Source organism: Varroa jacobsoni, unplaced genomic scaffold, assembly GCF_002532875.2.
Source record: "Varroa jacobsoni isolate VJ856 unplaced genomic scaffold, vjacob_1.0 scaffold_1263, whole genome shotgun sequence".
NCBI lineage: Eukaryota > Metazoa > Arthropoda > Arachnida > Mesostigmata > Varroidae > Varroa > Varroa jacobsoni.
The window spans coordinates 510371-576378 of record NW_019214165.1 but is presented as its reverse complement, the minus strand read 5'-3'; the positions used below and the strand labels follow the sequence as shown (position 1 = coordinate 576378).

The following is a 66008-nucleotide window of genomic DNA, read 5'->3' as shown; positions in this document are numbered from 1 at the left end:
CTTAAGAATTGTACTAATCATTGTTACTCACAACGCATCAAATTATATGAACGCATGAGTTGCTAGCTAAGCGATGCGAGAATGTACATAATGTATATGTGATAGCAAAGGATGTACTGACTGCCCTACCATAGTACTTCCATTAATCGATTCCCTTTTTTTGTTATTAGCTCGAACAAAGAACATTGCTGGGGAGAGACTTATGCTTGAAAGAGTCATTCGCTATCCAGGGATTTGCGCTCGCCGTAGCTAATAAGATGAATGTAGTTAATGCCTACATAAAGAAACAGTAGTTCAGGCATATCAAGTAAATAGGAGGTGCGGCACTTGTGCAAGGCTAAAGGAAGATTCGAGCCGAACTTAGCTATGTGTATGTTAGAGGGCCTACTGCTTGAAAGGGGTGCTCGCCGGGACCTTGTGCTTACCGGCGACATAATACCAAAATCGACTCAAAACCGATGACGATGGTAGTCACTGGCATTAAGCAAAAGGAGAATTTGTAACCGGTAAAGAAATCGCGTGCATGTGCTAAAATGATTAGAGAACAATGTTGGAAATAGTCGTTGATAGCTGATATCCGTTACCGCCTTCTTCGTAGTACAGTAGAGATTTAACAACGTGTCCTATATACATATATATATATATATATATATATATAGAGAAATGATAAGTACAAATGCATATAACTTTTGCTACTTCTATTACTACTGGAAGAGCACGGTGAAGGGTAAAAGTTAGCAGAAAGTCTACGTTGGCCCTTAACAGGGTATGCACCTATAGAGCTAAGACAGACGCTAAGACAGAAGACTAAAAATCTGTTAATTGCATAATGTCTACAGGGGTTTTGCTAAACCCGCTCACTGATCTGAACTGTCAAAGAAATTTACATTGATCATAATAGAAAAATTAGAGTAAATGACAAAACAGATATTGATTGAGCCAGGACCTTTATTTTACGGGAAAAATTTGCCGAAAATTAGTCTATGCGAGCCGCACTTCGTCTGCGTACAATAATTGTACGAAATAAACGTAGATATAAGCAACTGTAACAGAAAGAACTACGTATACGTTTATTATATATACACGAACTTTTGTTGTTTCTGATATAGATTCTACAGTCTGATTAGGTGTAAATACCGACGGCAAACGATAAAAATGGTGGCAGTTTTCCAAACCGCCGAAGTTTCAATTTGAACATGTTTGTAAACTTTTCGAACAGTAATAAGGACAAGGCAGACATATTGATACGTGGGTAAAACCTTTAATTTTGGTAATTGTTTTCAGGTAGCGTTTAAATAAATCTCTTATTATTAATGTATTTATTATTAATTTAATAATTATTCTATAATTTATCTAAGTTTTTAATTTGGCAACGATTGCTTGCTTACAATAGGCCAAAGGGAGTTGTAAATCGATCGATCGATGAAGTCTGAAAATGTTTCTTTTTTTGTGATGGATACATACAAATACGGAGGGGGTTTTCAACGACCGATGCTTATCAGTGCTTACCTGTTGTCATGACACTACCTATCGAAGAAGTCAGCGACGTATGGCCATGATTTGCGATCGCATCTCATATAGCACTATTAACTGCTGCTTTGGAATGATAGGAAAGATTAGAATGTCTGATAAAATCATATCACGTTAAATTTATTATTTACAATACCAATCGAGGGTCGATTTCTGACAATGTTCTTCAATGGCAGCTATAACGGTAACAACACAAACGGCGTTTGTTAAACACGAAATGTTTGATAGGATTTGTACATTTTAAATCAATGCTTTTAAAAACTCGTGTATATATATATATGTGTGTGTGTGTGTGTGAGTGTGTGAAATCAAGTGATGATATAATAATGAATTAAAACACTAAGCTTTATTATAATAAGGCCAATAAGGATACTAGCTAATCTAAACACGTCCTTATGACCTTCAATCAAAGATGACAATAACAATAAATACAGTTCGGTTGACATATTTTTCGAACCACACTAAAAGTGAAAGCGTATTACATGTGCTTAATATTGGACTTCTATATGCTCCTACCGTTAAATTGAGTGACCCGTTATGTACAAGGAGGAAGCGTCAGACAAATTGTTAGGACATTTCAGAATCTCTTCTACACTCTCACAGATGACTATCAGTCTAGAGACCTGCAAATATTCTCAATTTTTTGTCCACCCAGAATCTGATCATTTCGCTTCAGGCAGCCGTATATCTTTTATCTGTCGAACGATTTGTTGCATAGCAGACCTGATTCATTCTGATCATAATTGAGCTTCCCTATAGCTTAACTCTAGATAAACCAGGAGTGTTTTTCTTTTTCATATTAACGAATTAACGGTGAGTATTTCGTCTAAAAGTAAAGGGCCGATTTAGCCCCTTTTTCTTTACACCCCATGCAAGGTGTCGACGCGATTGAAAGCATCGAGATTGCAATACTCAATGATGAGCAGGAGTATAATGTGTGAACTGTCAGACGAAGTTCCAATAGTAACTCGTAATCCAGATCGGCTGGGCAACTTTGTGTCTGTCGCCGTCAGTCAGAAGCCATGTTACAAGAGCTCCAACATTGTGTAGTAAAAATGAAGTGAATAGTTGGTCCATATATACGTTCATGCATCTGGACTGTTTATCACACGGTATATTTTTGAGAACAAACAGAAAGGGTTATCGCTTTAAAAAGATATAGACTCTTGAGTAATTTTCTTTGAAGATTGTTCTTTTACCGTTCATTCTTATGAAAGTATCCGTGCGACTAGGCCTAACTTGCTACGCTTGAAATCGAGAAAATCGATTTTTTTTTTTATGTGAAGAATAAATAAAAAGGTTACCTACTAATCTTTGTTAGAGCTACTGGATCTGAAGTTTTGAATTTGTCAGCTGAGGTGCGCGCAAACGATTAGCTACGTGTCGATTTCCATTGACCCCTTTACCCATTGTAGTACACGACGTATATTGCAGTGAAAAGGACAAAAACCTTAAGGCGTTAAAAACAATAATTAAGCCATTTGACGAAGTCACAGCGCCGGACACACGATAATGTTTCCACCACATGAACAGTGTTTTGTTATTCAGTGTTTTTAGATAATATTGATGGATTAACGAAAAAATTGATCCCTTCAATATTCACAAGACAAAAGGACCGTAGGATGCACGCAGATTATAGGACACTGTGAGTAACGATAAGGACGCTCGAAAATTACAACTCGATACAAGCCACACTCTTTTAATCATAAGTCATACGACCCTAAAATTTCGAGGTCTCCTTATTTTTACGCTTCGTTAAGCATACTATACTTATCCAAAGTTTAATAAATCTGATCACTTCTCTACTGCAAACATCTCGCGTCATTTTTATAAGTCCTATTTCTGTCACAACGTCCGTTCTGTCCTATCGAATGTCAAAGGGGCCTGTTTCTTCGCTACCATTGATCAAATCTTGTTTATCTTAAATAGCGGAAGCTTTTATAAAGAAAGCTTGCGCTATATTTGGTGCAATAACTTTCCAAAGTTATTAAATTAACGTTCCGAACCTTAATGCTAGAATCGATATGCTTTAGAGGTAAAACGTTTGAATTTCGTAGTCTATCCTAGACAGAAATGTAGTGTTTTGGAAAGTAAATGGTTTACTTTTTACCTTACCTGCAAAATAATTGTTTATGCCTAAAATAAAGGGGCGATAAAATACTCTTATTGTACATAGTTTACAACAGTTCCTTTGGCAAGGCGGCTGTCTGCGTATATAAAACTTTATGTTTCCCTAATGGATATCTATGTAAAGGAAGAAAAACTAAACACACTTGTTCCATCCATCCATCTTGTTAAAGGCAGCATTAACGTCTGCAGGATTTATTTCAGGTAGTCTAAACTAATTTTTGATTTTGTCATTATGGAAAAAAGAGCTGACTCTGTTAGTTAAATGTGAGGCCATGTTACCTTCGGTTGGTTTCTCCGAAAAGGCTTTCATTAAATGTGCAATCGTAGCGGAAAATTATTTTATTTATCTATGATTAGAATCTCTAGAGGCCAGTTCCAACCAGGACGCAATGGCTTTGATGGGTAACTCTCCGGATGAAGATAGAAATAACCTAATTGAGATACATTCTTCACACGTGAACCGTGTACATAGATAGGCACTGTGTGAGGTAGAGGTCTTATAATTTTTCATCGAACTTCTTTCGTGCCTTACTAATTTTGCTCGCTGACTGACTGATTGGTCACGGGAATCGCAATCATAGTGAATGTCACCCTATTACGGTGCTAGTTATCAGTGTTTCGTAGTACCGGTACATTACACAGCTCGTCACCAGAAGGGGGCCGGCGGGTAAGGTGTACTTTTTTGATTTTATCATATCCATTACACATTAAGAGCTAAGCATCGGACTGTCGACTTCTTTAATCCTAAGACAACCTAAAAATTAAGCTTAAAATGGAAAAAAAATTAAGCTTTTTACATTGGGAGCAGATTTTGCTTTTCTTTTTGTCTAAACATAATTTTATTTATAGTAAATTAATTTTATTTTTAAATAAATTTATAGTAAACTTAATCAAATCGACTAAATTTAAAGAGCCAATTTTTTTTTAGATATTGGGGTCTAATTAGGTGAGATTTTTTTGCACACGCACGGTTCTTCACAGCCGAAACATTGACAAATAAATATGGTGTTCAGTAGATTGAGAGCCTTATATTATTTCGTATATAGGTGACGGATAAATGTATTAAAAATCAAATCTAAAAGTGTACACTCATTGGGCAGCAACATATCGGAAATTGTTATATGTGAACTGTATTTGCACAAATTACAGCTGTCTAAATTGAGACCAACGCACACTTTGTCTATAGGGCATATTTGTATATCGTTGATCAGAATATCTAGTATTTGTCCCTTTTCGTTAAGTCCCTCTTGCCGCAAAGCGATCACACACCGCCGACAAAAAAAGTTCGACTTATTTAAATACGCAGATATAATATAGAAATTCAAATTATAACATGATAAATTGCAAAGTTAGTATTAACAAATACACAATATAGGAATATTATATGTATCAGAGTACTGTAAAAAGGAAGATCCAGTCCACATGTGGCTGATCTGAACACCTACTTTTCCGTTATGCTTGTGCCCGCGGACTGGATTGGGAATGACGTTTAAAAGTAAACAAATTTTATATTAAGAACATTTGCTTACAATATGAATGTAAATTATATATATATATATATATATTAGGAACTGAAGTTATGATCATTCAAAGTGTTTTTGAGACGTCCCGTGAGCATCTACATTTTTAATGCGAAAACACTCCGCTTAGTATCGAGTTGCGCTTATTCAGAAGTAAAACTAGTATTAAAACAAATATCAACGCAGGCTTTTCAGGGGATGAACTTAGTGAGGGGGCTTCGACATTTAAAAAATGCTCTTAGTAACCCCACAAGGCTACCGTTTTGAAATTTACCTAGAAGTGGGGGTCGCTGTCTGACGACACGAAGCACACATAAAGCTATTCAAAAGTATCTAACTATAGACTGATGAGTCTCACTTCCTAAGCTATGCGTTTAATGAAGAAGAACATTGACGAGAAAATCGTGAAGCTAGGTCTCTGACAGCGCCTGATTTCCTAGAATGTATAAACTCGTTCGTGTAATTTGCGGGCTCCGGACGCACTACCCCCGTGTATGTGCTGCTAACGAGAGAACTAATTTTCACGACCAAGGTGAGAGAAAATCGAATACTTTTTGGAAAACTCTTATGCTTGATTCATGATAGAGATGCATGACCTGTCACCAATTTTACAAAGCCAAACATAATGTCATACGTTTTCTATTAGTAAGATAAAATGTAAGTTGATGTTTTCGAAAATACATCTCCAGTTCTAATTTGTAAGAAACACGGCTTCGAAAAATTCTATTGTGGAATCTTTGTATCTTCTTCCTCACGATGTCGCACTACATACGTATATATTGTACAGCTACTTGACTTGAATTGCCCGTTACATTGTCTAGTTTGTGTTAGCGTAGTTATCTCGAGTGGAACTTACCAAACATTTTCTACTTGAAAGGAAAAACTCCTAGATGAACTGAAATTCATGTAGAAGCGGCCACTAAAGTACAGTGTAGGTTAAGAGTTAGGATGGAATGCATCAAAAGGCACGTGGCCTTTTAACGGGACCTGCCTTCTGTGTAAGCTGACGAACGCCTATACTTCGCGAGTCGTAGATATCAAAAGTATAATGCTAAAGAAAATCGTAAAATATACTTGAAGCACCGTGCGTAAGCCAACAAATCCTTTTGGCTCCGACTCGAACAAATGGCAACTGTTTTATAGGTTGTGGATAAAAGCTTGGACATAAGTCCTAGTCTACAACTAGAATCATATGCAGTTACCTACACGATAATGTCTAGACATACGATGATTTTGCTCAAACTATCGGCGCAGGGTACCATCAGAACATAACGTTCGTCTTGTTCCGGCGCCGTGCCTCCATTCGTCTTCAGTATTTTGCTAAGCACGGTTCAATTGAAGTAGACTAATATCCTATTTTTGCGAAATGTCAAACAAATAACGTTCTCTTTCGCGTTCGATGAAATTGTTACTAAAACTTATAGTTAATCTACCAAAAATAGCTCACAAACTACATGTGGTAATTTGCTGAAATATTAATTTCGATGCGGGATTTAACTTGCTCTTTAAGTACATAAAAACTAACTTTTAAAAAAATTACACATTTTTATCTCAATCTGTGATTTTTCACTCGATCTTACCCCGTGGAATATTGTGAAATATTTCACCTGTCTCTATTTAACCGTAAATTCAAGGCTGTGATAAAGATCAGCACCCTGATCGGGTTTTAGTTATTATAGGAATAGATAAAAAGAAGATTAAAAACAAAAGCTCTCACTGAACTTCGCCTCATATTGAGATATGTTAAACACCCAGAGGACTGTGTACTCTGTCAGAGGTATATTTAGTGTGATGGCCGGAGTGTCCTGTATTATGTCTCCGGATCTAAATCAGTAAACAGTGAGAAATCAAACGTTTTCCCCTTTGGCTACTGTTTTATTCTTCCTTTCAGATAGACGAACGCATTTTGTCGATCGGTAAAAGTCAGTGCTTGGAAGTACTCGAGATGTCTTGAACAAAAGTCAGCGAGATGACTCATGCGGATAGAGCGGTCGTTCAAACCAATATTTCCCGTTAGATAAAAGCACGGGCGTCTCTTTCGTTAGAAGACAGTTTAGCTTTCACTAACTTTTTCTAAACGAATTCAACTTGCACGTTTTTTGAACGCCGTTGAGTGAATCTGTACAGGCTGGCTTATACATACCATGATGGACCGTTCTATTCGCAATTGGCAATGATGCTTGTTGAGAGAGAAGGGAACGTTTTCTAATATAATAGGACACTTGTTTGAAAGTTCGACACAGCTTTCGAAGGTTGAGATACGTTAAGGCGAAAAGCGATTGCCTCACGCAACATTTGTAAATAAATGCACTGGGAAAACGCCAACATATTGATAGAAGGTAATTATTAAGTTTGATTATTCTAGCAAAAGCCGGCCCAAGGATTAGAGGTGACGTAAACATTTGCGTAACGAAGCAAATCACATGGGAACCAGCGTGATGGCGCAGGCGACATAGCTCACGTGACGGACACGTTGTTGGGCCTTAATTATGCGTACACGTGACGCCTTAGAATAGGACAATGTCTCGGTGAATGATAAAATGCTTTTTATATAGCTGCTGTTTTAACTAGCGTGTCGCCGTAACGAGGCTATTAATAGTCTCCTCAATAGAAGCGAACGTAAGATTTGAAATGTTAAAAATCTCGTTCTCAAGTTTTCCTTGGATATTTTATATCAGGAAAAGTCTTTTGCAGTCGGCCAAAACGACAATAACAATTTCTGACTTGTAAAATCGAGTGCTTTCGTCTGAAGTCGGTGTTTTCGTTACTATTTCAAGAAGGAATTCTTCCCACTGCAAATAACACAGTATAACGAAATGCCTTCGCCATCCTCGATGGGCAGTTGGCCGTCGCCACGGCATCGGTACAATTGCTCCTTTCGAACAGCGACGTTCCGTGCGTGAAGTAGCTTACGTTGTTCGCAATCTACTTAGATCCTTCTAGCAAAGAAAAAAAACACTTAGAGAAGAATCTAATAGCTGACCTCAATCATTGTTTAGTGACGCAGAGTCGGATATGGGACTCGAAATATCAGTTTCATGATAATCTAGAACATGAACTTAAACATTTTTGCTGCAGTCATGCGGTAAGTTGTTTTTTGGCTCGCACATTACCTGACCGAATCTATTGATTCTACTTTTAAATACGGAAAGCTCATCGCAAAGACGGTTATACTAATGTTAAGCTCTCCAGCTCAATTCCTCATGTCAACGGCCTCTGTCCTCGAAGTTTGCTTCTGCTTTCAGGTTGACGTCTATAGTAATAGCAAGGAGTACATCTTGTAAAGCGTTGTTTACTTCTAGCTTTTTTTCTCGTTAGATGACAATGGTGATGTAACATTAGATGTTACGTAAACTAGCGTTTCCATTGGTAGCAATAGACATTGTTGGAATCATATGGACGCATCGAATGGCCTCAGTTACGAATGTAGGATTTGCTCCGGAACATACTCAGGTCAGAATCAAGTGTATATAGCCCGGTATATCAGATTGTTGAAATTATTTTTGGTTTCTCAAACCTGTATTAGACTAACTTTTCTGGCCGTTGGTGAACGGACGCGGGCGACCAAATAACTGATGTACGTTTAACTTTCTAATCGACCCGTTCCGAAAGTACTGCCGAAGCACAGAACATGTCCCATAAGTATTAGATTAGGTAGTATAAGCATATCATTTTAATTTAAATTAAATTTGCTTATAATAGAACCGTAAAATACTGACTCTGCAATGTGAACATTGCGCTTTACATCTTGCAAGTTATCCCTGTTCAATAGCCATTAAAGAACCGATGACACCAAGCGTTTAGGGCACGAACGCAGACGGTACGATCTCTATTCGGTTTATAGAATAACAATAATAGTAACAATCGTGTATTTCTTCTCATAGTCATGTAGGTGTACACGCTACCTACTTTTAGGCGAGAAGTGCATTTCTCTATGCGTGGAACATTTCTATTCATTTGAGTTGTTAGGCACTTCCAAGGCCGCTTGATCAATTCTTAGGGTCATTATTCTCGAATCAACATCTATTCAGCTGTATTGCTATGACGTTTGCCGTCATAGCAGTGTTTCTATTGACAGAGCTTTTAGGCTAAATAATGGTGTGCGTGTTTCGGGTTGGTTTCAACGGGACAAGGACGAAAAGGAAATCTGGCCTATCCGCTCAGTTGCAATATGGCCTATATCACAGCAGTAAATCTCATGAGAAACAATTACATAACGATTTTACACAACAACGAGCGCAACTGCAATTAATATATGCATATACTATAGTAACTTATACTTGAAATTTTCTAAATGTCCCAATATGGACAGGTGCTGGATCTGAACCATTTGGCTCAGTAGGGCCGCATCGAAACATTTCTCAGTATCTGCCTTCCATTAAACTTCGCTACGTTGCTGACGTACATAGTATGGAACTAGACCCGGCCATTGCTTAGGTCGACGACGTAACGTCTTGTAAAGTACGTGCCCAAACTTACGTAACTTCAACATTATTGATACGTAAAGTAATCCTATTATTTTAAGAGAATTTTACCATGCGTGCACTTGAACCTTCAGAGTTGGACATTTATACTATACAATAGCAATTAATAATAGCCCTATTGTATCAAGAAATATAGGTACAAATCTGATAAATTCACCTGTTTCTAGATAACTCGGCTTGTCAAGACGCTCTTCAGGACCAGCCATCAAACAAAAGGCACGCTGATAAACGGTCTTTATACGACCCATAAATATATCCAGATACAGTGTACTATTGACGTCCGAAGTTATTGACATCGGTAGGATCAACATTATAACAAAAACTGAATCCCTGTTTAGATTGCGGCTAATGAGATTGCCCCGCAGGACAATAGGACTGCTTACTATCGGGAACGAGTTCATTTCATTTCTAGTGAAAACTCCTACAATATTTTCCAATGTTATTCGGAAAACTTTGCATCCCGAGACATTGCAACGTGTCGGACCAACGCAATGGAGCAGTAAGTTAACTTCACGTTACGAAAATATGGTAAACCATCACGAAACTCAGTAGCTTTCATAAATTGTTCCTAGTATTTGCGCCGCTAAGGAAAAACCTGTTTATGTTACGATCCAGGTCAACTTACGCGAACGGTTTGGGCCGCATCTGTTTAAAACCAACGACTAACAGTCAATAGGACAAACTAGACGATAACGAAGTGCGATATCAGCTGTCTCAACTACTAGGATTCATTTGCTGATTTTATGAAGGTCAAAAGACAATAAAAAATTCGCACAAACGATTAGCTTATCTCAGGCCTATAAAGGGTTTATGCTAGACCAACGTATAGTCCATTCGATCACGCAACTCAAATTGTAGGACCGACGAAATGATACGCATGATAAAAGACAAGAAAGAAATTATTTGTCAAAGACGATGTCCTGAGCGCACTTTTACACGGCCTTGGCTTGTCAAAAGCTCCTCAGACATCGTCTGATGGGATCGTGCTACAGTAGAATTCGATATTGTTGTGGCTGGTAGTTCAGCACCTTCCCTATAGTCCATTTAAGGGGCACGTTAAAATACGTATTTCGTTAGCTAGCTAGCTAGTTAACGGGCAAAGAACGAATCATCCCTCCGTATTGCAGATAAGCGGAGAATCGAGTATTTTTCCTTCTCATCATTGAAGGTAGAATTTCTAGCGTCCCCCAGTCAAAGACAACGACAGCGAATGCTACCGGTATGATGAATTGAATCCAGTCTACGTTTAAAATACTATATGGGAAATATATAAAGGATTCGCAAGTTCCATCACTAACAGACAACGGGTTCATTGATTCTGTGTCCCACTGCAAGCTTGGAAATTTAAAAACGGTCTTTCATAGAATTCTTCGTGAACGTCCATCACATGGGACATGTGCTCTTTCCACTGGGGAAGCTGCGGCCATTTTCGTTACGAAACCCTAATTGCCAAATAAAAGGAAACAGCATTAAAGGAAGTGTACTTCATAAAGCTTTACACGCAATTGAGTTAAATTGAACTCTAGGACACTGTTATGTGCGAGCGACTTTCAGCCTGCCTAAACGTACCTTTTCCGAAAGTTTGGACACTTAGTAAAGTCGCAGGAATAAAACTATTGGGCATATAGTTATTATTAGTCTACTTATGCAGTTTACGCATATATATATATATGTGCGTAAACTGCGAGTAGACAACTAAGAAGAGTTTAGCAACTCCTGACTACACATTTTTATCTGATTTATCTCCGCATCCGGGGCATGAATGTATCATATACAGTGTAGTAAATAAGAACAATTTCTCGCATGTGTTTTTTGTGCTACATCGAACAGAGCACCGTGACCAGGCTTCAACCTCCCGACCTCTGCTGACCTCTAATCTGTCTGCGTTCGTTTTATGGCGTGAACAATTTCAGAGGTCAGCTTTAATGGATGTCGAAATGTTCGTCCTGATGGCCTTGCGTTGAAGCTACTCATAAAATTACAAAAACCTAGACATATGGCAGGAACAATCACAACAACCTAAACCGGGTACTAAAACAAATTTCTTTGCAGAACCTTAATTAAAAATGGTCTTAATAAAGGCGTTAGTTACCACTGGCAAAATATCTATCAAACTGAAACAGAAATACCTATATGTATATAGGGTACTTTTCAAGATTGGCGGTTAATTAGAAAAATATCAAAAAATGTAATAGAGCTCAGAATAAGAACTTTGGTTTTCCAATCAGCTGGTGATATTAATTTTTGTAGAAAATCGTTTTGCGGTTATCATTTTTGAAAAATGGGATGTGATTTTGTGAAAAATGTTGTCTCGATTCAGAAAGTGAAAGCTTTGAAAGGAGGCTGTTCTTTCCGTTACTGTCAACTTTTCTCAATAAATTAACGACAAGTAGAAGTCACAAATAGAATAAAAAAGAAAACACTATTCATCGAACGACTCAAAACTTGTAAGCAACCGAACAGAGCCTCGCTAAGCCTGTCGTCATGTTCTAATAGAGACTCACAGTAACCTTGAAGAAGTGTTTTCAATGACCTGACCTTATAACTTGAAACCCATATTGAAGATCTAATAAGGGTGTAGTTCCAGAAATGTTAGATACAGGTGTGTTGTACCTAAGGGGTTGCTATTTTGGGTGTTTATTGTGTAATTCTGCAAAAAAATAGTCGATTGTCTCGAAAAATGTTGCACGATTGGCTTCATCAACGAAAATCGATTTAGTAACTTTATCAGCCCAATTGTTACTTGGGTGCTACTGAAAAGATAAAATGTTTATTTAATGTAGGTGTCGCATATAATGAATACAGTTTCAACCATTCACTTTACTAATTATAGTTACTAGTAGTCGCTTGCTTCTACACAATGGTGTCTTCACTATTGTTAATCAAAGTAGTATTCATCATGGAATAACATGTTTCTCAATGTGATTTCAGCCAATTTTCAGGCTATGTCGGCGCCCCATGACGATCCCAGCGGCAAAATGCTGCGTTACCTAAGTTCAACGATTAATTTTAGGCTCTGAAATACTCTCTATACGACTTATACAATATCATATGAGAAGAACATTTATTATTTATACATAAACAACTATTAGTGATTGACAACTTTTGTGGATTTAATTATAATAAATGGGATCAAAATTTGAAACTGTACCAATCTCAAACAGACAAAGAGGCATAAGCTCTACTCGAATGTCTAGAACAACCGGCTATGCACTGCTTCATAAAAATATAGATAGAGGAAACTCAAATCAAATAGTAATTTGGTGATAGGACGGTCTGGCCTATCTTGGCAAAGAAGATTTCATTTCTCGTATGATTGATTGTTGGAAATACACGCTTAGTTGATTAAAAAGCCACTGAGCCTTACGACGACACCCCCACGATAGCTTAGTGGATAAGGTCTTGTATTGTTTGTTAAGCACTGATTCAAATAAAAAAATTGTGTTGCTTAGATTATTAGAATTAATTTATGAGACAGCTGTTGGCGCCCAGTAGGATTGGCGCCATCGACCGCTTCCAGATACTGCTACATGACCTCAGCTGAACATATCACTCCAGCAATCACTGTCCGTACCAACTGAGTACTCATGTAAATGAAGTACACGACGGCCGAAGATAAACACTCTCTTATTAATGTACTATATTGAATTAGTAGTCTGCAGCTACAGGCAGCAGGAGCCTATTTAAAACAGTGGTCTTTGGCCCGTAACACCTTCGGTTTCAAAGCAACAGAGAAAATCGTAATGGTGCATAGCGGCAAATGACTGAATAGTGTTGCTTGACGCTCCAAGTCAAATACCTTACCTACTTAATAATCGACATGAAAGCGGACGATGACACTTCAGATGGACGGAGCATTCCGTATCACGCATAGGGCAAGTGCGTGTAACAATAATAATATCAGTTACAGTTTAGTAGGAAAACCATGATGAGGCAATGTCACACAGAAAAATTCGTTCTGGAGTGTTACGTAATGGAAGCACGGGATAACTATGTCCCCGAGCTGCAGCTTCAACGCCATCTCATTACGTTGTGTAAGCTGGTCGGATATTGGTAGACCGCCAAATAAGCAATATAATATATAAGCCTTTTGTCTGAGCGTGAAATGATACGTGTCTCTGCAACACGTCGAGCAAACATCAACAACGTAACATCAAGGCGTTAAAGAATACGTATCAGTAGGTCACAAACGATAGGTATGAGTTCCAGGATAAGTCACAGTAAGCTTGAAAGTGAAAATGCAATATTACGGCAGTCTTTGTTACAACTTGTTTTTTGCCAACCATACCCTTTGTTGAAAAGTTGAATTTGACAGCTTACAGAAACATCGAATACCTTCTGTAAACTATAGACTATATCACTACCTACAGATACAGCTGGTGCTCTTTTCTGATACAAGTTTTGCGTAGCTAAAGCAAAAATCTACTTGTCGGTAAACGTTCCATATTTTATAAAAATACGAGATCATATCGTTTGCAGTACTCTCTGTGTCTGAGGGCCTGTACCAAGCATTCTTTTCTTTCTTCCTTACCGCATCTTGTTGTCTACCTAACCTATCTTCAAGTAATATTCGTCTCGAAAAGACTCAGCTGACAACTGGTTGTTCAGTCAACAAAGAGTTTTAATTAAGGAAACGATATGTGTAGTTCAAATCTCATTTTATTCCTGATGGCAGCTGCCGAGCTTCGTTCTGGTTGAGGATGTGGACACTTCACAGTGCTTACATACAGGTCAGGCCCGGTAGTTTGCTGGCACGAGCAATTCTAATGCTTATTGGGTCCATAGAAAGGACTTTGTCCCCCTTTCTGCCAAACGGCAACAACAAATAGATACAAATTAATTGTTAATATAGTGTTACCCTATATCGAAATACAATTCATCTGCTTTCTTGTACGGGTATAGTTACTACGAGCGGAATATTTGCCGCTCGCATCCGATAGTGGCTGTGAAAAACACGAATTAATAGATTAGTAGATAGCTGGGAAGCGTAGACGAGATAATACGTGATCCATATCTTGCTATATGTTAATCTATTTCGGAGATTACCGACAGTAATCTTTAAACAAGTTTTCCTTTAATTGTATGAACGTATAGTAATATCTTCCTCTTTTCCCCAGCTGAACGGCACGGAAATTAATTTGATCATTATCAGAAGCAAGAAGGTTTTTTCCATTGTCAATTAGAAAACGTTAATATACTTGGTAGTGGTGACGTACATACGTATAACATGGTAGTATTCAGCACCTCGTCTTAAACGAGAAAGCATGTACAAATCACAATGTTACCGCCTCAGAAAACGCAACAAAATCTATTTGATCAAAAGATTTTCCGCAGGTATCGTGCCTGCCATGACGGTGTATAGCAAAAGCAGGCCAAAAAAGGTATTGTCGTGTTATGTATTTTTCAAAGCTTTGTCGTAAGCATATACCGCCATGCAAACGTCTCCTTATCAGGCAATCCGTCCTAGCGTCTGTCATCACACCGTCGTCAAGAAATCGTACGGCAAAGAACAGGAAACTAACAAACCTGAACCGATGTCAATTTTCTTCACAGTCTTAACTAAGAGATTTCAAAGCTCAAAACTTAATTATATGCATTTCCTCATATATATATATATATATATATATATATATATATATATATATATATATATAGTTTTTTTTCAGTGCACTCTTAGCCGATTCCATTGGTATCGTATAATTTTGGGATGAAACTCAGGTATATGCGTTACTTTCAGAAGGGCTTTGCAGAGGCAGCGTATCGGCACATTTCACTGCATTCGGGAATTTATTATAAGTTATTTATCTATTTTGCCAGACTCTAGCAAAGTCTATGACATTCAATCCAGGGGACCAAAGTCATTTGATACATGCCCAAGTTCAATAGGCTGTACAATCGAATATTGGACGAGCCCCCGCGGAAAACCACTCACTTAAACGAAACGCCATCGTTTGTGCTTGAGTATTTTGATGTAAGTGTCCAATATTTTTGCCCTCAAAACAGAAAAAACGCTCGGTTAGAAGAAAAGATTTTTCTATTGTTGATATGCGTAGAAAAGTTCGTAGGCATATACCGCCATGCAAACGTCTCTCTATCAGGCAAGTAGACACTAATTTTTTTTTTTCTATTTTTTTTTTTTCTATAAGTATACTTTACGACGTTCCAAGCTAATTTTATTGTCGTCACCTTTAAATTTTAAGTCTTAATCCAAGTGGTCTGCCCCCATAATTCTTTTATAAATAGATGAATGCTTAGATGATCCACCTCTCCTTAGTTAATCTTGCTGCTGACTGAAACATTTTTTTTTTGCATTCAGCTGATGCAATGACGGGGTATACCCAATTAAGTATTACTATTATTTAGTGAAATAGCGTAATTCTAATCATTCTTATGGTTAGAGATTTCTTTAAACAGCAGAATTCGTTGATGTCGAGAAAGGATTCATTAGATGGGATTAGAATCATTTTAACCCAAAAATGTAGAAGTTTAGGCCTGAGCCCTATAAATAAGGCATCCAGCTGTGCGCTTGTCCAAAACGCATAAACTTACATCTATATATAATTCAAATACTAGCTAAGATTACACACTGGAACAATGTTTTTCGCTTCAAGTATTTCAACTGTGCATTTTATTAGAATTTTACTTGTTTTAAAACATATCTGTGATTTATAATCACAGAAAGATGAATCAATTTGACGTAAACCGTATTTGCCGGGGTGAAGTCATTGCATTGAGAAACGCAATGAAGCGGTACATATTGATGATACAACTAATCTTCCACAGAACACCGGAGGGGCAAAAAGGACAAAAGAAAGAAAAGCCAGTTCTTTTCTCGATAATGGCCAGCCGATTCGGATACTTTATCCAGTGCTAAATTTCGAATTTATGCCTAGTCGATCAAAAGTGTATCTTTCGAACTATCGAATAAAGTATACATTTTATACCTAATGGCTCCCAAATCATCCGCAAACGCAAAGTTTCCGAATGCTGGAACGCCACTGCCAAATCGATCAATAACGTGCTATCCAAAAGCCGGCTCATCATTCCAGTTTCCCTTTACCTTGCCTATACTCAACTGGAAATAAAAATGGACAATACCCAGCACATGTTGACCCGTTAGTATATTAACGCATTGATCAGCGCGTTGTTATTGATCTATCTGGCAACGGTCTTCCAGCACTTAAAAATGTTAAATTTACGGGTGATCTGGAAGCTGTTGAGCATAGAATGATACTTCATTCGATATATATACGTTTAATCGACTAAGCATAACTTGAATCAGAATTGGACACGGTGGCTGGTCTCTATGTATTAACCAGTGCAGCTTGCCGGTTATTGTCTGAGTTCTGGCTATTCTATAGTAGATTTTGATCTTTTTTGTCACATAAACAATAGGGCACGCTTCTTGACTCAGGCGGATGCTTTCCAGCTGTTATGTAACGGCTCCCCTTTTATCCAGGATCATAGAATGTAGGGTCAATGGAGACAGCAGGCGAACGACGCGGAATATTGAAACGTCTTTCTCGTGGAAAACTCCTTTGGCCACGATATGAATGCTCTCTCTGAACAATCTCTATCGAGAACGAAAGTTGATAATGAGTCATAGATACATAGATTGGATAGATATACAAACAGAAGTATCAGTGTCATATAGAGTAGTGGACGGTTTTAGAAAACACCGGACTTCGTGTAAGGTAATCGTCCGTCTTTTTATTTCGTCGGTAAACTCAACAATTGAGCCCTCCCTGTTAAGCATGTCGTTACTTTTATTTCAATCAAGAAACTCGTTAGTAGCGTCCACAACGCACACAGCTCTTCTTGCTAGTATAAGATTATAGGAGTCAGTCCATATCAGCTGTGCCTGTTGGTTGGAATAGGGCACGTGAATAATACCCATAAGGTAAGGCAAAGCCCACAACTTCATCAGTAGCCGATGATTGCAATGTTCGAAAGCGGCACCATTCAGTCAATTGTATGGATTGTTCATTTTATCAATCGGTCTGGCCCAGTTTACTGACTATAATGTTTCCAACCAAAGCCTCAACATGGGACTTTAGACGTTATAGGGGCAAAAATAATTGATTGATCGCTCGCTAGCTAGCTTGTCGCCAGACCATTGCCGATTCTAGCCAGTCGATAAAACTACACCCAGATACAAAGGCATCCCACTCATTGCCTTGTACTGTCTTAGTCATTAAATTGCCTGCAGAGGTTTCGAGCTTGAAGATAACGCTCGGTTAATGAGCCTGCTCCTTCTATGACGGCCGTCATTCACCTCTGGATGTCTGTCCACGCTTCCTCCCCTTATCCTGCTCTTATCCTATAGTAAAACGGCTTGTTCACAGATCTAGCTTACAAATACCTCAATAGGACAGGGCGAGAGTCAGAAATTTATCCGCGAACTTTTGCTTCGCCTGCTATGGCTAAAAAGTGGTATTGAATTTATTCAGTGCGAGTTAACTGTTCGAGAAACCTACGTTTTCATCTGACTCACATCAAAGAGACCTACGGTGATTTTTTTACTTAGAAAATAAGTTGTATAACAAGCAGACAGCGAACAGACACAACACATATCAGAAACTTATCGGTCTTATACAGTAATTCCTGAAGGAAGGTGCCATCCCGCTGCCCCAAAAACATCAGGTTCGAATAAACGTAAAATCGGGGTCGTATTTGATGATTAAATGATGATCGATAAAACAGCGTTTCAGAGTTGGTGTCCTCCTTAGACCTTTTCAATAATACTAATGTCTTGCGCATTTCTTTCGCCGTCTGCCTGACAAAAAAGCCGAAGCCGCGGTAAAATGGACAAGATGGGAATCGGGGGTGTGCGTAAGAGATATATGTATGGTAAACCAATCTAGCCTTCTGCGAGTAGCCAAACACCCAATTCCGAAATATTAATATGAATTCGTGTGAAAATGTGGCCTCAACATCCGTTTGTACAGCTTTCTGTCGGGAAGAGGAACAGCAGTCTCGACAACGGGGTATGTTGTGCATCATATCGTGCATAGAATATAATGGAAGTTCGTTTGTCATTTTACTAATAGAACTCAATAATCATGATAGCTATGATCGGAATTATCATGAGCCTTATTGCTGTTTCCAACAACCAATGTACAAAATTATTTCAGCCTGCTCGTCGATGTACGTGATTTATGCCTGTGCATCAACACAAAAAAGGCCATAAAGATTGAGCTTCAAAGAAAAAAGTTTGCAGAAAAACGTAATAGCGGGAGCGATCCGGACAAATTGGTAAAAAAGGACTCTGCATCTAGGAGGGCTTAGCTGACGTTGTCGCTGCCGCCACCGTCGTTACTTTGCCTCTTGCTCATGTGGACTTTTGTTCCTTTGTGACCTTTGCTACACATGCTAGAATGCCTACCATACCTGCCTACCCTGATCTGCATATAGAAACAACATCAGAAATAACAGGCTGCCAAAAAAACGTCGACTATTTTATGCAGACGTAACCAACAGCGTTGTGCTGTGTTCGCCAACGAGTAAAAGACTAACTAGGGCGGAGGTACCAGGCCTGTCCCGCTGCAGTGCGTCAAGGCCTAATGTCCAGTGTCATCTAGTAGCTTAGCTGCAAGCGCAGCAAAGCCCTGGTTACAAATCTACCTTGGAATCGTTAAAGTAAATAAAAGTTTTTATACGAGATATATTTACTTTTAATATGTTCGTGCTTTTAGTACGTAAAAAAAAATAATAATATTAACTTGTCTCCAACCTGATCTGTCAACGCAAAGCATGCCAGTTAATAATTTTAAGGGGAGCACGTTCCTCGTATGCAAAAATTTGCCGGTTTTAAGGCTAGAGACAAAGACGCCTCACATTAGCTATCCATTTCGTTATCAGAGCTGCCGGAGCAGCCCCTGAAAAGACATCTATTAACAGCCAACGACGAACAACTACCCCCCCCCCCCCCGTTGCGTGGTTTCATTATTTTCCGCAGAGTGCGCTATATATATAAAAGTTTCCAGGCAAAAAAGCGCATACATCTACTTCCACTAAAATCGATTTATGTTTATAGAGAGTAAATAATAAATAGTGTTTACTTTGTGGACTACTGGTAGACCTGAACTTACGCTGAATAGATGATGATGACTACATCTTCAATTATTTTGTTGTTAATTAAAAATAAACTTTTTTTTTTGTGATATTTGAAAAACCGACTGAATTACTTATGCATCAATCTAGCAAATATTAGTAAAAAAAAAAAACCGCAACAAAGAAAACGGATAGATGAATAATTACCAAATAAAATAATACTTGCTCGGCGATAGTATAAGTGGTCCATGTTACGATTTTCTCGGCACTATCAAAGATTTTACATTTCCTAAACACAAGCGAATTAAATCCCTTATAGCTTCGACGCATGATTTTTCCTGCTTTTTTCAGGTTTTCAACTTCCCTTATCACAGCCACAACAGCCGATTGTTCGAGTATCGGTCAAGGATATGTTGTCTGCTTTCCATGTTTCTACATAAACCCTTAGTTGTTTTGCGGCATGGGCTCCTGCACGACAACTGTATACATTATTATAATTATTTACATAGAGGGAGTTAAGCAGTGCTAGTCCTAATGCTAGAAAACCTTTTCTACTATTCATCAATCTTTTTGGCACATTAGTATCTCCATTAACATAACAACATAAAATACAGACGAATCCTGGTTTGTTGCCCGATCTTCTCTCGCTTTGCCAATTGCTTTGGTCGCTTTCCATAATGAGCATTAAAAAAGGGATGAGCTCTGCTTTTGATCTTGGTCAGCCATAGCTGAAGTTGCGCCCAGTTGTCCCTACCTCACTTGGCTGAAAAGTAGTTCATTAGTATTCTCTTTCTCTCCTTTTCTCTCCCAAGCTCTCTTGAAGATATTAGGCTGGGTAAGAGTTTTCTGTTGTTATTATCCGCCTTAATTTATTGTAGCTTCTAAACAAGTGAGTACATTTCAGCTAAAGTAATATCGCTCTCTTCCTACGACCATTGTTCTAGGAAGGGGTCGTTCGTCGGTCCAATTACGGACTTCAGTCCACGTTCTGAAGTGTCTGCCTTACTAGATATACTGCATTGGCTGAAATAAGTGGTCATCAATTAAACAATCTCCGCGCTGTACGCAGCATTCCCTACTGGAAATCCATCGTCAAAGCAGTAACAAATGACTGATGTGGCCTTATCACAAGCCAGTAACATTATGTTAAACTTTGCCACTCCAAGGCGCAGCTATTGACTTTGAATATTTCCATATGGCACCGAACAAAAAGGGGTTCAACAATTTCTTACGGGTATCGTAAAAGATTAGCGCTCTATCGCCAGTAACAGTCTTGCATAAACATGATTTCCCTTTCTGTCGTGCAAAGAGTCAATATATGTATCGTCAGATATTTTTTTTTGCCATTTTCTACTCTCTTCTCTTTTCAGTTTTTTCCGCAACCGAGAGTGACCCAGATGACTGTTGTCATCTGGTTCTCACTCTCGGTTGCGAGGTAAGCTTTTGCCACATTTCGCTCAAGGAACATCTGGGGTCGGTCGTCGTTCGCTCCTGGTGATCATCTGAAGCGTGATTTGCTATCCAAGTTGAAATCTCCGGTTCTAGACAAGTACGGTTAAAAAAACTGACCAGTGACAACGCTTACTGTACATTCAACCTAGTTTTATATAGGTACCGGTAGGCAACTTGTCGAACAACAGATTTCTGACAGTACGAAACAAGGTGTGTTTATGCCCGGATTCGAACCCATGCCGCCACGGGACTTTCACATCTGGCAAAAGAGTACGTTGCCCAATACGCCATCGCGAGGATTAAAGCAGCCTCAGCTAGATACGATCAGCCGATCCGACGCTGGCGCCATCTGTCAGCTTCAATGGGAACTTCCTAGTCAACTACTCGTCAGTTTCATCGATAATCGCTACATCCACTACCGCTAACTAAAGTAGCAATAAAATAATCTGTTCTTAAGGCGTGAAGTTAGAAAGGCGGCGATTTAATATCATCATCTCTCATCACGTCAGTCCACTGGATTAAGAAGGGTATATTGCAGCTCAGTAATTTATTTACCGGTTCACTTCGATTTTAACTTAACAACACCACCCTGCGCGACAAATCTCTCATCTTTTGTGCCTCTCGTACGCATATATTACTGCTTACGATTGGCTACCTGAGAACAGCAGTGAAAATCCAGAAATGAATTTACAATCATATCCATTGCTGGTAGCAATCATACGGTAGGCCCATCGACACGGGTGCTGTGTATGAAAACGTCCTATAAATATATGTCATTAACAACTATTCTGGTTATTTCTCGCTATCTATACATAGAAGCGAGAAAGCGGGTAACGTACTCTGTTGCCAGATGTGATAGGCCCGTGGTGGCATGGGTTCGAATCCGGGCATAAACACACCTTGTTTCGTACTGTCAGAAATCTGTTGTTCGACAAGTTGCCTACCGGTACCTATATAAAACTAGGTTGAATGTACAGTAAGCGTTGTCACTGGTCAGTTTTTTTTAACCGTACTTGTCTAGAACCGGAGATTTCAACTTGGATAGCAAATCACGCTTCAGATGATCACCAGGAGCGAACGACGACCAACCCCAGATGTTCCTAATACGAAAATACCTATAACGTCATATATTACTGCCTCGCTGAAACGCGCTACGCGATTTAAAACCGTCAAAGGCATCGATTTTCTAGATATGTCAGCATAGCCGTTTAACAGTAACTAAGGTAGTTTAGCTATTTTTAATATCTTTGCTAAAATACTGTGCCGCCTACCCTGTTTGACCGCACGTATGTATCTTGATTTTTCCTGTCTTCCCTATTACAGATCCCAGCGAATAAGAGTGGCCGCCGGAATAAGCGAGTTAGCATCCTGTGCTCGAGACTAGTATCCTTCTGAGTTGTAGATCTTACGATGGATATTTGTGAAGGGCGATGTGGAAACATTTCAATATTAGCTGCACAGTTTTTCATGTGCCAGGAACATTTGTTCGTACGGTAAGACTAACGACGACCTCCTTCAGACTGAGCCCCGCCTGATGAAGTCTCCTGACATCGATCACCTTGAGCCATCTTCACTTCATGCCAGAAACTCCGAGTCGAAATGAGTCGTTCGTTTAACACCATTCTAATTTATCAAACCTGACCACTGTTAGCGTTTGGGATGCTTGTTTTAGAAACGACTTCGCAAATTAGGTAGTCTTAACCTATCGCAAACGCTGGCCGACTCTACCGATATGCTCATAGCTGTAGCGGGGTCGTACTTTTCACCGAGGTACCGCTCGATTTTCTACTTGGCCTGCTGGTCCCAAAGAGGCATTAAGCATTTATAAAAACCCTTGTTTGAAGATAAATATCTATCTTGCACGTGTATGTGTGTATATATATACTGTCGTAATCAGTTTTTTAGCCAGCTCTAACGGCGAACAAACAAATCGATCGATAGTTGGGATAACGACTTAAACACACTACGTTTAGTGGTTGTAAATAGACACAGTGATCTCGCGCAATGTTTGTTCATATATATTTACGATGCGATCTTGAACAGCGGGGGCAAAATGTTTGTTGAATTCGATTCGCGTTACGATTATTGTGTTTGTTGCCTCTGTTCGCCCCCAACACGCCGAAAGCTATCGAAGGTAAAAGCTAAGGAGCAGGATCAAAACAAATGGTCGCTAAACAATGGTTCAAAGGACGAATAGTAGCATCTTCAACTAGCAATGTTACCATTAAATACCAGTAAAAATAGACACTGCAATAAATTCGTTTCAGCATAAAGGACCGCTATGCATTCAAGGTTCGTGCCCTCGATGCTGAGAAACCGATGACCAAATACTAGTTGATGTAGAACTGGACTAATCTATGAACGACTTTTTTTTACAACAAAGAAACTGTAGATAGATAAACAGACCATTTATATCACTGCCCATAGTGTCGTGCTGTATGCAGCTTTTTTTACATTTTTCTAAGGTTACATATTATATTATAGTTGCAAGAGGAACCGCCTTTGCCCTGTTGAACTACAAGTGTAATGAATCAAAAAGGCCAACCTCTGTTCAGGTAACGAAATTAGCCTTGCTACGTGTGGCTCATAGAATAACAGGTCCAAGTCAAATGAAGTACGCTTTTTACTCAAGCTTTTTAACAGCTGCTCTTATCAGTGCGTACCTACATTTATTTGTTTTACTCGACTCGTGTAATTAAGTACTTTTATTTAGCTAAGCTTTTACTTAGTTACGTAGTAATCGTAGATCAATCACCAAGTAGTTTTATCGGTCTGACAAGCGCCCTGCGAATAACTTATCTAATCCGAAGGAGTATCTGCTATCATATATGCTACCACTCGGTTAAGCGAGCTACTCCACAACTGCTTATTTCTTGAGAGAAGCTCTGCATTGCCATGCGTGGTCCGGCTCTGGCCTAGTAAGCCACGAGCGACGCAAGCAACAACAACAACAACAACAACACAGGACACAGCACGCCCTACTTTTTCGGAATTAAAGGGAGCGAGTAGGGACGTAAAGCCCACAAGGAAAAATCGTTCCAAAATAACACCGCTCCTTTTGCACGTTGCAGATCCGCTTTGAAGAGGAGCTCATTGGTTGTACACAATTCAGCATATGCTCTATCATTTCGGTACATAAATTCGAATTGATTCTCTACATATCTTCGTGCATTTGCTAAAGGCGGCGATATCATCTTTGAAAATACTCTAGTAAATCTTCCTCTTTGGGTCATCGATTCATCATTTTTCTACAAAAGATGCTACGGACTACAATAGTACTAATTATCATGAGAACATCTCTGTACGTAGCGGGAAAACAATGTACACAGAATTGCCACGATACGATTTAAGCACAAAACATAAGAGTCATGGAAACCGTATGCTAAATGCAAGCGGGCTATATGAGCAAAAAATTTCCGACGTTCAAACTTAGCACACCTAGCATAATCGTGCGCGCAGGCACGATCAACAACAGCTGTACGCATATGCCGCTTACTTCGACCCGTTTTACGCGGTGTGTAGAAAGGCAGGAAAAGACACCACTATCAGAAATTTTCGTCTGCTCGACGAATCAGAGATTCGACGAAGACCTAAATCATTTTGTCCTAACTTTCTATTGTAAAACGGAGTCCATATCATAGCAGCCGATAGGCACCATGCCTTTTGGGAGTAGGAAAGCAGGCGCGTGTGACAACTTGGAAAAATATAACGATTGTTTTTACCACCACTAATGTGTCCATAACGGCTACGCACTACCATCGCCCAATTGGAGTTCTATCCAACAATTCTACTACGATTACAAGTTGCGCTTGGCGGAATCGTCGGATCAACGTAAAACGATAGGAAGAACACACGTTAACAGCCTAAGGAAAGACTAAACCTAGTCTCTCATAAACCTATCCCGTTGAATTTGCGCAATGTCTGCTAGATGCATAGTAGCGATTCAGACGCCGACTATGACAACAACAACATTCTTCTCGAATGGCTATCGCGCGTCGTCATATAACAACGATAAACTGACGGAGAATGTTACCCTCCCAATTCGATGTATCCTGCCACAGATAATCCGTCCGCTAGTGTGAAGGAATTGCTTGGAATTAACTCGAGTTGTGTGAAAAGCTTCGATATCTCCTATGAAGAGAATAGCCCTGCAAACGTTGACGATGACATCGTAACTGTCATAGAGGGCAAAAGGGGGACGGGTGGCAAAAGACCTTAAATGAGAACAGAGTACTGTTACAGAAAGTAACGCGTTGAATTGAACCCAGGCTAACTTTGCATGAGAAAAACGCAAAACCCTAGACTTCGATGCTACTTAGTGTGGGCTATATATAAAATTGATTTCAACTTTCTCAGTATGCCAAGAAACCCGTTCGCGTTTTCAATCGCGATTTTACAGTGAAGGCACTGCAATCACAACATGTGTAAACGTGTCTAAATATGATAATTATGTACATACTGTGCGGCAGCAAGCAAGAGGACGTTGGGAAAAAAACGTACTGGATTAATTTCAAACGATCATGTGTCTCGCAATGAAGGCAAAATATATGGCAAATCGTCCTGCAACTGGCAGGTCCGTGGACCTAATATGTGCTTTCATTTGGATCGATCACATTAACTCGTTGCCAGAAACCCAATCGACGTTTCGCCGCGACGTTTCGCTCCGTTTGCTTAATCTTAAATGCAAGTTACTTTTTCTATGAGAGAAATGATTTTTTCCGCATTCGGCTTTTGTGAAGCCCGCCTGACACACAGTTTCTTTAATAAGAATTATACGCCAATAATGATTCGTACGCGGTTGTGGCTGAATCAGGGGAGGTAGTCCTATCCGAACAAACAAGTGCGCTTTCATCAGATACGTGCTTGTGCTGTTGTTGTTGTCGTTGAATATCTGTGTACACGCAAGAGAAGAACGCGCATGCGATGCACGCTCTGCTCGTGCATTGCGTGATCCATGCATATCAACAAACGCTAGAAAAAGCCACGGCAAAATTCACTGCCGCGCCAGCGATAGCCCGTCAACAATGTATGATTGTATGGTCAGCTTGCTTTTTTCACCATAGACGCATGCTTATCTTTGCAATATCTTTCAGACGTATCAATCGTAGTAAAAATGAACAAGCCTATATTCTCTCGTAAATGTATCCATTAATACTTATGGGAACATATCTTATTCAATAATATAATAGTAATAGCAGCGAAACGACCTCGCTTCTATGGGACAGAAGAACAGAAAGAGAGGTTTGTGAAAAAAATATCCCCCCTATTTGTTTTCTAACTGTTAAACCAGTCGCGTGCATTGGGTCAACCCTTTCATTCTTAGGTTCCGATTTGTATTTGTCTGGAGACTTAGCAAGTTCTCTATTATAAGAAACTAACATTTGGATTCACTTGCTAAATAGTGATACTATTGTATTTATAGATGTATATTGTATAACATATTATGGCCGAGTCGTTAAATATATCTAATAGAGCCCCTCGGACCAAGTATCATATCAGCTTAAAGAATTTCCCATATACAACGCCTATTCCACTCAGAAGGTGTCGCCTATTATACTATCTCTTAATTATAATAATTATTATTCATATCAATATCTTCTATTTGTTGATATTAATACGATTGTAACTAAAATGAGATAGTTATTTTGTCTATTGCGATATAGTCATTCGTGCATATGGCCGTCTCTACGGTACGTGTACGTAGCTGAACGGAACAATGTCCTCGGCTGCCTGTTGCTGCGATCGATCACTTCGGTTGGCATCAAAATGGTCACGAACGATTTGTTGACGCTGGTGGGAATTTAGGTACTGCCGTTGTTTTATTCGATTCACTAAGCGTTAAGAACAATGTGTAACTGTTTATTCGTGACTGTGTGCGTGTGTGTGTGTGCATGCACGCTCCCAAGCGTATGTTTCGGTACGTTTGTCCGTCATGCACACGTTTATCCATCTTTTATCTACATGTATATATGTGTGATGTGCCGCATTGATATTGTGTGTGATAGAGCGACGGTACCAGCTTGCGCGCGACGTTTGAGTGGCAAATGTTAGCGAGGTCGCTTTATATTAGTTGCTTAGGTGATGCGCAATTCGCCATATTTTAGTTCTATGTAGAAAGACAATAGAAAAAAGACTTTTGTTGAAAAAATTCCTAGAAATCAATGCTGACAGGGTATTTTCCCGTCAGACAGGCTGTGCAGTGGCCAACGTCCTTGACTTTAGTACGGTCAATGCTTTTTCGCACGGCTGTCTCAAGTCCTTCGACCGACAAATGGATAAGGCTCTCGGCACCCAGTCCCTCTGCTAGCTGTGATGGATTCAACTTGTTAGCAATGAGCTCGTCAGATGTCGGGATATTAATGCCCATATAGCACGGGTAGTGTAGAGGTGGGGACGCAATTCGGATGTGAACCTGCATTGAAGCACATTAAGAAAGTACAATGGTAAACAGGTTGGATAGAGTAAATATGGATATGGACTGTGTTTCTTAACTCCAACCAATTCATCCAAGTAATAAGTAAATAGCAAATTTCATAGCAGATATATTAAGAATTCGCCCATAAAAGACTTGAGTGCTTTGTATAGAACATTGTATTTCTACAATGCATGCGCACTCAGTTTCGAACAGACATGTAGTATACTATACTCAATAGCTATTCCCGATATAGCTTAACAAGATGCATTGTTCGCTATAAAGTTGGGAGTATGTTATTTTAAGCATAATGAGTTCTTATGCAAAATTAAGACTTACTGGAACAGATAGAAATACGACCGCTGAAGAAGTCACGATAATTACTACTCAATGATTTTTTTTTTTTTTTTAAAAAAACGCCACATTATAACCTTCTATGAGGTAACAAATGTCTGCGGGATTCAATAGTCCTCTGAAGACATACTCTTTCGCTTTCCGCCACCGTTGCGTGTTCGTGTTGAATGTTCGAGATTGTGCTCGTATATGTATTGCACGAAACTATTAACAGAACCGTTGTTTTTTTTAAGAAGCAGGTTCATTAACAATGCTGACTATGCCTTTTTTTTTTTATATTACCTCTTGAGCTCCGGCCTCCTTGAGCAATTTGACGATCTGGCCGATAGTGGTACCCCGTACGATCGAGTCATCAATGAGAATGATGCGTTTACCAACGAAGTTAGTTGAGAGGGGACCGAACTTTTTTGCGACACCGAGTTTTCGAAGCCTTGTTGATGGCTGGATGAACGTACGTCCTACGTAACGATTTTTGCAGAGTACTTCTGCGTACGGGATGCCTGTACTCTGTGAGAAACCTGCAACAATAGAACGCGACGAGCATATAACAGCAACGGTAAGTAACTGGTAGAAGATCTACGAAGACATAGCTTAAGCCAGTACTGCTTTCTTGCATATTTCATTGACATCCCTATATGAACTGTTTGTTCTAGGTCCATGCAGTCCCACTCAATACTCATGCGAAATGATTATCTCCATGCTCACAGTATGTCAGTCTTCAACTTGGAAATACTGGACTTACGACAGTGAGATTATTAAATACGTTTGCCTGCTACATCTCGGTACACATGGTGATCTAAATGGAGGTATGCGAGTAGATATGCTTTGTTTCGGTACCAGTCGTCTGAAGTAATCCCTAACGACGTAATTACTAAACGTAAGATACGGATAACGATTATTATGGGCAGTGATTATAAACCAGGATACAAATAGCTTCTTCAATATAGGAGTTCTTCAATACGCGCATCAATAGAGCAAGTTTCAATGCTCCAAAGGCAACCAGTATTGAAATCCTGTCAGTGAAACTGGTTATTAATAAGGGCTGACTTCCGTTCCCTATAAAAGTCCAGATCAAGTTCTACTCGAAAATTCCACGCAGCCTGTATTATTGGGACGGCAGCTTCCCTGAACTATATGTATATAGTACATGCTATATTTATAGTGTGCATAGTTTAATGCTGAATCACGATATTAAGAGCTGCTGTCTTGAAATATCTTACTAGGACGTGGACCACGGAGGAAATTTTCCTACTTTCTTGCTTTCTACGTGTTTGGCGCTACGAGGAAAGTGGTGAACAATCAAATCCAAATACAACCAGTAGACATGGCGCGCCATCGAATATACCTTTTCGGAACCACGAGTCTGACATGATCCACCAGGAGATGCAGAATATTCAATAACGCCTCGATATTCTGTCAAATTCAGTTAGTTCCTCTTCAATGACCGAAAATACTAATGAGGTTATTTCATATCCTCTATTCGTTACTAGCTCTTTTTGTATATTACAACTCACAATAGCCTGTAAAACAGTTTGTCTTAAAACAGGGCTTTACGATGACACGACACTAAGACATTACCCGCACATACATAAAAAAAAAAATATCCTTAGTTGTGTATTCTGATATTCGAAAATATCTCGAAGGACACCCGACTGGCACTTCCTGCCCTTATCAAATTCCTTTCACCCTATTGCAGAGCTTCAGGGGGCGGCGCTCAATTATCTTCGAGAAAAATTACCTTGATGAGGTTGCCCTGCGTTGTTTTCAGTCTACTGGAATCATGCAGTATTAATATTACTGTTATTATTATTATTATTATTCAGCACGTTCAGAAGGCAAAGCTGCAAGGAAACTTCAACCCGTCCCGCTTACGTTGACGTATACTGTCGCAGCTAGTAAAATTCAATGTGACTTCTAGTAGCGCTGGCGCTGCTAGCAACTGTACGTATATCGACCGTTGGCTAAGTGGGACTCTAGCGCCACTGCCACTCGAATCATCCTATAATAATCTCGTACAGTTAGTTTGTATCTGAAAAGAAAGACTCATTTCTAGACGATGCTTGTACGCCTTGAACACATTAGGCTTGCAAGGCCAACCGGCTACCGACTGCCGCTCATTTCACGACACAAACGACATTCAATAGCCAAAATGCCCAAATGTAATTTGCTAAATTATGGGTAGCTATTTCCATTTCGCGCTCTGTGTAGTTCGTTCCTGATCGTATAGAAGTTGAACAGAGAGAGAAGTGCTTCCTTGTTATTAGATTTTTTTTTTCATTGTACCATAATCGGCTACCTTAGTCCTTGTTGCTGAAATAGCACACAAGAACAATCGTATATATCACATTGTCTATGGCGAACCTAGGCCTTCATATAATTTACATGTATTTACGCGTACGTTCAGAACATCCCTTGTCAAAAAAATGTTTCTGGCGTGTTTGCACGTAGCATATTGGTAGAGAAGAAAATAATAGAGAATGAAGGTATTTAGCTGTCATGGTTGCAAATAGTGAAGACATCTTCCAAAAAGGCAGTTCGCTTTGAAGGGAAAGAATAAAGGAAGAACAAACAAGTGGAAATGGATGAACTTTAGCAAGCTTTTATTGTGCTTCGTGCCCGTAATAACGTACCTACTTCAGTGATAACAAACAAATGTGTAAATTTGTAAAAGCGAGTGGTTAGGCGACAGCTACGTCGCTAGTACAGCCATTTGAGGTACCATATATGTGTATATATACGCGATGTGTATATATATTTATATGTGGCGAAATTTTTTTGTCTATGCTCTAAAGGTGTAACGCTCACTGAATAAAACCTCAATCACTGTTTCCGTTTGCGATTCAAACAAGCACGTAGTCTTCGAAATATTCCTACCTCTCAATGGCAGCGCTTATATCAATGGCAGTAGTTATAGATTTGGGCCCATTTAAGATATTATTCATATAAAAAAGATACGATTAAATTTCGGGCTGATGGCAAGTCAAAAAGACGATCCAGTTAGCAGCAATTGCTCGGCGACGGCCGCTAGCCTCTGCATCTGGAATTATTAGAAATAGCCCTTTTTTACACCACTTTTAAGCAATCTCGAGCCGTTTAAATAGAAGCGCTATTGAGGATCTTTGAGCCCCGCCTCATCGAAGTCTTCGTCGCACTTTCACCAAATTCTATATACACTGACAATAACTTGTGGTAGTAAAAGTAAATCACAATAATTGTGGATTGCAAGCTTAAACGAAAGGCCGATAATTGCAATGGAGTCCGTTCCGCATGAAGAGAGGGAATAATTACTGGTCTTCGTTCCAACTGTTAGAACGATACATTTTTTTCAACCATGATGAGCTTGTGGTTTGTTCTAAAAATAACTAGCTTTCTTGTCAATAGTCACGGATAGGCGGATGTCTGTTATGGCAAACTTTCTTCGAACTTGCATACGACGCCGGTATATATGATGTATTCGGTAGTACTAACTGGCCAGAATGTTGGGCTGAATGCTCAAACGAATAAGAAGTGGGTCAGGCTAAAAGCTTAACATAATACAGAAAAAGAACGCCGTGACAGTTATTTACAATTAATTTTATCAAAAAAGTGAAGCAAAAAAGGAAATCTTCTATTTTTTCTTTTCGAAAGATTGCAGTAGTTTACTAAAGTTCAATTGTGAGACATTAGAATTGTTTGAGATTGCAGATCGGAAGTACTGAAGATTGATATGTGCATCAGACGTAGATCAGAAGTAATTATAGAAATAAGCAGTCTTTTCAGCAGAGACTAAGCAACGTAACAGTAAAATGCTAAACAGGAGGAACTCAAGCGAAAGGTTTAATGAAGACATAACGATGCGCATAGAATCAGGTGGGGGGGGGGATGGGCGATAGGCAAAAGAAGAACATTAATATAACACAAACCTGGTTATAATAACAACTATTATAATGATATTATTAACTGTTAGCCCGTTCTACAGATGCAAAACAAGTAGTTTTCAAAACGGTTAGCACATACAGATTCATACATTATCAATCATTTATATATATATATGAATTGTTTTAAAATGTGTAAGAAGGGTCCCTGTTTCGCAATCGATCACTCCGAAAACGGCTTTTTTTAGAAAAACCTTTCGCATGAAGACCTGGTTTTTCAAGAAAATACTGTGCTTTTTTATGTTACGCTACTTAAATGTACTGAAATGTAGACTAAAGCACACGTACGGAATATGTATGACGCCTTCGTTACAGAACCAGACATAGTCGACTAAAATATGATTGAAGAGTATCTAAATCAGGGTACATTGTCAGCAGTAGCATGAAGCTATCGACATTACTATAAAACACTCTGATCGAATTGTCAAAACAAGGTATAAAAGTATAAGTGTTGCAAGATAACAACACGACCGGGAGAGCTAGAATCAAAAACTCCAACGGGGATTGCGGCGATCGTGGAACACAGTGATAATGCGAATGACGGCGACGAGCTCGTCTGTAGGCGGGAAAAATATATGTTAGACTTAGGTTAAGTTGGAATTAGTTAAAAGATAGTGCTGCGTCTTCCATTGCATATGCGTACCAATTCTAGCCCGTGCACGATTGCTGCTGGTCGTTGATATTCGGGCCGTCCACACATAAGTCCCACATATTGCGCTATCATTTTCTATCAAGTCTATTATAAACCTTCCAGTTCTCGATAATGAACTTTGTTCACAGTTCGACTGGTGCCGCGTTGAACTGATACAAAACAGATAATTTCTAATACTAGTTTGTACTAATTAGAATAGTGGAGAATCATGTTCTCCTAATTGCTAAAGAATTATCCAGTCTTCTGGATAGTATCATAACCAGGGGAGTACGACCTAATTAACTTATGCAAGTATAGGCGTCTCGTGCTGGCAGTAAATCATACCAGCTATTTTATAAAACGAATGTACATTGTGACATTTTCCAACGCTTTGAATGCCCGTGACGATAGAAAGTGGGTCCTACAGCTTCCAGCGACTTCTGCCAGAATACATTTTACCCAGGGTAAGTGGCTTACTTAAGGAAAGCAATAATGCCAGAAAAGAATGCACATTACTGAGGCCCGGTAATGTTCGCTATTGATCATTAAATCAGTCTATCTAACTATAGTGAAAATTGCTTTACAAGCAAATTGGGGTTTTAAGTTAACTAGCCGTTTCAGCTTCAAAATTTTCATGACAGGACCTTACCAAATCTTTACGGAGAGTCTTACTACGGTGATGTCTTGTCATCAGTAGACAGCGCGCTTTGAATATGTCGCCCGAGTTGTCAAAACCAAGCCATATAGCAATTTGGGTTATGAAATCCTCAGCAGATTTCATCGCGGTACTTATTGTTTTAGAGGTCAATAGATATTCAATCCTTACTGCATATTTACCCAGCCTACTATACAGAAAGCAGTACCATTCGACGCTGTCCAATGATTTCGGTAAGTGGTCGGGGAATACTTCGTTCCTAGTAGAAATAATAGCCCAGACAAGAACTATAACTTTTAGCTAGTAAGATATTGCTAAAGCCGTTTTTTTCATCGATTTAATAAGGTCCCACAAATTTGTTTCATTATTCGTGCAGTATTTGTGCATGAAATAAACGCAAGCAATTCCGGATGGCTCATTATCTGTTAATTAGGTCTGCTCAGTCGGAGAACGGAAGCGGTCAGAATCCAATAGTAAGGGTGACGAAACGAGTTCGAATGAAATACGCTGCTATTTACATACCGAGGGCGGATGGTGTGGCGGATTCAGGCACAGTTGATACGATATCAGCATCGACAAATGCTTCTTGTGCCAGCTGACGACCACACTCCATGCGAACATCATAGACCATCTGGCCTTCAAAAATGGAGTCGGGCCTTGCAAAGTACACGTACTCAAATATGCAGAATGCCGGATCAACCGGGAATGGCCGTGGTACGATGCAGCAGCTGACAGGACCTCCTCGGGTCAGGGCAACAATTTCGCCGGGAAGCACCTCTCGATAGAGGGTAGCGCCGACTGATTTGAATGCGCAGGATTCTGATGATACCAGCCAACCTTCGGCAGACTCTTCAGGATGCTCGGGATCTGGAAACGCAAAATTCGCAGGTATACTAACGTAAGAATGAGTTCATCGAATAGAGCGATCTATTTAGTATTTACATTTTGTAAGACCTATTGATCGTTATCAGAGTGACAGTTGTTTCACACATTAATACACTCCGACACATATGTGTGTTAAAAGCACTTAATTATATATACATATACATATATATATATATATATATACTAATAATGTTCGAACCGTTAATGTCTACCAAGTCGCGAACTTGCATCCTTGTGGTAAAGCAGCTTTATTGCTTGGCCTGTTCATTGGTGACGTAGTCTCGAAAAATATTTCCATTCAATTGCTGCATCAAGTAACCTTTGTGAACGGCCGTTGTACATCGGTCAAGCTAGTAGACCCAACAAATGGCACGGCTTATATAAACATCTGGGTTAAAAATGAAACACTTGTAACCAGACTCATTGTGTGAACAAGATAAAAACTATAGGCCTTGAGTAGCATACGAACCGAACTTCTTACGGTGAACCAATTATACTGCTCGTATAATAGATCTGTGTTGATGCCTAAAATATTATTTGGTGTTCTTTCAACAAAATCGGAAGAAATATCTTGGTCGCAATATGCCTCCATTATGAAACATACATAATGGAGTAATCCTATTTGAATTGATAGAAAATGAGCGTCCGAAAGAGATTTCATACTAAACACAGACTTATCGATAAGCAGGATACACTGAGAAAATCTTGTTTTCGATGATATCGAACTTGCGTATCAGTCTTCTATACGATGTGTATATTTCACCAGTTCATTACCTTTTTATCATCAACATTTGAAAGCGAACCGTTTTCCAAAAAATGGTTTTTGTATCATAGTACCTATTCACTTTTCTTACATCTGTTTCTTGAGTTGATGTACATCGAAATTTTTTATTACATTACATTCATTTTCATTACAAAGATAACATCGCTCCTATGCGCGAATACCGGTCTGCTTCGCCTCCATTTTGTTTTTTTCTATTCCAGAGATCGAACCAACAGGCAGTGTGTTTAGTTACCCTGCTCGCATTGTCCGTGTACACAATCGACCGCGTTGCGGTCCGCTAATATAGTTCATTTGCAAACCACACGCTTGCATCTACGGCGTACGGAACACTCCATCATTATATATTTCATAGTTTTTATTGCATATCCTGCATCCTCTATTTTACCAGGGATCCATCCGTCTTAAAGGCGACACCCGCATCCACACGGCTGCTGTCTAGGCTAAGGGAGGCATATATGGGTTCACTGCAGAGCTGAAGCTGTACACGGCGCTCTGTTTTTGTCATCGTATGTTTGCCACTCACCCAGAGAGTCAGGTGGAAGCTGACCCTGACAGTGCCCCGGGGAGTTTGTCATTACAAACTGTACGCGGTCATTTTTTCATATCGTATTGCGATCACAGCTAGAAAATAAAAAAAAAGTCGCTAGCGAGAGACAATGGTGCACGATCGGCACGCCGAGCGTCCGGGTATTGGTTTGCCACTGTCGTTGTCTAAAATCGTCTGAGAAGAACGCCAGAACGTGTCCGGCAGAAGCAACGACGATGATAGTGGCGGCAGCAGCAGCAACTGCCAGACCACCTGGACATTGTTACCCTATAATATGGCGAAAGCAAGTTTCGAGATTCGCTAAGCGAGGCTCATGATAAGATGAGCTAGGTAAAAGATAAGACAATCGATGTTCAACTGTCATCAAATAGAATTCAGCTATCGTAATCATACAGCAGATTTAGCCTGATCGTTAAATTACTACCATTCCTCCTCGAATTATATGTATACGGTTGACTATTTTCTAGTTGATAATCAAGATTGTACTACCCTTTTTTTTTTTTTTTACTACCCTTCAACATACGTCTCTACAGATCTACCGCGAACGTCTCCCGGGTAATTGAGAAACACGATAAGAGGACGCTTGGTTTCTGACCTAAGGTTTTACAGTTCTTTGCTCTCTGGGCTCGATATAAGAGCGATATCTAGCCGTTTGTGCTAGTACGTTATATCCCATCCGTACAGCTACGTTTCTTCGCACGTAATGACGCGTAGGGGCAAATCTCGATCGAGTGCATTGAGATTCTCGGGATGAGATAGTTTTTTCGTTCATAGGTTCCGGCACGATTGTTGCTATAAACCTTCACTAAGCAAGAGCAAAAGTATAGTCCAACATAACGAGTATGAGATGTCTATTCTGCGAGTCCTCTGACGGCCATCTTCCACGTCTGGTAGCACTCGGACAGTTCAATTCAACCCGTAGCTTGATTTCCAAAAATTTTATATAATATGACATTAACACTATTTTTCAGCGCCTTGTTGTTTTGTAACGCCGCGGAACAAAAAAACGGGCCTTTCTTGTCCTACTTTAATTTTCCAAAAAAGAAAAAAGGACCAATAATGGAGAAGAACAGCCTGCAAAACCCAACGGTCTCAAATTGGATATGAGAGCAAATGCAGGCCAGTGTGGGGTCATATGCTTGGTTACGGGTTGACTATTAGCCGATCAACACAAGGCGTTTTGTCGATACTTTTGACCTCACAGTGGAACACCCAAGTATGGCTGATGCGTTTATCCATGATTCGTACTATAAATACACACTCATCCAATACGAAACTGTCATTTTCCTCACTCTAACTTATTAAGTTAGTTATACCTGTTCAGTGTAAATTCGTCATAATTTGAATCCGCGAGTATTCCTCGTTTAAATTCACAAATTTGTTTAATTGCCCTAATTCATGATAATAGGTCTAATCGTCCTGTGACTTTGAAACAGACGTCCCGCGATCTTGGGTCAATTATCTGTACTTTATTTTAATCAGACTGTCAAAGTACTAACAATGCTTCGTTACCTCTTTGAAATTACGTCGCTCCGTCAAGATAAAGCTACTCTAAATTTTTAAAAGTTCATGTAAACGTTAGATCGCTCTAGAAACCAAAAAAGAAGCAATATGAAGACAGAAATGGGCAACGAGATAGTCATTGAAGTTAATATCATATTCAGCAACACCGTGAACATAAATATCTTTCTTAAAAATGCAAGTTTGTGTCTGTTGTACAAAGCCGAAAGAAAACTAAGTAACTTTAACTATCAAGCACTTTGTCAATTCCCAGTCAACCCCAAAAGTTATTGGCCTCCTTCCATCTGTTCACATGACAAATTTAATAAATGACATGATAATCGGCAGATACTGACATACCTCTGGGTCCTCCAGGGGGTAACACCATTCCAATGGACAATGGCCGATTGCCAAACGGATCCCTCACAGCGTAAATCATATCATCATGCATCATAACTAGAGAGTAAGCTGTCGGCGTAAGTGACATAAGATTGCGAATACGCGCTGGCCAATCTGCACCATTTTTTTCCGATGTGTCCGGCGGCGGTTGGGAAAGGATCTGCATAATAAGCTCAGAGTCTGAGCCAGTTGTTAACCCGATACCCGCATTTAAAATCTGCAATAAAAGCTTACTTATAGAGTTTTCGCATTTAAGTTGTTCAGGGTTAGCCTATAAGTTTGCAGTTATTTTCTGTTTGTAGTAAATGCATCTTATTATTAGGCGTCAATAAATAGCTGCGAGATTACTCGTATTTTTAGCCTGAAAATGTTATCTATTATAAGCGTAGTCTGCATTATCAGATCAACGCCAGTCAGCAAAAATTGATAATATTGCATCAGTTGTTTTGAGGTGTAGCGGAGATCGGTGCTGATAAAAAGCATGAGACTCGGTAGTTTCGCTTCCGAAGTTTAGACGTTGATAAATCTATGACAAATGAACAGTGGCATAGCTTATGCAAAATATGAAGTACGTTTGTACAGCGTCTACTCTAATGTTTATTATTCTAGCTAAATCGCCGAATCAGTGGATTCTCAAGGATCTTTTAATGCTCACTGCCTCACAAACAGCAGTGGAAAAGCGTACTTGTAGGCTTGGAAGAAGGGCTCGCTTAAGAGGGAATACGACTAGATGGTATACATAAATACGTTGAAATGGTTCGTAGAGGCAGCTCCGTTCAAAAGTTGCTAACTATTTAAGCATTAGTCCATCTCAATAGTCCCGAGTTCCGTGGCATCTATCATAACACTAATAATTCCAGTTTGCTGTTGGCGTCGATAGACTAAACGTACAAGTTTAACTTAACGTGAACGATTTTGTAGTAACGTTTTTCAATGTGAAATAGTGCAGGCGTGCCGTGTCTGGCCGTACTTGAACCGGGCGAAAGCGTAAACAGAACTGATAGCAAGTTCGATAAGCTACAGCCTGAGGCCTCAATGAAAAGTTAAGGCATCCTCTCAGTAAGGATCAGATACACTGGTCCTTTCTTATGCACTAGAAGGAAACAAAGTAGATTTGCCTTAGCGGCGAACTGTCCACATCCAAGGAGCAAATTTCGAGAACCACTATTGGGAGAAATCTATTGGAACACTATTTAGCCTAAGACGATACTAATATTAAAGGGAACATAATTATGAATTGCGGCTATTCGGATGAATGGTTATTCCGGTCACCCTATGTATGTACTGAAGGAGCTGAAACTGATAAAAATTAAGTTATATTAATTTTTGAAACTTTCTAAATAAACATTGGGACAAATAGTCTGTTTCTCGGCTAAGGAAAAATTATACAGAATACTTCTTGTATAATTAAGCTTAAAGGGCGTTACTATTGCCATGAGCATCTACTGGAGCAAGCACTAGAGTCTGCTTCACACGATTTTTTTACCTATATATATAATAGGTAAATATATATAATATTTATCTGTGTCTATAATTTTCTATGTGTTTGTTATTTCGATCATCGTGATAACTCGCGATCACTTTGAACCTCCTATATTTTTCGCCTAAAATATACCAATATCAACCAATTAGGTTCCCAGCATCCTAGCTGTGAATAAATTTAGCTTTGCGAATCTGGGCTTTTTTACTGGATAGGTATTTCCACCGGATTTCACGCTTGCACCTATGTCGACCACGCCTCGTTTGCTAAATAGATAGCCACTACTCGACCGTTTGCGTTTCAAATGCAGTCCTTATCATAGAAGTCCGCAGTAGCTTTAGAGCCAATTATAAAATAGCAGCACCATCGACGCCTAAGGTCTTCACACATAGCATATCCTTTGAGGCAATGCCCAGACGCTTCCCTGGCTACCTGTTCATTCGCGACCGCCTTTACTGCCATAACCACCATCTTTTTTGCTTGGAAAAGGACTTTTTTGTTTTGTATGTGCTTAGTCTCGATCCCGTCTCAAATCTAAATTCCTCCTTTTATCAATTCGGCTTTCGAAAGCGCTTTGCAACCCTGAAACATGTCGGACTATCGTCAATGGCAATGAGACGGTTGGAGTATTTGTCGGCGCTGCCAAGGCCTTCGAACGTGTAGCTCATACTACTATTATCCCATCCAGAATTCTTTTATCATACCTTTTCACGGTTCTCGTGTTGTACGCTTACCAGATCCATCCAAGTTAATATCTCGGGAGTTCCCTCCGAAACTTATAGGAAATCAAAAATCCTACATCTCCACCAGAGCCTTAATTGATATATACACCAGAATATTGATTGAAATTAAAAATCGCTTTCTCGCCGATAAGCCTAGCTCAGGCTAACTCTTACCTTTCCACTGTACCGCTTTCTAAAACTTTCAAAAACAGTGGCAGCTTTTTCAAGTAGTTTTGCTCTCCCCATCCTGTTTGTTGTACTTTGACCGTTGATAACCACTCACCTCGGCGCAGTGGTATAGCTCCTTTCTTTAATCTCTTCTTACTCGACAATTTCATATTGATCGTCTTCTGTCCATGTTATTTCCGTCTCCGCGAATGCAAACCTTAGTTTACAATCTCAAATTTGGTGCTGCCCTTTCGTACGGCGAACGGCCCGTAAGTGCGAAACAAAGCAGTTCCAAGCCGGAAATGTCCGTGCCCTTTTTAAACCTTCTTATTGTTCAACCCCGTACTCCTCCCGATGCCCCTAACCCCACAAACAACGTGCCTGCCTCCCAGGCAGACTTGTTGTTTATGGTGTGTACCCTCGTATATCTTTCGCGGCAGCAGTTTTTATTTGCTGAAACTCTTTCAATTAATCTGCTGAGTGTAATTTAAGAGCTTTGTGATTAACTATCGTTTTCATGAGCCCTATAGATGATATTTCTATTTGTGCCCTTTCATTATCACTGCCCTTACCGCACCTTAATCAGCTCACCTCGTTTTAATGAATCCGTTCTACTTTCCCGTTATCGGTGTTTCTTGTTAATGTGACCAGTATTGCTATTAGAATTATTTTTCATTGCACTTCTTTACGTATCCTCCTGTGAAACCCCTGCAATTCCATTAGTTGTCGAGACCCATATAATAAGACCACCCTAATATACCACCATTACTGATCGCCGAATTTTCGCCAATGTGCATTATGTGAGCCAATATATATTCTATGCAGAAATTATGAAAAGCTCAAAACTGAAATCTATGTTCTACAAGTACGAGAGTGTCTCATTGTTGTCCTGTCAAAATTGAATCTCATTATGTACCGATAATTGACCATTATGTAGAATAGAGACTAATAAAATCCTCGTATGTAAGTTCTCTAACGCTGAAGTAATTCGGTAATATGGCTGAGGGGTAATACTGCTGCGCAGAGATGATGCCATTACAGAATCGAACAGGAAATACGACATGAGTGTTTGATACAGATCATTCAATTATCGCATTATCTCGCGAACCCCCACGACCCTTGTCCGCACCACCCGATTATATTGATGAATCAGCCAAATATTAATCTATTCACTTACATACCTTTTTCATCAACAAGCGTAGACGTGACGTATTCCTATTTTGCAATTTGTGTGGAACTTGTGTCTGCCACCCACATTCGAAGATTTGATCCCTTATCTACAGTAATTGATAACCCTGCTTGTTTTCCTGCAGCCGAATTCTATGGGTCTCCCTATTTAGAAGGCCAGGTGGGGAACAGAATGGCTAAGGTAAAAAGTATAACTCAAGATGCAATACCTTTGCCAATAACACCAGGAATTGTTTAAGAATTGTGAACCCTAAGCGACACCGCGTCTGCCACTGTCGTTTAATGTAGATTAGTTTGACGAAATAAAACATATTTAGAAGCCAAAGGTTTTCGCTCGGCTAAGGGCAAAACGAGGAAACACTAAATATCCTTGTGGCCTGGTCGTTGGACGCACATTTGGGGTAGAAAACTGGGGCTTTTTGGTCAGGAAACTGCAACAACAACGACAGCAACAAGAAGTTTAGCTGCATGAGGGTAACGAATTTAACCGATGGTGATAATAATTAGTCGCCACACGCTAAATTTTTACCCGACTAATCACAAATATTTAGTTCCTAATTTACAGGGAGGCTGCCAAAGATAATCGTTATCTAACATTGTATTACTGTGATAGCTGTGGCTCACGCGAATTGGGCCCACCGAACAGATGTGCGGCTGTACTCGAGATGAAGTGATTCGTACTGGACGACGATGTGCCATCGTGCATTTAGGGGATACTTTCCATTTCGAGTACTGCTCTCGCCGAGCACTGCCGTAGTAATCATTGTGTATATGTGTGAACGAATGAATCGAAACAACAAACGTCGTGAGTCGTGTTGCTATAGCAAAGGGTACCGAGTGCGATGAGTCTGTGGTTAGCAAAAGGCTGCCGTGCGGCGCAGCTTTATCGTGCCCGCGCTGAGAGACGCTTCTGCTCGAGCAAGGCAGGAAGGCAGCCGATTAAGAAGCTTCTTGCTGCTAATCGGGGTGAAATTGCCATTCGAATTTTTCGTGCGTGTACGGAATTGGGCATTCGGTCCGTTGCCGTCTATTCGGAACAGGACAAAATGCATATGCACCGTCAGAAAGCTGACGAGTCCTATCTGATAGGTCGAGGATTGGCGCCAGTACAAGCGTATCTTAATATTGCTGAGTATATCAGTATTGCTAAGGAGAATGATGTAGACGCTATTCATCCTGGTTATGGTTTCTTATCGGAGCGTCCAGATTTTGCGGAAGCTGTTATCAAGGCCGGTCTTCACTTTATTGGACCTTCGCCGGAAGTCATGGCCGAAATGGGCAACAAAATTGCAGCGCGAAAGTGCGCCATCCAGTGTGGCATCCCAGTTATTCCTGGCACAGACAAGCCAATTGTAAGTGCTGATGAAGCATACAGGTTTTGTAAAAACTATGGTCTACCCGTTATGCTTAAAGCGGCTTACGGCGGGGGCGGACGGGGAATTCGTGTAGTGAGAGAGCTTGAGGACGTCAAAGAAAGTTTTCGCCGAGCGGCATCCGAAGCGGAAAGTGCGTTCGGAAACGGGGCTTTATTCATCGAACGCTTCATTGAGCATCCTCGCCATATAGAAATCCAGGTATTAGGCGATAAGACAGGTCACTTGGTCCATTTATACGAGAGAGACTGCTCTGTGCAAAGGAGACACCAGAAAGTTATTGAAATCGCTCCCGGTCTAAGTATGCCCGAAAAGGTACGTCTCGCTATGCACGCGGATGCCATCAAGTTGTGCTCCTATGTTGGCTATCAAAATGCGGGCACAGTTGAATTTCTACTGGATGAAGACGGAAGTTATTACTTCATCGAGGTAAACGCTCGACTACAAGTGGAGCATACGATCACTGAAGAAATCACTGGAGTGGATCTGGTTCAGTCGCAGATTGAGATTGCTAATGGCAAAACGCTCAATGAGCTTGGGCTAACCCAGAATAGCATCAAAACTACAGGCTGTGCAATTCAATGCCGCGTGACTACTGAGGATCCGGAAAAAGGATTTCAGCCAGACTGTGGCAGGATTGAGGTGTTCCGAAGTGGTGAAGGTTTTGGCATCCGTTTTGACAGTGCACTGGCCTTTGCGGGGGCCATTATTTCACCGTATTATGATTCTCTACTGGTTAAGATAGTCTCTCACGGGAAGGATATGAAGGCTTCAGCTAACAAAATGCGACGAGCCCTAAGAGAGTTTAGGATTCGAGGCGTGAAAACGAACATTCCTTTTCTACTTAACGTTATCCAGAATCCAACGTTTCTAAGCGGAAATTTTGACACGAACTTTATAGATGAGCATCCGGAATTATTCAAGCTCACACCAGCTCGAAACCGAGCTCAGAAATTGCTCTATTACCTTAGTGACGTTGTTGTCAATGGCCCGTTGACTCCATTAGCTACGGGTCTCAATCCTGCAAAAATTACCCCTGTTGAACCATCCTTCGATACTTCTAATAGACCCGTTTCAGGTTTCAAACAAATATTGGACGCGGAAGGACCTGAGGGTTTCGCCAAAGCCGTCCGGCGGCACAACGGACTTCTACTGACGGACACCACATTCCGTGATGCTCATCAGTCATTACTAGCAACGAGGGTTCGTACCATTGACATGCTAAAAGTCTTACCTTATGTGTCATGTAAGTTCCACAACTTCTACAGTCTTGAGAACTGGGGCGGGGCTACATTTGACGTAGCCATGCGTTTTCTTCGTGAGTGTCCCTGGGAGCGACTAGAAGAGATGCGCAAACAAGTGCCTAACATCCCGTTCCAGATGCTGCTTCGAGGAGCTAATGCCGTTGGCTATGCGTCGTATCCAGATAATGTCGTTTTCAAGTTTTGTGAGCTGGCCAAACAATGCGGTATGGATATCTTTCGTATTTTTGACTCGCTCAATTACTTGCCCAATATCCAACTTGGTATTGAGGCGGTCGGAAAGGCTGGCGGGGTTGTTGAGGCAGCGATCTCGTACACCGGAGATGTAGCGAATCCTTACAAGACGAAATACAACCTTGACTATTACCTTAAACTTTCCGATGAACTAATAAAGGCAGGCGCACATGTTATTTGTATCAAGGATATGGCTGGCCTACTCAAGCCCAAAGCATGTCGAATGTTAGTCGGCGCTCTCCGTGAGCGACATCCCACAGTACCTATTCATATTCACACCCACGACACCGCTGGCGTCGGGGTTGCCTCGATGTTAGCGTGTGCTCACGCTGGGGCAGACATTATTGATGTAGCCGTCGACTCCATGTCGGGTATCACTTCTCAGCCGACAATGGGTGGACTGGTAGCCTGTTTACAGCACACCCCGTACGATACGAGGGTCAATCTGAAAGACGTCAGTGACTATTCCGCCTACTGGGAGCAAACCCGCATGTTGTATGCTCCCTTTGAATGTACCACAACGATGAAATCGGGTAATGCTGACGTGTATGAGAATGAGATTCCTGGTGGGCAGTACACGAATCTCCAGTTTCAGGCGTTTGCCTTGGGCTTGGGTGAAAACTTTGAAAGTGTGAAGAAAGCCTATGCTGAAGCCAACCAGCTCTTAGGAGATATTATCAAAGTCACGCCATCATCGAAGGTCGTCGGAGATCTTGCGCAGTTCATGGTACAGAATGGACTCAGCTCTCAAGACATTATCAATAGGGCGCAAGAACTGAGCTTCCCCACATCAGTGGTAGAGTTTATGCAGGGATACATCGGTCAACCGTATAAGGGTTTCCCTGAGCCTCTTCGATCACAAATCCTGAAGGACACCTATCGCATTGAAGGCCGACCAGGCGAGTATCTGCTTCCATTGGACCTGGAAGCACAAAAGGAGAAACTGCAAGACTATTTTCGTACGGTTCATATTCGAGACACTGACGTCATGTCCTATGCAATGTACCCCAAGGTCTATGAGGACTTCGTTAATTTTCGAAACCAATATGGACCTGTGGACAAATTGGATACGAGAATCTTCTTTGTTGGACCGGATGTAGGTGATAACTTTGAAGTTACAATTCAACGTGGAAAAACGCTTCACATCAAGATGCTAGCGGTATCTGCTAACGTTACCGAGAAGGGCGAGCGGGAGGTATTCTTTGAATTGAACGGTCAATTGAGGTCTGTTTTTGTTCTAGACAAAACGCATTCGGAAGTTATCGCATCGAACCCAAAAGCAGATAAGGCAAATCCGGGCAGTGTTGGCGCGCCTATGCCAGGTTCAATAATAGATGTCAGGGTTAAGGTAGGCGACATTGTCAAGAAAGGTGACCCACTTGTTGTACTCAGTGCGATGAAAATGGAGATGATCGTCCAGGCCCCGGTGGCAGGGGAAGTGAAATTGGTAACAGCTGTGAAGGACATGCGGATGCAGGGTGACGACTTATTGGTCGAAATTGACTGTGATTTAACGAGAGAGCTGAATGAGGAATAGAGGTGACAACAACGAGAGCAACAAAAAGTTTAGCTGCATGAGGGTAACAAATTTAACCGATGATGATAATAATTAGTCGCCACACGCTAAATTTTTACCCAACTAATCACAAATATCTAGTTCCTAATTTACAGGGAGGTTGCCAAAGATAATTGTTATATAACATTATATTACTGTGATAGTTGTGGCTCACGCAAATTGGGTCTACTGAACAGATGTGCGGCTGTACTCGAGATGAAGTGATTCGTACTGGACGACGATGTGCCATCGTGCATTTAGGGGATACTTTCCATTTCGAGTACTGCTCTCGCCGAGCACTGCCGTAGTAATCATTGTGTATATGTGTGAACGAATGAATCGAAACAACAAACGTCATGAGTCGTGTTGCTATAGCAAAGGGTACCGAGTGCGATGAGTCTGTGGTTAGCAAAAGGCTGCCGTGCGGCGCAGCTTTATCGTGCCCGCGTTGAGAGACGCTTCTGCTCGAGCAAGGCAGGAAGGCAACCTATTAAGAAACTTCTTGCTGCTAATCGGGGTGAAATTGCCATTCGGTCAATACGGAATTGGGTATTCGGTCCGTTGCTGTCTATCCGGAACAGGATAAAATGCATATGCACCGTCATAAAGCTGACGAGTCCTATCTGATCGGTCGAGGATTGGCGCCAATACAAGCGTGTCTTAATATTGCCAAGTATATCAGAATTTCTAAGGAGAATGATGTAGACGCTATTCGTCCTGGTTATGGTTTCTTATCATGAGCGTTCAGATTTTGCGGAAGCTGTTAGTAAGGCCGGTATTCACTTTATTGGGCCTTCGCCGGAACCCATGGTCGAAATGGGCGACAAAATTGCAGCGCGATAGTGCGCCATCCAACGTGGCATCCCAGTTATTCCTGGTACAGACAAGCCAACATTGTGAGTGCTGAAGAAGCATAGGGATTTTGTAAAAACTATGGTCTACCCGTTATGCTTAAAGCGGCTTACGGCGGGGGCGGACCGGGGATTCGTGTGGTGCGAGAGCTTGAGGACGTCAAAGAAGTTTTTGCCGTGCGACGTCCGAAGCGGAAAGTGCGTTCGAAAACGGGACTTTGCTCATCGAACGGAGAATAGAGGTGGACACCTGCTGTGAACTAACATATAAACATCTGCGGAAAATCAGATTCATTCAAGAGCTCATCATCAGTATGATTGAAAGTTTCCAGCAAATAAGGGAGGCGTTGGTCCGGGAATTGTTTCTATACAATCGTATCAGTCTCTTCTTTAGCGTTAAGATTGATTGTTTTGAGCCATAGTGACCAATGTGTGAAGGCTACAGGGTGACGAATTACTGAAGTAACGTACACATAACAAATAAAGCCAGCAACGATACGAAAACAATTCATATGGCAAAAACGAATGAAATGCTCAGTTTTGTTCGACAGAAACGCGTAATCCGATGACTATCTTCTTATACTGTGTACACCTGATAGAACACCGTGACGATAGGTCGGATTATTGTAAGTTCGGGCCTATTGTCGGCATCCGATCTTCAGACTAACAGCGACAGTTAACGGACTGTAGATTGTCGTTTTCTTCGAGCTTTGAACTAATCGTGCATCATGCAGACTCAGCATAGATTAGGTAGGCTACGACTCATACCATCGTTGAGATACCGGACGATCTCCCGCCTGATCATCTTTAGAGATGCTGATATCATCAGATCAAATGGGCTTTTAATACTTACCTGTTGACATGGAATTTAAACTAAAATACGTACGTGAAGTTTCGCTAGCGTTATAAAATTGAGTACTTATTTATTTAGATACTGTTTTAAAATAAGCGAAAGTTAGCGTAGCCGTTCACAGCTGTAACTAAATATCATTATTTATCGTCGTACCTATGCAGCTTTTTTATATCATCCCATATTCATTCATAACGTGTTTCCATTGAAATGGTCTGCAAGAAAGAACTTGCAGGAAGACCACTAGCAGGTCATCCATTAGATCGTATATGTAATCACAACATGTTAACTTTACCCTTTTCCGAAGTTTGAGAGCATTAACAAGTTCCCCATTATGTGCAATTGCCAAAAGTCCATGATTTGTATGCACGACGAATGGCTGTGCATTCTCGTGCTCGGAACCCCCAACAGTAGAGTACCTAAAAATGGTGAGCCGAACAAATACCGGAATTAGTTTGTTTGCGATACAAAGATGGACCTATTCAACCGCATCATACTCTGTCACGCTATAATTTTACTCGACTCACCTGGTATGTCCTACTCCGAGATTTCCATTTAGTTTTTGCATAGAGGCTTCATTGAAAACATTACTAACTAGCCCCATGCCTCTATGCACCGCGAAAGTTTTCACGTTACCTCCTTTACTGGTGACAATGCCAGCGCTTTCTTGGCCCCTGAAACATACAGGTAACAATAAATCATAAATTACATTACATTACACTGTGTAAGTATATGGTGGCTATTTGTTATCAAGCTACAAAAACATTCTAGCAACTTAATTGGACCGAGAAAACGTATAGACCGTGGAAATTTTTATCATCGTAAACAGTAGATAAATTTATTTAACTCAGGTCGACTGGCACTTGTCCTTGACGCTAATGTCTGTGTTACGGACCTTAACAACTGTTATTCTTTGACGTCACGAGTTTCCTCCAGTTTTCGTTAAGGACATACTAGCCGAAGGCTGTCTTTTTTCATTCAGTTCAAAAGGTGGTTTTCCGAACTTGTAAGGAATATACCCGCCAAATATCTCGCATAGTCCAAACTGACATTTTGCGTAGATTAACCTACATAACTATTTCGTTAAAAGTTTCGGCTAAAAGTGTGTGTGCACGACTAAATGTTGCGATATTTCGAGGAAGCATGGCCATGAGTGGCTTTCCATTTACGAGCTGCGTTCAAATTAACATAAGACCACTTATCTCTACCTATTACAGTAGCAGTTATTACTCCAGGTTTTGTACCTCTGCTTCTAGTATCGTCGTTAGGTATTACATTGGGCAGCTGTCAGAAGAACCGCCTATGCCCGGCTTCGAACCTAGAGCACAACGTGCCTCTAGGATTAGCAGGCAAATACGTTACCAACTAACCTACCATGGGAATGTAGACCATCTGAAGTGTCCGTAGTTTTAATGGGCGAACATGTTATCACTGCACCGTAATGGGGACACTCACCGGCAACACGGTAAACGTTGATTGTTTCCGACTTCGTTGCAGTACCAATTAAATTTCAAAGAATATCGAGACGGAGTGTGTGATCCCACGGATACCCCACCGATACTCGGGAATGCCCTTAATTATTAGACAGTAACTTCATTTGTTTACGTTCATGTGTGAAGAGGTCTTCATATCGTAAACAACATGTGTACGAAAAGCATGTATTCATCATGCGATTGAAAAAATACTTGTGTCAATATAAAATATGATTAAAAACGAACCTACGTTTCTGATACTGGAATGAGAGGCTGAGTTCCCTAAAGTTACTTATTAGTTGTAACAATATATTACGATGTCATTCTGGTGCTTGCGCACTCTTAGCGAATAGTGTAGAATGGTAAAAACTCTAATAATTGTGCCCATCTAGACAATTTAGGTTAATGATTTTTTTCTGCTGCCTCGCTACCCCCTATACAAAAGCGTTCTAACGTGACGAAAGGTCAGCAACTCTCGATTGTTGATAATGGGCCTAAGTTTACGCCACATGCTTTCCCGGCGGTTTTTCACGTCTGCGCGTCGTCGCCGGTCACCTTCTACTTTGTCTGGTGTTACTGCATCAATAGCTTACGAGATAATTATTGTTGGAGACGACAACGACAAGTTGCTATTACCTCGTCTTTCGATTAAGTCGGTGAAACGGAAAACAATCGTCTACTTCATCCGAGCGTTAAAAGACAACGCATGATCCACATTTACTTTTGCTCTTGTCCTCATTGTACTCGAGGTATGAGTACATCGTAACTTTTCCTGGGTTAGAACCTTGCGATTCGCAACCTGATCAGTAGTAGATGGGCAGAAGTGCAAAAACCGGTCGTAACCCATCATTTCCTCTGACTTACTCTGTACTGCATCGAATGTTTATCGATACAACTAATGAATACGCACGTGCGAATACGGGAACCACCGTCGTGAGCTTATGTAGACAGGAACTATTCCAATAACAGTTTCGTATTGTATTTTACGTCCGGCACTTTGGACCGTTGGCTCCCAAGGCAAGATAAAGTCTGTAGAGTTCGATCATAGATCACCACAGGTCCCCAAGTTTAGCAGGCGACAACAACGTAGCTTGTAGCACTATCACGGCTACATGGATTCCAGCGGCAAATACAACAAGGTCAAACTAAACCTGGTAAAGCCTACACAATCTACAAGATAATAAGAGATCGTATTTCGAAGAGGGCTGAAATCGGAGTAATCTAGCATTGAGACAGTGCTAGTGTCCCCTGTTCCGCACAACCAGCGACGTTCCTTTCGGCAGAGCACCCTCATTATTCCCATTCTGATATCTGTCAAGGCTACATAGTATTCTAGGACGGCAGGCGTCCTCGCTTGATGATAGGTTGCACAGGAAGTCATTAGAGAATAGGCATAGCCATTAAGCTAGTTAAATAAGTTTCTAGTAAGTTTCAATGTATCGAGGTAAGTGGCTGTCGTATGCGATTGCTACAACGACGAGCATATCAATTTCCTGCGTCCGTCTACAAATAAAATACTGTTGAATAATTCAGTGTTGAGGTTTGAATTTATAGGGTCATCGTAAAAGCCTGCTTACATGGTAATAATCACTACAAAAGCGGAGGTCAACGGTGGTCGATCTACCGTTATTCGCACGGATTAGCTCACGATAATAGTTACAATCGCAATGGCCGTACGGTATGGACATATGTGTATATATTCTTAAACGAGGGCCCGCTTTGCTCCCTTTTGAGTTATTTTCTGTCCTCCTCGGCCTACACGAAGCTTCCCAACACTCCACACTTTTTCCCCTCTATCTATGACAACCTAGCAGATAGAGGGGAGCTATTGCGGCAAGCTTTAGTGGTGGTAGCACGCTATCGGTGCGACGTGCGTGTTGACCAGATATCGGGGGCAACTGTGTGATGGTGCTGATAGTGTGCCACCTTAGCCGCAGCGCTGCTAAGGTACCTTACGTGACTTGAAAACGTCATCCATACCAACCTGAATTGATTGCTCTTTTTTTTGCTCGCGACTTTCATATTCGATTCTGGCTAAGCTTTTATGGTAGTCTTTTAATTTCAGGCGCTTTGAGCCCTTTAAGCACGTGCCAACTGTAGGGCATATCGAACCGCAGTGAAAAATTGTATTCGCCCTGTTCTACAAGGGTTGATCACCCGGCAAGCGGATGACATGATTAAAACTTGCTATATTGTCGTATTGTGTGGCAGATATTTTATCACTATGAGAAATTGCTTGCGCAAATATGCTATACGATCATTCTAGACAAGAAAAGATCGTATCTCATCATTATGCACAAGGCTATCGCTTGAAGGTAGAGTTCAGTGAAAATGTCCGTTGTTCCATGTCATGGTGGATCTAGATAGGGAAATCGTTTTTACGTAAACCTTAGTCGAAATCAGTGCGCTTACCGGTGTTGTAGAGCCACAAGTCCGAGACAAATCGAATGCGCAATGTCGATCTGTGAGGGCCATTCTCCACTTCCAATGGCAGCAAACACACCGCAGTAATGACGTAGCTCGTCATCCTCTTCAAAATCGCGCATCAGCATTGTTTCAATTGAAGGGTCGCAAGTCATCTTTGTCACAAGTTCTGGTCCATGCAGAGAATACAAACAGTAACAAACTTTGTAGTTAGTCTAGTAAATGATAGTATACAGAAAAGTGGAAGTTGTACGAATTAAATATGTATATAGCAAACGTTCGTTACCTCTGAAAGTTATTTTTAGAATATGAACAGCAACCAATGGAAATCTGTGCCGAACTGTAGAAGCGGTACGGCACATTTAGGGAAGTTAATTTCTGCTTCGCCATGTTATTTACAAGATGTAAAAAATACAGTAGCTTTCTGATAGCTTCAACGATCAGAACTTCCGGAAGTTCTACTGATAACTCGGCTCCATAAGCCGACACTGCCCACGAAAGTTGTCCTATTTGAATAATGTATAATTTCTAACTTTCTGTTCCAGTGAACTTACCTCTCTTTATTTTGACGATATCGATCCTAGTAGATAGTGCATAAAATAATAAAAAGCCAGATTTCTGAGTTAGTCACCCCTCACAGTACGTCCAACGTCGAGATCGTACAGCGGACAAATTATCTTCACTCTGCACTCGCAGCTGGATGACGTCGACAAGGCAAACCTCAATAAGTAGCCGCGTGATACTCTGAGACGCAAGAAATTCTCTCGGTTCAACAATTATTCTGCAAGTAAATATCGGACCGTGGCTAGTTATTAGTAAAAGGCGTGTTCTTGGTACGCATCTAGATCTTCAAGGATGAACGACAACCCCACCAAGTAGAGAGATTTGCGATGGGTGGAGGAGTGGCTAAACGGGTAGTCCGTGTGCCTCTCTTGTTCGCGCACTGCACAACGAATCACAAAACACGAGCGGCTACGCCGACGGTCACGCTAACAATCACACAAGAAGCACCGTTCGAGCAGCCAACCACCCGTCAGGCAAGCTAGCAACCACGAGACGCGAGCACCGACGCCTGTATGTGTCGGTTCGACTACAAAAGCCTTGCTTGAGCCTGTGTCCGCCTGTCGCTGTATCAGTCGCTGGTGGCCATGGCGTTAGCGAGTATAGCGATGTACATACCGTTGCTACTGCTCCTGCCCCTGTTGTCCTCCTCCCTGTTGTTCTCTATCGAGAGGACGTCACGAGATGGCCGATGAAGACGAGATCTCGCTACAAGATAAGATTGTTGCAATCCGGCAAACGGTCGCTGCATAGCGCCTGCTGCTACTGCTGATGGCAGCAGAGCTAGCAACAGCGCTAGAGGAGTCGAATAGCATAGAAGGAGCGCAAAAACGGAGTGTGACATACCTTAGGAACCCCGCCTGAGCTAAGTTTCTGTCTGTGTGTGCGCACGTTTATTGCCCATTTTCTTCAGGCACACTGCATGGCCGGCTGACTACGTCCTTCATATGTGGGACAAAGAACAACATCAGCACGAGGGAATGGAGGAGGTGTCTAGACCCTAACAGTAGCCCATCGTTGTCATGATATCGATGGTGGCCACCTAACATCGGTAACATTAACAACAGCATCAATAGCAGCACCAACATGATTTCGCTGATAACGCGTCGGCGGTAGCCAACGACAACGAACTTTTTAGCGCACACGCTTGATAACAGCTCTAATCGGCCGGCGATGTCGTTGGCCCAATCGAGCTCACTGATAGCGGTACGCTGAGATCGATATCTAATCTGGTTGTTCATCAACGACTACAACGAACCGGCAGGCGCCGCCGCGCCTAGCCACTTTATAATGCGACAAAAGAGTCTGCTGGTCCTCGATGTTTTGCGGCTGAATCATCCTGGCAGGCGCAGGGATGGACTGTGATTGTTGCTGCCTGCCCCGCGTTGTTGTCTTGGCCGTCGCCGCTGGTGCCTTTCCTACTGCTACTGCAGTACTTCTTAGGCACAAACGATGACAACTATCGCTTGGCGTCGGCAACTCAATCGCGCACGGCCGCGCAGAACAAGCGGAACTTGCGCCAGTGGCAAGTCAGCATCATGGCGACGAAATTGACCCGCCAGGCTGGATGCCCATCAGCAGCGGCAGATAGAGCCAATGGTGGACAATGCCCAGGAGGAGAGTGAACAGTTATGCGACGGGGGTAATGATGATGGCAGACAGTAAGAACAGCAGCAAGCCAAAGTTGGGAAAAAGAGTGGTAATCATTTCATATCGTATGACATGAACGACGATTAACCATCAACCAATGAAGGCTCTGATGGCATTGACAGAAGCGCAATGTAGGAAGCAAACAGAACGGATAAAATGGACACATTTCGTCCATTACTGGTACCTGTAACAAAAACATACTTGGCGGTCTTGCGTGGACGGCTTGTAGCTCTCGGTATTTACCGAGCTATCTACAAACAAACACACGCTATGTATTTAAATGCAGACAACAGCATACAGGAGCTACGGTAGCGGACGATGAAACGACATGGAACGAGAAACCAATGAACGGCTATACGGAACACAGTTAACGAGATAGCTGTTATCACCGTCTTCGTTGTTTCTGTTGCTGTTATTATCTCGTGTTTTTGGACGAGGCGGCGTCGTGAGGCCGCTGTACCAAGGTCGCTGGGAGACGTGAAAAACATACTGTCAAGATGATTGTGTATGCAAATGTTTCAATTGGGCACTATACGAGAGACTATCTCTTCGTGTAGCCCGGCAGACACCTACTGTTGTACAATGTAAAAAATTAAATGTATGTTATTATATTTTCTTATAAATATCGAATTTAGTCTAAGTAGGAGGTATCTCCTTTATTTGTTTACGAAGCTTGTTTTAAACGACCTATTCACTTGAATGCGATGTTCTTAATTTTCCACAAATAGTTATGGCGTTATTTCGCAGGCGTGCTTCCCTCGCTCTATTACCATTAGCCAACAACAACGTCCAGCTGTGTGCGCCATCTATGCCCCCGTACGTTGATTACTATTATTTCTTTCTTTTTTTTTTTTTTTTTTTTCATTATTACCTTGCACGCGACACTGGGCCAAATTATTCAGTTGAGCGAGAGCGGCTGGCTTCTTTAACAGCTCGAGTAGATGCTAGCATAATAAATAGGCTATTTTTTACTTTTACTCAGTTTTCAATGGCGCATCTGTCGATGAATACGACATGTATTTGGTCCTTGGCAAAAAGATTGTAGGTTTGTTTTCATTCTACACACTAAAGGCAAAGCACCGAACTTCACCAACTTCCTTCTAAGTAAGTATCTCCAATGTAATCGTTTACTAAAAATTAAAGAGCTGACACATGACACTTTGACATTATATCTTAAATGACCATTAAAACCTTTATGGGATAAAGCTTTATTTTCTTTTTTATTTTATATATATATTATTTTTTGATTAAAATAATGTAATTAGAAGAACGTCCGAGACTATGATATATTATACAAAAGGGCCGAAGGATACGATGACGTGGTGACAAGCAGGAGAATCTACAAAGTACATCTACGAGATCCTTATAACAATTTAGTAAATCTGTCAGTCGAATTTTGTACCCTGGTCCAACCTGTCCCTGAAGAGGTTTTGGACTTATATGCTTAGAAACGCGAAAATGCAGGCCGATAAATTGTTTTTATTTGCAAATCTGAAAATCGCACAAACGCATAACCTTATTTATAAAGCCAACATACCGCTGTTCTGTCTATATATTGTAAATGTAAACACAATGAAGCAAACAAATTTCACAGAATGTGTGTGACCAACCCATTGGCTTTAAATACCAGGTCAACACATGCATTATTGGGAAATTTACAAAAGTACTTGTTTATTGCAGTGTTTTTCTATATAAATATGGATCTATTTCGCTTAAGCTTGCTGAAACTGTGGAAAAAGGATTACTGCGGTCCATGCAGTGGGTTTTAACCATTAACCAGTAAGTTGAAAGCGTTTTTCCAAATAGGTTTACTAAAGTCAATGATAAATAACGTAAGTTATACTTGAGCTTAGAAATCTTTGGATACAAACAGACACCATCTGCCGCAAAATAAGGGTACTATTCAAATTATGGATTCTATTCTATTATGTAACTTATGTATATAAAGTCCGAGACATATTGGGCGTTTGGTTTCGGGCTAGCTGCATATTTCTGAATCCAATTTGCCTACATCGACAAAATTGCCCCCTGAATTCAATGCACGTATTTCAACGAATCTAGTAAACATGGGAGTTGGGGCATTTCAGACGTCGAGTTCTTTTCGTGCGTATAATTACGTTACCCACGATGCAACCCGTACTATATATATATATATATATATATATATATATAATTTTTTTCTCTTACTAAATACAGATAGCCTATCAAAGACAATATTTTACACTTCTGTTTGTCGAAAGATATAAACACATTGTCTGACCGTATTATACTTGCAACGTACTAGGTTTATCGTCAAACGGAAAAAGGATGAACCTATTCTACGGAAGGAACCTATTCTGCACGATAGCCACATGTTTTTTTTTAGTACATATGTACAACAGGCGACAGGAAACAATGTCAAGATTTATTTAATTTATTTTACTAGGACAAAATAGCAAATGTATTTTGTAAGATGAATAAGCTAATGTTACAGAAAATCTAAAGCCATTTTTATCATTTGCTCAGTCACTTGGCTTTGGCTAGTAGCCATTGTAATGTATCGAAAAATGGGCGCTTTATTGTGGTTGACTACAAATACGTTACAGTTAAAAACAAGCAAATGTAATTCACACCCACTGCAAGCTGATGGAGCGTTTTTTTTCAACAGAAAGCATAAATACAACAATTAATTGTCCATATTTCCGAAAAGGCTATCTGCCGTTTTCAGCCTTTCTCCAGCACAATTACAGGCGTCTGCTTGTTTAGCTAGAGTAACCAGTTCGCGCGTAAACAAACATGACGTTGCCGATTTGAGTACACAAGGAAGCTACTCCCTCTTCGCCGAGTGCTGGCGAACGTCAAGCTTAGTCCGAATGTCCTTCGGAGAATTCCAAAGCGAGTAAGAGCTCAAAGCTCTTCAGTCATCATGAATCGAGCGTGGTTATCGCTAAAGGATAACGTAGCGGAACGTTTCCACTCATACTTGTACCGTGTACGCGAAAATTAACTAAAAAACAAGAGCTTGACTAATTTACCCGTAGAAACTCGGTGCTCGTTTTGTCGTAAAGCCAGAAGTCCATGGGCCATGCAAAGCCCATAAGCCTCTTGAGCGGATAGGGATGACGAAGCTTTTGACAATATTTTCTCTAAAAGGCTTTAATCCCATCATATTTTCAGAAGATGCGATTGAAGCTCTCTATAATATATCATTCCTATGTTCACCTTACCGTCTTATAGGCTGGACTTGTATGGTAAAATGTGAGAAGCCCGAAGAATGTTGTAGGTCTCGATCCTGGCAGGCTCCCTGCTTCGTCTAGAGCCTAGGCTCCGCTGCCCACCTTGCTCTACCGACCTATGTATTTCTGCAACCCGTAGGTGGAATCGGCGACAAAAGAAAATGCCAAAACATTTCGGAGTTGAAGTGTACGTAGGCTTAGCTGTTGGTCAGAGCAGCAGACCAAGAAAGAGGAAATAAGTGACATGGCATGCTGCTCGCTTAGTACTTTTTGGAGCATTGTTAATTTGATCTGGAAAATATTTAGCTGAAAGCAGTTTCCCATAAGAGTGTAGGGCTGTAGCGTTATATATCTTCATCTTACATTGCGGGAGCAGTGGTTCCTAATAGGTAGTGTCCTGCAGCTGGCGGACTCTGATTGAACACAACCACATTCGAGAGAGACTGGTTCCCTAAGTGGCGAAACTATAAACATATTTGATGGCCATAAAATAAGCAGAGCAAAGCTGGCCGGACTGATCCAAAACAATCACAACGCCATCAATAGCATTCTGAGTAGAGCGTTTAAACAGGCTTTTGGATTTATATTGTAGGCATCTAAGTATTTCGGGTTTTACAAGCAGAGCTACATTGCCTTAGATGATTTACGTAGTAAGTCACGCAATGCATATAAGAGCCATCCGACCTGCAGTCACCCCACTGACGAATCAGCAAATGAACGAGTTCCGAAAAATAGTACTTCCGAGAGCACCAGAGCAAGAAATGTATTTTCTCAATGCTATTATTATTATTAGTAATTCTTTCCCACTTTTTCCATCAGCACTCCTCGGATCAGTGTTAGCGGATGACCACGCGCACCATCACCACAATCTGGCCTAGTATTATTAGAACTAATTAAGAAGACTAATAAAGAAGAAGAATTACAAACTAAGTTCCCGCTATGATTTATGCTAATCTGCATCCGGATTTGCACACAAGCAAGCTGCACTTATTTACCTGAGACGACCTTTGGATTGCCGTATTTCGGTCTATTTACCGCTACTGTATGCGATTCCTTCGTGGCTGGAGAATAAATTGGGAAGCCGAAACATGAAATGATGGCCCGAGAACTTCGAGCAGCAGTAGTAGCATAATGTAAGTTAGCTTCGAACCAGTCTTCCGGTCAAAGTCGGCAACGATCTTCAGCAACCTCAGCTGTTCCCAGTGGTTAGAAAGCGGGTTAGTCGTCCAGCCGCTGACGGCTTTGGCCACAAAATGTGTGGAGGCAAACAGCAGCGCCGATCAATAGGCTGTGACAGTTGTTATGGGATATTGCGGAGAGGTTTGGGGCGCGTCCAGGCTGACACAGTGGGGAAGAGCGGCGGCAGTGGAATTTTAAAGGCTCGAACAAATATATCCGGGCCAGTTTACTGACTTCGCTGCGGGCGCTAATGGATGTTGCCAAGTGTGTAATCCGTTTGGGCAAAAAATGGTAGAGCAGTAGAAGGCGAACGCGCGTGCTAATACGATTGCCTCCAACCTAAAGGCTCTTAGCTCCCATAGCCTCGTCCAAAGCTTACGGAAACAAGGAACTAACTCCTACCGGCAACTCTGTCCTACGAAAGTACGATGCTTCAGAGAATTACGCAACCTAATAAGCGAAAGGGATCGATAAAAGGCAAGTGGATGTTGCATGCTTTTCACTCTGCAGCCTCAGTCCGGTTCATCTAAACGGCGTCTGAACGGGATGGTATTTCAGGAGTCTACTGGTCACAGAAAGCAAGGGCTGATGCTTTTCAAGCTTGCAATGCTTTATTTGCTGTAAGTCCTTATGTCTTTCAACTCGAAACGTATAGGACATACGAAGTATTACCATAAAAGACCGTGGATACAATGTTTCTCTACTTGAAAATAACTAGTCTACGTACGATGTCAGCTTAATTATCGTTCCTACACTAACTGATCTTGCTTCAGCCATTTTGATAGATGACGCCTGATTTGGGCAGGTAGTGGATATAGAATATATTGAATGTATGTCGGTTATAAGAATCTGTACTTTAAAACTTTAAATTACATTAAACAAGCAGTTCATTGGTTACTAAATAGGTACGTTAAGCGAAATTTTGCCTTAAGTCAGCGTTTACTTTGTACATGGGCTATACAGACGTAATATGTGCTTCATGTAAAACGTTGTTTCTACGTGATCTAGCTTGGCTTAACGGGTTTTGCAATTGCAGCCACATCAATCTTCATATCTGAATAATATACTGATTTCGCTTATACGTCGTCACCATTTCATATAATTACATGTCGTCTTTGTCGATATTGATGCCGTCTGCCCGTTGGGTCATCCGTCATTTTGCTTGAGAAATATCTTACTGCTGCAATAAATTACTGCTGTTCACGTGCTTATGCCAACGTATGAGTCGCCAAAAACAAGCATGTTGAGGGAATAAAAGCTGCCGTCTTTTGAGCAGTCCTATATTTACATATATTTAAAGCCTGCAATCGGCCTAAGTAACTCGTTTTATTACTAGGTCGATAGTAAGTCGATAGAGGTAGAGCAACTACTGTTACCGACGCCGTGCAGCTTTTTCTTTTTCTTTTTCCAAAAGCTAGTCTCTTTGTTTGTCGTATTATTGATCTCCGTTGCTTCTCATCCGCTCACTGTTTGAACCCTGGTTGTGTCTGGACAATATGTGTAGGCTTCGAAACGCGGCTCTCGCTTCTTTGCACTTGGTCCTCTGTGAAATACACGTACAATCAGCCAGAAACACCTAGTTCTTTTATCAGACAAGTGTGATGGCAAGCCAAAAAAACCGATCCATGAACAACAGCTAGGGTCAAAGCGAGGAAAAACGTGGCGGCAATCCGCAAACGACAAAGGACGTAAACTGCTCGAATGAAGTAGACAGCAAACGACTCCTGCTTTAACCGACTTCACTAATCACCCATAGACATATACACACACACACACACCATTTTGGGTAGTATGATTCGATAAATGGAGATGCTTTGTTGCTCGGTCTTATGCATGTACTAGCAGGCTGGCCATCTATTCTCAGAGTCGGACTGATCAGTTCGAACATCCCATGGTATGCCATCTCATCCAGTGATCACACGTTGCATATGAAACCAATAGGAGAAATTTACTTCCTTCGAACCTAACACGTTTAAACAAAGGGCCAATATGGATTCAAGAACAATACAGTGTAACAGAAAAACACAGCCATGGTTTCAACAGCCTGTTGAAGTCTCATGAGAGGCCTAACAGCAGTTACACAATAGCATTACTATAAGCGCAGGCTACACGGGAGGGAAGTGGTCGTCGTAGGTGATAAAAGTAGGTTTACATTCAAAGCGTAAATAGAAACAAGCGTTTAGATGCTTTCTGCAGTGATACAGTGACAAGCAATATGAATGAGCATGCGTCGTGCGAAGTATCTTGCTGTGATTGACCTACTGATGTACCTCGATTGATTCCATTTGATCGAATACATTTCATATATTTAAGGTTTATTTATTTTTCTTTTTATTTAGGAGTGATAAATTTATTTCGAATAACAGTTCCATCTCAGCTCGCGTCTTTGAACACGCTATACTTTCCGTTATATTTATCTCAATTTGACAAGATGCTCTAACGAATAGTGGTTGATAATGCGTGCGACAGGTTTGTTTTACTTTATTAGAATTTGTTTACTTTATTAAAAATTAGAATCAATTCACTTAATTAATATATAGCATGATTACGAATGCCGTACTTTTATAACCTTTAAATTTTAGTAGCGCGAGTCTGTTTTGTCTTCTAATTGACCTTAAACAGGGACTCCAGTTGACGCACTTAGAGAACACTAAGACGGTTGGTCAAATGGTTTGAGGTAATAGATCTAGTAGTAAAAATGTCAGGCTTTCTTTATTAGGTTCTTTTTAATTATCATGAACGAATGAAGTCAGCATTTTTGTGGGGACCATTAGCAGGTTACAAGGGTAGTTGGCCGGCGGTGTTCATCAAAATGCCCTAGTCTTCGGAATGAATGTGGTTTATTCCGATGTGGTACCTACATCTGTTCCACTTGTTGCGCAACTTAGCGCAGCGGCCCATACAACGTACGTAACAACCATACGCATTTTCAACTGGGACACAGCCCAGTTGAAACCATTAAACGGAGAAGTAGGGTGTAGTTTGTGTATATCGTTCTGGGTCAACAAATACACTTACCGAAACGTATAGCTAAGCACTCCAGAGAGGGGAAATGTGTACGTAGTAATTTTAATGTATTGGGATTAGAAGTGCATCACGCGGCTTCGATGCCAGCCAGTCAGACATCAAAGATCGTCAGACCCAGCGTCTCCGCTTCAAAAATCTCTCTAAAGTACCGAACAGAACATCGTCGGTCATCCATGAAGATACGTGCAGCCAAACTCGACTGCGGACGGACTTTTTGAGAGTGGTTGCTTAGAAAGGATGACTGAACGTCGAAGATAGGTTTTGGGATACTTGTATCAAATGTTACATCTTGGAATACACGATTAGAAAAAATCTTCCGAGCCGAGCAGCTGGAGGACAATCGAATAGAAAAGCGACACTGAATAGTTCACTATAGCAGTCAATGATATTTAGTGATTAATAATAGATAGAGCACTTGTATAGCATAGGGCGGCTCTATGATATTGGTTTATAATTAAAGAAAAACAAGAAAGAGTTTTTCCTTTCTTGGTTAGCTAAGGATGTCAAACATACGAGCGCTGCAATTGTGCACGCATGCGTGCGTTGTATTTCATTGCATCTACATTACCAAATAGAGCGCCTCGACAATGGACCGACGATAACAAAGATAGTGATTCCACATAAACGTAGAAATATATAAGAATCGTAGGGGCATATTGCAACGTTACCAAAATGTTGCAAAAATCTTCATTGGCCTTGTTCACTCGTTGAGATTTAAACATGTAGCGAAAAACGAATGTCTCCGGCTGTTCTTTATTTGGCAGATTTTTAGCAAATGGGAGTTTCTAATGTTTACCACCCGTTCCGAACATTGTGTTCTGTCAGCTACTGTGACAGTGGCGGATTCAGTAGCGGATAGACCGAAGTTCGTTCGCAAAGTCAGTCAACTAAGATAGCTAACAAAAGCCCCGACGGGATCGGAATATCACTACTTGGATGCAACAAGTTAAGTTAAGGCACCCCTAAGCTGCCTTTGACGTTTATAAGTTTAGACAGAGACTTATAGATAGGTATAAATAGCGACAGGCTGGCCGTTGTATATTATGGCTGTGAAGTGACTTGTTGAACAGCATTCAACGAATCTAACGACTGTTTTAAAGCAAAATAAATCGAAATTATACATAATCGAAACGATATTTTTTTGTCACTCATATGAACATAAGGAAGAGAACGTAAAAAATGACGGTGGCGTTTGTTTATCTCATCCGTATTGCAACAATACCTAAATATGATGGACGAAGAAGTACAAATACGGCAGCCTCAATCACTTCATACTCTTCAAGTCAGAGACAAAATAAAAAAAAACCTGATATATCATTCTCAATTTGGTGCAGAGCAAAGGGTACGTAAACCTGTATGGTCAGAGATGGACATGGCGCCGAGTAAAAGGACCTAATGATTTTTAAACGGGTGGACTAATGGAAGGATCCTGGTACTCGCTCTAGCTCATCTAAGGGACGTGCCTCAATAAAAAGCACCAGAAATATCGGTAGCGTTAACTTAATCAAATAGGCCCGACATCAGCATATACGTCAACCGCTTTGCAGGATGTATGAGGATCGACAAGAGAGCCCCTCCCTGAACAAACGCTTTTCCGCACTTCGTGTACTTTAGGTGTTAGGGTTGTTGTTGGCAAACCTGTGATTCAAGACGTAAACGGAGTAATGCAATAAACAGCACTATGTGTAGAGGATTTGGAAGACAGATTCAAGCTATCCGACATCTCTCATAGGAGAGAAATGGGTTACACATTACGGTCGCAGTAACTAATGAACTAAACGCAAACGGGCAGATGAACCGAGACCCCATATAATTAATTGCAGGTACATGCGTTCAGTACATCGTATTATGGGTCATAATAAGTTTTTGTTTGCTAGACGCTACGTGTATCTGCTCCGTTTTAGGTGGCATGCAAAGTCATGCGCTGCAGTAGCGTCACTGGCAGCTTCTTTGATCGGGCACATCGATGTAGTTTTTTCGTTCTCAGACATTCTAAACACAAATAAACTACGCGCGTAATCAGTAATAGGGCAATTGAACTTAATTCGCAGGCTGGGGCTTGTTATTCCTGCCGATGAACGAGATTTCAGCAAATCTCATATTAACAGATTCGGTCTTGTTAATAATTACGCGAATGAAAGTGGTGAAAGTAATGAGACGAGTCTACCCGAGATCATCATAGGATATTCTAAGGTATTTGAAAATTCCTGGTCGGTCGATTCTTGAGGGCAATAGTACAGCTCAGTAAACCAAGCATTTCTCTCGATCGGATCGTGCGGCACTGGTTTGTCTGAGCAACAAAAACTAAAAGTTGCATAAATATGATGCCACATACATGTTTGTAATCACTGCTTAGATTAGGAGTGCGCATAGAGTGTTTCTATATGATATCTATTGAAGCCCTGAACTGCTCTGAAAGCAACGCTTCCCCTCTTGCAGAATTAGGATTAAGTAACTGAAAACACTATTTCATAACTGCTAGTATCATCTAATGTGTATTAAATGTTGGTCAAGCACGCTCGCATCTGGCTATGCAATCGATAAAGGATTGATTGTTTTGCTTGGCAATCGATACCTGCCGTTTATGACTAAGTCAAACAGTAACTAAAGGAAGCAGATGTCAACCGAAACGCAGATGGCGATAAAAATAATAGTGTTTTATCATCATCTACGATTGTTCGTAAAGGTGTCCTAAGATCTACGTGACTTATTCTGTTTACTACCAAAAATTCGAACTTATTTTCCGTTCACAAGGTGAACTCGGATTTTCCGAGTCAGTCGATCGAAGCGAAAACTATTCAAGACGAAGGTCGAAAACTCTGTCATGAATGGCTGTCGACACTGGTCACAAGCGAAATATTGACGGTGGCACTTGGATTGGTGGGCTTTTTAGTCCTCATGATTTTTCCGCGACGATGTTTAACGTGAATGCTAATACAGTGTGGAAAAATAATGAGAACAACAATGTATCGTTTCAACTATGAGCAGCAGTCTTGTCTTCTATTTTCTGGAAGCGAAAATTAATAATACTAATAATAATAATAATAGGGGTAATAACCCGGAGCGACCGGAACAGCGACTAACCTCGCAATGGCTTTCGGGTAAAAACGAGAGTGCTCAGAATGTTACGGACGCTCATCCGAACTGACTGAATAGGCAAGCATGGCCTTTTCTCTGCATTATAATCTATGGAGGCCATTTCATTCATGCAAGGCTAACCGCGAATTAAATTAATCAGCCAAATAGCAATTTGCAATACATTGATTAACTCGGTTGCCGGCAGAGTACTCCAAAGCACAAACATACTTGTTTCTACTTTTTTACTTTTGCACAATTGGGGCAGGTGGAACTTAATCGTCTATAAGAAAAATCGTTTCCTCAATCTGAGATGAGATCCACAATTACAGCTGTAGTTTCGTTGCTGAGACCTGATCTAATATCTGAAACTGAAATCTGAGGCGTCATTACTACGAAAATCGCTCCGACGCCATGAAAATACAAGTTATATTGACTTTAGAATCTAATCGATTTTGTTGCGGTCAAACATCGATATGAAGTTCATACGAGTTATCAGTCTCCTAGAGAAGAAATAAAAGAGGAAAAACCGTCTAACCGTCTAGTTCGTGCAAAAGCTGTTAAAACAAGCAACCCTTAGCTCATTGTAAGCGTTACGACATGTTAAATTCCTATGGAAAAACAGGACGAAACAAAATGAAAATGCCAATCCTGTAGTCCTTTAGTTCAGGCCATACCTGGTAAAAGCCAGAACTGATAAATTGAAATCCTCAGCTTTTTTTATAATAACATATACTGAGATACTTGTGAAAGGTTTGAATTGAGTTTGCTGAGTGACATTTGCTAGAAATTTATCAACAAATTTTCTATCTAACTTGTAAAGATGTACTGATCGATAGCAGGAATTTTCCTTTTACATAGAACATATGTCAAGTTTTCATATTCTAAACGATCCTTTCTACTGGAAACTGAAACCTTTAGGTTTAGGCACATACATTAAAATACACAAAAAATACAACCCTACATTGACGTTCGTTGAAGGAAACGGTCAGACATGGGCCGTTTTCATACCAAATATCCCTATTTAGATATAATAATGTATTGTTGTATTTCCACTCAGATCACCGAAGGTATTCGCAGAGAAGATACGCTTTCGGTAATTAATTAATTTCGTATAATATTTTCAGAGAAAATGTGGGAAATGTGGGAAAAATTTCAGGGAAAATACTTACCAGAACAACTGTTCCATTTAAATTTTTCGATTAGAAAGTCCCTTAAAATAAATTTTAATTCCATTGCCACATGAGATACCATATTTGCCGAAATATCCCCCCCCCCACCACCACCACTACCGCCACCGCTACCACTACCGGCCCGCCCTCCTTCTTCCTCTACAGTACATTGAATGACATGTCAAATGATTACTTCTCAAACGGCATCTTTGACTTGAAAATTGAGATTTGGGTGTAGAAGCATGCATAGCACTTCGATTGGGCCTAGCGTGCTGCCCTTCTTCGCCGCAGCGTAAGGAAACGAGATCTCCATAGAACGCGATATCTTTCAATAGAACTTCACAATGTGGGAACTAATGCGAGGCCTTGGGGATCTAAGCAATAATAAAAATGTCGATCTAGATAAGACCTGCAATGAGCATCTCAAATCCGCCGTCGTTTTGGCGTCGTGCTATACAGCACTATTTAATGTTTACATACTGATACACTGTAACTCCAGTGGAGAAATGCAAGCCTGTTAAAAATCCCTGAAGGAAACAGCGACCCAACCGCGCCGTTTGCATACCGAGGAATATCGAAGGACAGCGTTCGTTATAAACTGCACCTTGGCTTGCTGGATAAGAAACTGAACAATTACCTAGAAAGTGTACACGCCATCCCAACGGAGCAACATGGAAAAATGCTCCACGAAAACGGCGTGCCGATCGTAATAGCCGACACCACAAGAGCGCAATCCGTTATACGCGGTCTTCATCGACTTCAAGCCAGCTTACACTTCAGTACCCAAGAACCAGGGTGGGTGTCCCTACGAATGTGCTCAACCTTCTCGTTGCGATTCTAGAGGAAAACGGGATAACTATCGATGACGGAGTGGCCAGACTCAGTCCTGCATACAGGCAAGCGGCCTGGTATAAGGGGAAACTTGAGCATATGTTAGCTCCTACCTTTACTCTCCATCTTGCTAAAGTCTCTGTAATCAAATAAAAGGGCCGGGGAAATCAGTTGAAGTCATCTTGCATATAGATGAGTCAGGGATATACGGTTGAATAGGCTCCAAGGGCGGCAAGTTGTAGCTCTGCTTCTCGTGGCAGTCACAGATCTGGAACTAACCGCAAACTTGACCAAGGCGGAGCCGATGGGCCTACCTGACGAGGTATGCCCTTGCCCCAGTTCGTTTTGTCGGCAGGCGGCTCCGTCATAGATTCTTTAGAAAACCAGATTTTTACGAGCCTGACAATACATGAAGATATTGTGGCAGACACTTGAATATGTATTACGCCGCTCGTTGCCCCTTGAGTGC

General features: G+C 40.8%; 1 protein-coding gene, 1 long non-coding RNA gene and 1 pseudogene across 3 annotated transcripts; 2 read left to right on the top strand and 1 right to left on the bottom strand.

Annotated features, from left to right (window-relative positions):
* Window positions 1-7591: 7591 nt before the first annotated feature.
* LOC147752423 (uncharacterized) lies at window positions 7592-12685 on the top strand. Its single transcript, XR_015314098.1, has 3 exons — window positions 7592-8265; window positions 11578-11692; window positions 12596-12685. It is a non-coding gene; the product is annotated as an uncharacterized LOC147752423 (long non-coding RNA).
* A 1620-nt stretch (window positions 12686-14305) lies between these two features.
* Window positions 14306-51989, bottom strand: LOC111268195 (amidophosphoribosyltransferase). Of its 2 annotated transcripts, XM_022847019.2 has the most exons (9): window positions 51384-51989; window positions 50818-50998; window positions 47461-47607; window positions 47229-47352; window positions 37212-37467; window positions 33658-34002; window positions 28218-28453; window positions 27339-27581; window positions 14306-14469 (listed from the first exon to the last, which is right to left on the bottom strand). In XM_022847019.2, exons 2-9 carry the CDS (start codon window positions 50982-50984, stop codon window positions 14428-14430), a joined length of 1560 nt encoding a protein of 519 aa, XP_022702754.1. In that variant the 5' UTR covers window positions 50985-50998; window positions 51384-51989; the 3' UTR covers window positions 14306-14427. The 2 variants fall into 2 exon arrangements, with proteins under 2 accessions (XP_022702754.1, XP_086827701.1); XM_086971575.1 differs by lacking the exon at window positions 14306-14469 and having other exon boundaries at window positions 20560-27581; window positions 51384-51988.
* LOC111268193 (pyruvate carboxylase, mitochondrial pseudogene) lies at window positions 41277-46994 on the top strand (annotated as a pseudogene).
* Window positions 51990-66008: the final 14019 nt, after the last annotated feature.

Bases quoted from the DNA above. Each gene is read 5' to 3' on its own strand.
- LOC111268195 (XM_022847019.2), bottom strand. From the start codon at position 50,984: ATGACTTGCGACCCTTCAATTGAAACAATGCTGATGCGCGATTTTGAA. The intron at 47,608-50,817 runs GTAAGCGCACTG...TGTATGTTTCAG, and splicing joins CTTGTGGCTCTACAACACCG to GGGCCAAGAAAGCGCTGGCA. The intron at 47,353-47,460 runs GTGAGTCGAGTA...CACCATTTTTAG, and splicing joins CTCGGAGTAGGACATACCAG to GTACTCTACTGTTGGGGGTT.